Source organism: Rattus norvegicus, chromosome 3 (genome assembly GCF_021556685.1).
Source record: "Rattus norvegicus strain SHRSP/BbbUtx chromosome 3, alternate assembly SHRSP_T2T, whole genome shotgun sequence".
Lineage (NCBI taxonomy): Eukaryota > Metazoa > Chordata > Mammalia > Rodentia > Muridae > Rattus > Rattus norvegicus.
The window spans coordinates 131,242,700-131,312,987 of record NC_141536.1 but is presented as its reverse complement, the minus strand read 5'-3'; the positions used below and the strand labels follow the sequence as shown (position 1 = coordinate 131,312,987).

The 70,288-nt window shown below is 47.9% G+C and overlaps 1 long non-coding RNA gene across 1 annotated transcript; it reads left to right on the top strand.

Moving 5' to 3' along the window:
* The first annotated feature begins 36,893 nt into the window (after nt 1–36,893).
* Nucleotides 36,894–40,827, top strand: LOC102550304 (uncharacterized). The gene is made up of 3 exons (XR_015683849.1): nt 36,894–37,198; nt 39,174–39,525; nt 39,907–40,827. It is a non-coding gene; the product is annotated as an uncharacterized LOC102550304 (long non-coding RNA).
* Nucleotides 40,828–70,288: the final 29,461 nt, after the last annotated feature.

The following is a 70,288-nucleotide window of genomic DNA, read 5'->3' as shown; positions in this document are numbered from 1 at the left end:
AACATCCCCCTAACCCCTCCCCCTCCCCTTCTATATGGCTGTTCCCCTCCCCATTCTCCCCCCATTACTGCCCTCCCCACAACAATCACGTTCACTGGGAGTTCAGTCTTGGCAGGACCAAGTGCTTCCCCTTCCACTGGTGCTCTTACTAGGATATTCATTGCTACCTATGAGGTCAGAGTCCAGGGTCAGTCCATGTATAGTCTTTAGGTAGTGGCTTAGTCCCTGGAAGCTCTGGTTGCTTGGCATTGTTGTTCATATGGGGTCTCGAGCCCCTTCAAGCTCTTTCAGTCCTTTCTCTGATTCCTTCAACGGGAGTCCCGTTCTCAGTTCAGTGGTTTGCTGCTGGCATTCACCTATGTATTTGATGTATTCTGGGTGTGTCTCTCAGGAGAGATCTACATCTGGTTCCTGTCGGCCTGCACTTCTTTGCTTCATCCATCTTATCTAGTTTGGTGGCTGTATATGTATGGGCCACATGTGGGGCAGGCTCTGAATGGGTGTTCCTTCTGCCTCTGTTCTAAACTTTGCCTCCCTATTCCCTGCCAAGGGTATTCTTGTTCCCCCTTTAAAGAAGGAGTGAAGCATTCGCATTTTGGTCATCCTTCTTGAGTTTCATGTGTTCTATACATCTAGGGTAATTCAAGCATTTGGGCTAATAGCCACTTATCAACGATTGCATACCATGTGTGTTTTTCCGTGATTGGGTTGCCTCACTCGGGATGATATTTTCCAGTTCCATCCATTTGCCTATGAATTTCATAAAGTCATTGTTTTTGATAGCTGAGTAATAGTCCATTGTGTAGATGTACCACATTTTCTGTATCCATTCCTCTGTTGAAGGGCATCTGGGTTCTTTCCAGCTTCTGGCTATTATAAATAAGGCTGCTATGAACATAGTGGAGCACGTATATAAGCATGATTCCTAATCACACGTATATGATATATATGTATATATATGTATATATTTCTAAATACAGGAGACTATTTCTCCTGACCTTAGCACTCTTAAGTTGGTAATAGTTCTTTGTGTAGAGCTGAGGTTTCCTGGGATTTCTGCTGTCATCTTGTTCAGCTCATGTTTAGGCGGTCATGTTGGTAAAGCTTTATGGGTGTAGCTCTGACATTCCTCGGGCATACAATCTCACAGTGAACCCCCTGTTCCTCTGGTTCTTACAGTTTTTCTTCCCCCTCTTCTGCAGTGTTCCCTGAGCCTTGGTGTAGGAGTCATAGTATAGATCTATCTATTGGAAATGGGCTCTGCAACTCTGCATTTTGATTGGCTGTATTTTTCTTTAATGGTCTCTGTGGCAAAGAGAAGTTCCCTTGATGAGGGACGAAGACTTTATCTCTGGGCAGAAAAACAAATGTTTAAAGTGTGGTTAGTTAGGGATTGTGCTGGTTTGTTAAAGTGACAGTTATAGGTTTTCCTCCAAGATCCATGGGTCGTTGGCTAGGTTTCCAGTACCAGGTACGATCCCTCGTATTGAATGTATCTTACATCCAATGAGAGAGCTACTGGTCACCACCAAGTTATGTATGCCACTACAGACCCTTAAGATTATTATGCTGTGATCTGTGCTGGTGGTTGTCATTCATAAGGGTCACAGCTGATAGGACTTGCTTTCCTCCCTTGGAAGCTTTCATGATGCTTTCTAGTCCCATGGAAGGCAGTCCTCAGGGAGGAGGCTTTCAGGTTCTTTCCAGCTTGGAGGGAACACTTTTATGAAAAATTTTATTTTATTATTTTATATGTATTTTTTTTACCTGCTGGTGTGTCTGTATACCATGTACATGCAGTCCCTGTAGAGGCCAGAAGAGGGTGGTGGATGTCATGGAATTACAGATAGTTATGAGCTGTCATATGTGTGAGGATGGTGTGGATCTAATCTGGGTCCTCTGGAAGAACAGTCAGTGCTTTTAACCCCAGACCTAACTCTCCAGCCCTAATGAACACTTTTATAGTGCTTCTGTGTGTTTATTTATGTGTGTATTTACATCTATACTCACATAATTCCATATTTCTTGTATGTTTTTATGTCAATGGAACCATATATTATTATATAGTACAGCTATATTCATAATGTGTCTGCGTGCATGCATGCCTCTCTCTCTCTCTCTCTCTCTGTGTGTGTGTGTGTGTGTGTGTGTGCATATTTATTTTGCTATTTAGTTTTAGGCAACTCAAAAACCCAGGACGTATAAGACACATCCCAAATTGTTGATAGCAGTGTGGCATTTCACTTTATTTATTTCTACTCTCTGGCCCTTGACTACTTTTGAGTTCAAAATCCTCATGACTCAGCTTCTCAAGTGCTAGCATTTCAAGTGTGTGCCATCACACCTGGTGAACCAATCTTAAAAGACAACACAAAGCAACACCTCACTGAGGTATGATTGGCATACTCTGCCTCGCTAGTCTGGGTTTGTCAGTCTGTGGGACTAGAACTCTGCTCCTCCCACTGATGAAGCAACCATTTTGCCCAAGGATCCATCTCTCCAACCCTCGTCTTAGAATAGCTTATTGTGCAGCATGGCTGCCCCTTTGTCCTGTGAGCATAGTGTCTTCACGTGACGCTCAGCTGAGGCACGTAGTGCAGGCATCATGATCTCTCACAGAGCTAACACTGGGTCTCTATTTAAGCGTTCCTTGAACGCAAATAGAATGCCGCTGCAGTACCTTACCAGATGAGCTGATAACCAAGATGGCTAACAGGTGGCTACTGGTTGGCATAGATACAGAGTAGACATGCTGGGCAAAGGTTAATTCATGACGTGGGAGAGAGAGAGAGAACAGTTTGAGAGATCATTATGATACTCAGATCAACCTAGAATGTATGCATTATTGTTTACGTCTCGATTTTTCCATATAATACTTTGGGACCAGCAGTGATACAGAGTAACAGAACCATGGAAATCAAAGCTATGGACAAGACAAGCTTACCACCAAAAAGAAAAAATCTTGTTTCCCTATAATTTTTTTTTTTTTTTTTTGGTTCTTTTTTTCGGAGCTGGGGACCGAACCCAGGGCCTTGCGCTTCCTAGGCAAGCGCTCTACCACTGAGCTAAATCCCCAACCCCGTTTCCCTATAATTTAAATGTAACTGTGCCCTGCATTTCCTTTTGTAAGTCTGATCCCTGTCCTGTATCTGCCTTGTGCCCGTTCAGGAAGTGCGGTACATGAAGGCTGAGTCAGAGAGCTCACTCCTTCAGTGTCTGCTTCCCTGTGGCATTGAAACCAAATCCTCCTGGAGCCTCCTCCACCGGGAAGTCCTGCCCTGGGCCCTGCATTTCTGTTTGGATTGTTTGTCAGATGGGCTGGTACTTGTGAGTCCTGGTAAAGATCTGGCTCACTCAATGCCCTTAAAACCCTCGCATCCCTCTGGTCCTCCACTGACACATGAGGGCATGGAGAAGCAGAGGCGCCTGCCGGATGGAATCGCCATCCCTTCTACCTCTGAACAGTCCTGCTTTAAAATCAGAGTGTGCTAAACTACACCTGGTAGTTAAGAGCTCCATTTGGGGGCAGTTCTGGGAATATCAGGGACAAAATCTGGCCTTGAAGCTGGTGGGGCCACGTGGGGGGCAGGGTGCTTATGTCAGCGCTCCTCGCCCACGTGTACAAAGTTCAGCCGCTGCAGCCTGCTCGGACCTTGCTTATCTGCCCGCTCCTGCTCCTCCCCTTCCTTGTCTTCTAGCAATCTCCAGTGGAGTTTGGAAAATGGGATGGGAGGAGGGGTGTTGTGGCCAGTTTACAGGAAGTCCGTTCACCGACATGCCTCTCACTTTCAGTGTCTCAACTTCTTTTTTGTTGTTATTTGTTTTAAAATATTTATTTTCATTAGCTCTTTCTCTCCTCCTCCTCCTCCCCCATTTCCATGGCGACTTCCCTGGCCTTGGTCCCTGGGGCCAGTGAACTCTCCAGAGAGCAGCTTTCTAATAAATCTGCCTTTAATATAAAAAGTATATATCTCATTTTTAATTATGTGTGTATGTGTGAATGTGTGTGAGTGTGTATAAGTGTGTGTGAGTGTGTGTGTTTGTGTATGTGTGTGAGTGTGTATGTGTGTGTTTAAGTGTGTGTGAGTGTGTGAGTATGTGTGTATAAGTGTGTGTGTGTGTGTGAGTGTGAGTGTGTGCCTATGCCATGGCAACTGCTTGCAGAGGACAGAAGAGGGCTTTGCATCTGCTAGGGATAGAGTTATAGGCTAGACTTCTGTGCTGCCCAACATGGGCACCAGGGACCAGACCCTGGCTCTCTGCAAAGGCAGCCTGTCTTCTTTTTTTTGGGGGGGGTTCTTTTTTTTGGAGCTGGGGACCGAACCCAGGGCCTTGTGCTTCCTAGGTAAGCGCTCTACCACTGAGCTAAATCCCCAGCCCCCAGCCTGTCTTCTTAACTGCTGCATGACCTCCAAGGCTCCGTGCCTTAACTTCTTTCTCTGTTTGATGAGATGAAGAGGGGATTCTGTCTACTCCAATTGTAGAGCAAATTGCTCCCACCGAGTCAGCAATGGGAGTGTCTTTGTGACCACAAGCCTTCCTAACTGTCCCATCCATCCAGAGCTGTGTCCTTTCTGACAATGTGACATTTTTTAGTTTGCTCCTTTGGTGTTTGCAGCATGCTGTGTGGTGTCCATTTCCATTTCTGCTTCTCCCTATTACTAGAATCTGAGCTCCACTGTCACCATGGGGCTGAGGCTGGGGTGAGAGCTACGTCCCGCTACAGTCTTTACACACAAATAGTGCCTCAATGCATGTCTAGTGAAAATCTACTGCCTGCAGGAAGACAGAGCAGCTCCTCCAGTTCACCAGTCCTTACTCTATCATAAACCAAAGCCTTAGATGTGACTCCCTGGGTTCCCATGCTACACAAGAATGAGCGTTGCAGAGCCAGAGAGATGGGTACCATGACTGCAAAGCCCTGTGGTCCTGAATGCAAGGTTCAGCATGGAGTGCCAAGTGCTGGTCTTAAGATACTAACATCAGGCTCCAGCAATGCATGCTCCTGCAGTACAGCAGTTATCTGGGCTGTGCGTGTCCATACCACCACCACCCCCAGCCCAGGTTAGACTGTATCACGGGCTCCCCAGTCTACTCAGGCCCTGGAAGTTCCGGCACACATAAGATACCCTTAGGTTGTATCCTAGGGTACAGCACACAGGAGGGAATCTCAGTATCAGAAGCCACAGCCAGGTCCGGAGGCCCCACATCTCAATCTCTGGTCAGATGCTGCATTCTTCCTGGGGTTCATTAAACCCCTCTCAGCCATAGATATCTTTGGCCACTACTTAGTCCCTGGGGAAAATAAGGCTTCAAATCTAGACTTATGTTTTGTACTAACTTAACTGAGCAGTCCTGATTTAATCCTAGATCCTTTGACTTGGCCATTTTGCTTCATCCTGACAATAACCCTACAAGGTGGATAGTCTGAATAACATTTTTCACAGATGAGGATGAGGACCAGTGATGTTACTTGTGGGAAATAACTGTTGGCAGCCAGTGTAGGAGGGCTTCAAGCCCACTGGGCTCTACTACCCCAGGGGTTTAACCTGCTCTATGTCCTTACAGGGAGCTGTGGTCGAGCGTGCGGGCAAATGTGTCAATGTGCAGGGCACAGTTGTGACAGTGCGTGCTTAAGCAGACCTGCAGGGAAGAAGTAAGTAAGGAGGGAAACAGGAACAGGATGTGAAGCTGGTGGGAACGGGAGCCCGAGAAGGAGCAGGGGCATTGACATTGGCAGAGGTCAGGAAAAGGAGGCCACTCCTCATTGCCCTCCGTCCCACCCAGGCACAGAGATAGCCCTTGCTTTCACAATAGGAGCAGTCGGGCTGAGTAGCAGAAGGCTGCCTCTGCGAGGTGGCATCCTGAGCCTGCTGCTAACAGCTGGCCAGCGGGCCTCCCTCGGGCTTTTTTCCAGCTCCAACTCACCAGCCCAATTCCGGGTGTTCTATGGCCAGGCGGATTTAAACATCCAGCTGCATCGCCAACCGATTAGGCACACCCTGAGAGAGCGTCCCTGTGGCCAGGTCTTGCCTGAAGGTTCAGCATTCAGCCGCCTGCCGCCATGGCCCTTCCAGGGAGCTGGTAGCTCAGCTCAATCACTATGCAGCTGGAGAGGCAGCTCTGAGGAGCCGCTGCTTTTGGGTCTCCTTTCTGCAAAGGTGGGGTGCTAGGGTGGCATTTCCATGAGGTCCAGGACAGGATGTGTCAGTGACAGCTTCCCCAGCAGAGAGCTGATAGTGTGCCCAGAAGCTACAAATCGACCAAGTAAGCTATTAGTACAGCAACTCTGCAAATAGGTTTTGGAATCTTCAGTCCCACTACCTGCTAGCTCGGTAGAGGACTTTTAACCTCTTTAATTAAGCTTCAGCGTCTCTAAAATGGGGACAATAACAATCTTTACCTTTCTCAGAGTCCGTGGAAGGTTATATCTAATATCCATGAGAGTTTAATACAGTCAAGATGTTATTTTAAGGATTTTAACTGCATTCACTCACTAGGACTTACAGAGCCAGGTGCCAGGATTGCTCTCGCTCAGCAGTTGAGAAAAGCTACACTCAGAGACGTTAAGTAACTTTCCCAAGGCTGCCCAGCCGGTAGGGGGCAAAGGCAGGCTTCAAGATGGCTTTGAGGCGAGCCCTGGAGCAGATTTCACTGGCTGCCTCTGAAAGGTTTAAAGCCTGGTACTGTGCCAGGGGTACGGTCGATGCTCAATTAAAGGTCGCCACTTGCCAGGCAAGTGAAGGGGGAAATACAATGCTCCGATCTTCTCCAGGGACCTGAAATGAAGGAGAAGGAATGTGGGCATGGGAAGATTAGGGAGGCTCCCACCTTACAATCTTCTTGAAGCTTTTTGCTAAGCAAGAATTCTAGCACAATTAACATTTGCTATAGCCAGGCAGTGGTGGCACATGTCTTTAATCCCAGCAGAGACAGGCTGATCTCTGAGTTCGAGGCCAGCCTGGTCTACAGAACAAATAGCCAGGGGCTACACAGAGAAACCCTGTCTTGAAAAATAAAATTGCCATGAAGGTTGCTGACATACAACCTTCCCTTTGTGCGGAGACCTGTTAGAGGAGCAATACACCATAACAACTGATTCACTGTCTCCTCTTGGAGTTCTTTTCTGTGTCAAAGAATCAGATTGTACCAGAGTGGAGGTCCCCAAAAGAGACAAGGGGATTCCTCAGGCTGTGAGGAGCAGTGCCGTGCTCCCTCTCACTGCTGACAAAGTGCCAGTATTTTGTTTTCATTCATTCATTCATTCATTCATTCATTCATTCATCCATCTACCCTTTCATTCATCTTCATCCAGTAACTGTCCCTACGTCTTTGCCTAGCTCACAGTTGTTAAGGGGACAAATGGCTCTGAGTCCATCACTCTCCTTGAAGCCTACTCAAGGGCACTGGGATGAACTTAAGGGTAAAGGCTCCTCTACAGGGAACCTCCTGGGATACCTGTTACAGGAGGCACCGTGATGCTTGCTGAGAATAGGCAGTTGTCAGTGACCCCCACCCCCTTCACTAAGACCCTTCTCAATGAGCCTACAGTCACAGTAATATGGATGCCGTGAAGAAATCCCATTCATGTCCCCAGCCCTACCCCTTACCATTTCCCTCTACAGAGAGCTAGACAGCTGAACCCACCCTGTTAAAGGACAGTGCCAGGTTTTACAGCTTCCAACTATCTCCCTGGTCACCTCCCCAGGCTGCCTTCCTCATCTGATCCTTGTTGGCTCTCAACATCATACCTAACTCAGATTTCCTCCAAGACATTCATCCCCTGACTCCAGGCTGAGGGCCAAGTTCTGAATGTAACTCTTAGTGTCTCTTCCTCCAATGTTATCATCTCACACAAAACCATCAGGAAACACTCACAAAGTGCTTACACACACACACACACACACACACACACACACACACACACACACAGAAGCTGCCAAATGTCCAGGTAGAGAATCCCTCCAGGCTGGCTCTGCCTTCCCTGGCTTTGGCATCACTGTAACAGTGCAAATGGTTTCCAATCATAGACATGCAAATTAATTGTGTCCAGTGGAATGTTCCATTGCCCTGATACTAGACTTTTGCATCTAATGGAAGTTCATCTCAGCACACTGAGAACCCAGAGGTGTGTGGCTCTTAGACTTTTCCTTTGAAGCGGTTAGAATATTTTCATATGATCCCTTATTAGCTAATGGAGTGAAAGAAATCTCATTTTTTAAAAAAATTATTTATTTGTTTATTATATATAAGTACACTGTAGCTGTCTTCAGACACACCAGAAGAGGGCATCAGATTTCATTACAGATGGTTGTGAGCCACCATGTGGTTGCTGGGAATTGAACTCAGGACCTCTGGAAGAACAGTCAGTGCTCTTAACCACTGAGCCATCTCTCCAGCTCCAGATCTTCATATTTTTAAGAGGATATAATTGCACATCTTCTCCCCAGTTGCTCTGGAATACTATTTAACTCTCGAGTTGTTTTTTTTTTTTTTTAAATCTGATCTGGGGACTAGAGCGATGGCTCAGCAGTTAAGAGCACTTGCTGTTCTTGCAAAGGACTTGACTTCGATTCTGAGCAGTAACCCTGCAGCACCAAGACTGCCAGATCCAAGGGATCTGATGCATACACACAGAGCATATAAACCTACACATACACAAACACACACATACATAGGAAAATGAATACACAAATGGTTTTATTTAGATGCCGATTTGGCATAGTGTATCAGTGTTGGGAGAACAAGCAACAGAAATGAACTTTGGGCTCACAGGTCACGATGTGAGGTCAGAGGGCAGCTCCCAGGAGTTCTCTCCTTCTACCAAGTTGGTTCTGGGACTAAACTGTCAGGCTTGTGAATGAGCTTCTCTCACAACAAGCTGTCTTTCTAGCTGCAAACGATCCTACTCTCGTCTTATGATTTGGAACATGTCTGAAAATGCTTGAGAAATGATGGAGTGGGGCCTGGTCATTGTTATTAGTGGGAGGGAAGTCATGGGCTAATTTAAAACAGAGCATCTTAAGGCATGTTTGGTTGTGGGACCATTTTCCAGCATCCTTGGCCCTCTTTTCTGATATGTCTTTTACTGACATGGCTGGCAGCCAGAGCTGGGACACGCAGCTTTCTGAGGGAAGTGTTTGCACAGTTGAAACCTTGCCTTTGAGATCTCTCTAGAAATTGTGGCTATGGAGAGATGTGAGCTCAAGACTGAGGGCTTCGTTCCAACAGGCTTTGGAGGTCCACCTGCACTTCTTGAATGCCCCAGCTTTGTCTGAGGGTTCAGCAGCCTGTGGCTCTGTCGTAGCCCCTCTCAGGGTCCTATGAGGGAGAACAGGGTGTCTTCCCTCCTTCCCAGCCTGTTTTCTCCTCTTCCTACCACTCCTGCGCCATGATTTCCACAAGGCAGGGAGCCTGCTCCTGGGACCTGGGGACCCAAGTGTAGTTGTTGGGCATCCATCTACTTGCTCCCCAGTGCAGGAATAGGGTCTCATTCTGAGGAGAGTTCCAGTAGGGTGGATGAGAAACAGGCTGTGTGGTCTTCCTCCCCGGAACACCCTTGCAGTTGTAAGAGTTACCTTAGAAAAGTAAAGGAAGAAGCTGCATGTTTTCCCTTTTCATTTCTGGATATCCAGGCTTCTCCAACTCCAGAGGGGGGCAGTTCATGCTGTTACTCCTCAGTAACCTGACTGGAAACAGAAGAGTAAAGGAAGGAGTGATCTAAGGAAGGACAGGAACCCCATTGTGAGGGCTCCTCTGGGCTATCAACTTGACTACATCTGGAGTCAACTAAAACCCAAGTAGCATGGCATACCTGTGGAGGAATTTTCAGATCTTTTGAGGCAGGATATCCCTCCCTAAATCTGAATCACTTGCAGTCGGAAGGTCTACTCTAAATGTGGGCCACACCTTCTGCTGAGGACATAAAAGAAGGGTGTTTTTGCTTTTGCCTGCTTGTCCTTACTCTTGCTGGCAAGTTCATCTGTACTACTGTTGCTGAGGCGTTCCTTTACTGGTGTTAGAACCTACTTCGTTGGGATTCCAATGTAGACCGAAGACCAGCTGAGACGCTCAGCTTTGTAGAATGAACGGCTACCCTATTCTTTCCTTTGGGAAACAGGCCATTGTCGGACTAGTCAGACCACAGCCTGTAGACTCCTCTAATAAAGCATAGAGCGCACACGCACACACACACACACATACACACACAGGCTCACACACACAGGCTCACACACACATACACACACAGGCTCACACACAGGCACACACACAGGTGTGCACACAGGCACACACACACAGGCACACACACACAGGCACATACACACATACACACACACGCACACACACACAGGCTCACACACACATACACACACATACACACACAGGCACACACACAGGCACACACACACACAGGCGTGCACACAGGCACACACACACATACACACACAGGCGTGCACACAGGCACACACACACATACACACACAGGCTCACACACACATACACACACAGGCACACACACAGGCTCACACACACATACACACACAGGCACACACACAGGCACACACACACAGGCACATACACACATACACACACACGCACACACACAGGCTCACACACACATACACACACATACACACACAGGCACACACACAGGCACACACACACAGGCGTGCACACAGGCACACACACATACACACACAGGCACACACACAGGCTCACACACACATACACACACAGGCTCACACACACATACACACACAGGCACACACACAGGCGTGCACACAGGCATACACACACAGGCACACACACAGGCACACACACACAGGCACACACACACAGGCACACACACACAGGCATACACACACATACACACACACAGGCACACACACATATACACACAGGCACACACACACATACACACACAGGCACACACACACATACACACACAGGCACACACATACACACAGGCACACACAGGCACACACACATTCATACACTCATTCTATCAGTTCTGTTCCTCTAGAGAACCCTGATTAGTTCAACCATTCACTAACTAGAGTATGACATGCTGCACCCCTCTTGATTCGTATCTATTCTCCAGACTAGTTCTGACTTACAGAGGGTGGAATTGAAGGCGGAGCTCAGCCTGGCCTGACTTCCAAGCCCACAGTTCTCTGCGGACACTACCCTGCACTCTGTCTCTCCGTGATTATCTCCTGATCCTCAGTTCTACCGCACTCCCTGATGATTATCTCCAGACCTGCAGTCCTGTTAGTCAGCAGCCCCGCTGCAGATGGGATTGCCTGGTACCAAGACAGCAAAGACAGGGGGAGGGGAGACTTCTATTTTGTCTTGTTTAAGCCCTTGCAGCCGTTTGCTTGCTCATTGAAATAGTCTTGGGTGTGGTGTTTGGAAGGGGACCCAGACATCTGGCAGGAACTTTACGGTCTCTGGAATGAGAGGAACCACCAGACCTCCAGCTGTGGGGGCAGGGTTGTCCTCCACTCTGTAGCTCAGGAAGCATGGCTTCCCAGCCATCTGGGCTCCGTCCTGGGGTCTCCTACCAGTGATAGTCAAGAGACTACCTGGGCTGGAGAAGTTTAGGGCAAGGGGTAGGGTCTGCCCAGTAACAGGTAAGGACTGAGGGATGCTGGGAGAACCCGGTCAGTGTCAGCTTTGATATGTTAATAAGCACCTTAGTTTGCCATTTGCTAGGGTTTAAGACCTAGCAAATATCTCCTCCTCAAATCGCTTTCCCACATCCATGACTTTTGGGTTTGCTTTATGATTTAATTTAACCGGGGCCATCTGGGTGACCACTGAGTTGGACTGGGTTGGAACTATCCATTGGAATCTGATGGAGTTACTGTTAGGTACACATATGGGGGCAATGGCTCCCCCTTTCCCTGAAACTATCAGCAGTACTTCATTAATGAGGGGTACTCGCCCCCTGTACCCCTTCTCATCCATGCTTGACTGTCAGCCTTTTGTTTTGACAAAGTGTTTGGAAAAGCCATATTACCCAAAACAGCCCGCATGAGGTCGACTTGGTTAGCTGAAGTCCATGGGAATGCTGTGGTTTGAATGTGCCCCTTCCCATAGTCCTGTTGAAACTTGTTTCCACCATGTCCCCTGTGCCTGTAGTATGGGGTGGGACCTCTACCTTCATGTGTGGATGAGTACTTCCTGCTTGCCTTGGGTTGAGGGAACTAGTTCAGGCTCTTTGCCCTTCACTTCTCTGCCCCATGAGAACACAGTGGTCCTCCCTCCTGGAGGATGCTGCATCCAGACAAGGTTGTGGAAGCAGAGAGAAGAGGCCCTCTCCTGATGCTGAAACCACGGTGCCTTGCTCTGGGACATCCATCTGGTAAGGAAGTAAATTTACATTCTTTATAAACCACCCACTCGGTGGTCATTTGTCACATTTACATTGGTACAAGAGGTTAGGACATTGAATTCCGATTTGGAGCAGATTTCAGAAGGTGTGGCTTGGCAGCGTGACTCTGTGAAGTGAGCAAGTCCTTTAAGGACACCTAAGCGAGCCACAGGGAGCGATTGCGTTCTGGAGATCACGTGTGGGCCCTTCCACGATGAATGGAGCAACCAGCTGCCCTAATGTTATGCAAATAGGTGCTTGAGACTTGGGATAAAAATTCCAGCAAACGCATCCTACAGATTTCAAAAGTGCTGATCACGGGGAATAGAGACAAGAGGGAAGTGAATGTGCTGAGGGGGAGGGCTATGGGGACTCTGCCGATGCCGGCAATGTTGCCCATGACCCTAGCACCCCAGACTTAGCTGGGAAAATTGGAATAAAATTGGATTATGGAACAGGGGCAAAGAAAGTAAGATCTCTAAATTAACATATCCCTAGGATAATGTCATTATAAGCACACAGGGCAAATGTAAAGCTTATGCATATGTGTCTAACAACTGCGTACACTTTAAACAGGCTATGTATTCAGCCAGAGCCCTGGGCTCCTCCCTACGGTGACTCAGGAAGCCACCCCATTTGGGGTTTGTCTTACAGTAGGTGCTGCCGTGGGTGTTGTTGGTGTCTTTCTGGAACCCCGATTTCTAACTGCTAGTGTTTGTCACTTTATCCCAGGGCTTCCTCCAGCTGACAGCATTGGGGACGTCCATCTGGAAATGCCAGGGAGACAGCCCAGGAGGATCTAGGATGTATGACCCTAGCTGCATCTGTGGGCAGGCCTGTGCTGGTGACTACTCCCCAGGGCTGAAGCCCCAGTCGTGACTTACTCAGTTCCTTACTGAATCAGCTGTGGTGCCTCTCTGTCTCCCTTCCTGGGACTCTCAGCATCCCCTCCAAATAAAGGGAATTGGCTCCAATCCTGGGTCGGGTCTGCTTCTGGGGATACTCTGTGACAAAATCTGCATGCCATCTTAATAAAGGTCAGAAATGTTGCCTTGTCCTCTATGTCCCCAGGACTTGTGGGAGAGGTGGAGTCTGGTCAGCTATGGCAGCATTCTGTGTTATTAGTCTCAGAGCAATCTCAAAAGGATCTCTTTCCCTCTCCCTCTCCCTCTCCCTCTCCCTCTTCCTCTCCCTTTCTTTCACCCCCCTCTTCCCCTTCCCCCCATCTCATTATCTCTTTCTCCCACCCTCCCTCCTCCCCCTGCCCCCCCTCTCATTATATGCTTGAGCAGCTAAGCCAAAAATCGGTTATCCAGAGCAATTAAAAGCTTCCTTTGCCAGACCTTGGGGATCTCTATCTGATCAATGAGAAACCCCACAGCTGGAAAACAGCCGAAACCAAGAGCAGAGTCATCACCTTTCAGCCAGGAAAGCCCAGTCCTAAAACATAGGACATCTCTTTTGTTAGCTGGCCCTTTTGCCTCTAGACTAGATTCTGTGAAAGTTTGTGTGCAGCTCCACTTACTCCCTCACAAACCCCAGTAAGGTGTATTGTTTAAAAATGTATATTTATAATCAACAGTGAAAGAAAAGCATTAGGAGGGATGTAGTATATAGTAACAGTGTGCTAGTTAAGAACGCCACATACATTATTTCAGTGGAGTTAGTAGTGATCTAGGAAGAGCTCTCTCTGAATCACTGTGGTAGTGACTCGGGCTCAGTGGGGGTAAAGTGCTTGGTTTGAGATCACACAGCTAGGAAGTAGATTACACACCCAGGCTGTCTGGTTTCAAAGTCTAGGTTTGTAACAGTCTGGCTTTTCCCGCTAGGAGGAAAGTGGGTATCAACGTCTGTCTTAGCCAGAGTCCTATAGAGGAATGGAACGGATGGACTGAACATTGCCTAACTGCGGTGAAACATTATGACCAAGAGCAACCTGGGGAGGAAAGGGTTTGTTTTATCTTCTAGCTTGATAGCTTGTATTCCTTTATCTAGGGAAGTTTAGGCAGGAACTCAAGGTAGGAACCTGGAGGCAGGAGCTGACCCAGAGGCATGGAGGAATGTTGCTTACTGGCTTGTTCCCCATGGCTTGCTTGTTCAGCCTGCTTTCTTACGCAGCCCAGGACTATGAGTCCAGGGGTGGCACCATTCACACTGGGCTGGACTCTGCTACTAATCACTGATGAAGAAAGTGCACTGTAGATCTTCCCACAGGAAAATCTCATGGAGGTATTTTCATGAGGGTCCCCCCTTCCCAACTGATGTAAGTTTGTGTTAAATTGACAAAACACTCAACAAGACAATTATGGATTACAAAATAGTTGGATTACACGATTCTGGGCTTGGGTAGTCCCCAACAGTTGTCTGTACACTGGAGAAGTGTAGAACCCAGTAGCTGCTTAGTCCACAAGCCTGGAGGTCTCAGCCATACCAACATGGTGTTGAGGCCTGAGGATTGCTGGAGGGCCACTGGTCTTCTGTCTACATTGAGAGCCCAGAGAAGTCGGAATCTGTTGTCAGTGAAGGTCAATGGCAACAAAGAGAAGATACATTCATAAGCCAGGAGCAAAAGAGCATAAGAAAGAGCCACGCTCTTTTTCCTCTGACCTTTTTATTTCTGCACTTCCATTGCAAGGCAATACCCTCTCAAACAGACAGAGGCTGACTTGTAGTTGATTCTAGATCAAATGAGGTTGACAACCAAGATTAACTATCAAGACCTCTCTTCTTGACTTCACTGCCTTCATCCTAAATGTGCTCCAAGAAGTCAATTCTTATGTCCTCCCTCCTTTCTATACTCATTGGTGGGGATTTTCTGCAGGTCCCCAAAGACCAACATGGTCACCAGGATGATGGTTGCCCAAGGAGACACCCCATGGAGATGCCCGTGTGTGTGTGTGTGTGTGTGTGTGTGTGTGTGTGTGTGTGTGTGTAGCAATCCCCTTCCCTCTGCAGGTGTAGCTACAATGGGAACAGCTGAGTAGCAGCTCCTCAGGTGAATGGAGAAAACACACATCTTAGGTAAGTCAGCTCTGAGACACAAGTGCCAAGAGACTCAGGGGACCTGGGATCCAGAGAGTGGATGAGGATTGAGGACAGTCTGTGTTGCAGAAATTAGACCTGTGCCAGCTGTGGCTCCCTGTGTGACTTTGGCCACATCAAACTTCACTTCTACTTCCTTGGCTGTGAAATGAACCTAATGGCTTAGGAAAGCTGACAAGTTCCTATCTTACTCAGAGATCTATGAGCCACACCCCTAGCAGGAGTGTGGTCCCCCTGTCCTTTGCTCTGCATCTGACCACTTCCTCCACGCCCTTAGTCCTCTGACACTTGAGATAGCCCACTTACTCAAGTTGTGTGTCTCCCTGAGGATCCAGCTGGACCATACATCTGTGAGTGAATGGGGGATTTCTTTGTGTCTGCATTTTCACAGACAGATGCATCACAATATTTTCCAACCAGGGCTGACCTTGTTCTCTTCCCACAAGACATCTGGAGATGGTAGGAGACTTTTTTAGCTGTCACATCTGGAAAAGGGAGCTGTCAGCATTAAAGAGGCAGAAATAAGGGTGTTCCTGAAGGTCCTACAGAGGACATTCCCACGAGGAACAAGGGGTTGCCTCATGATGTCACTAGTACTGAGTTTGAGGATGTGGGTGGTGGGGATGTAGAGGAAGACCTGCTGGGTCCTTGTACCTCATGGTATCAGTGATGTGGCGGGTCCTGTTTCTTTCTTTAAAATCCCCCCAACAATCAAGAATAGGAAGTTTGAAAATTATGGTGTGTAGTCAAGTCATTGAAGCCACTGTGGTCATTGTCCTTCATCTTAAAAGCAATTGTTGTGCTCAGTAAGAAATTGAGCACAAAGTAGGGCAGAAGGACATACTTATATGTCTTGGTCCCCACCTAACGGGGAAACAACTATCAACTTACGTGATGGCCACAATTGATCGTCAACTTGACAGATCTAGAGTTACCTAGGAGACAAGCTGTCTTAGTTAGGGTTTTACTTCTGTGAACAGACACCATGACTAAGGCAACTCTTACAAAGACAATATTTAATGGGGGCTGGCTTACAGGTTCAGAGGTTCTGTCCATTATCATCAAGGCAGGAGTATGGCACTGTCCAGGCAGATGTGGGGCTGGAGGAACTCAGACTTTCACCTCTTGTTCCAAAGGCAGCTAGAAGAATACTGGCTTCCAGGCAGCTAGGATGAGGGTATTAAAGCCCATGCCCACAGAGACACACCTACTCTAACAAGGCTACACCTCCTAATAGTGCCACTCCCTGGGCCAAGCATATACAGAGCATCACACAAGCCTATGGGCATACCTCTGAAGGAATATATATATATACACACACACACATATATACATATATATTGAATTAACAAGTGGGAAGACCCATCCTAAACACTGGTGGTACTGTTCCTTGGACTAAGGTCCTGGACTGATTAAAGGAAGGAGAGCTCAGTGCTGGCGTTCATTGTTCTCTGCTTCCTGTCTGCAGATGCATGTTCTCATTGTTGGTTTCCTTGTCATGACAGATTGGACCCTCAAACTGTGAACCAGAATACACCCTTCCTTAAATCTCTTTGGTTAGAGATGTTGTCACAGACACAAGGAAAGTGACTAATACAACCTGTTTCTCAGGTGCCCTTCTGGACAGTTTGCAGTCAACACAATTGACATCTTAGACCTGATGATAATGCTTTGGTGTGGGACTGTCCCGTGCATAGTTGAATGTCTGGTGGCCCCTGTCCTTTCCTCGTTAGATGCTAGGATCACCTCTCAGTTATGACAGATGTTGCAAATTCTCCTAGGGAACAATGAGGTCCTAGTTGCATCTGTTGTTGTAGACATATCCTTACTCATCCATGCACATGCATATATGATAGTCAACCTTTCCAAGTTCTGTTTTATTTGCGTGAATGTGTGTGATATGTACAGGGAAGTGCATGTTTGTTATGGTGCAAAGTGAGCAGAGGACAGCTTTCCGGGGTCAGTTCTTCCCTGTGGATGCTGGGGATGGAACTCAGTCTTGGGCCACAAGTGCTTGAAACACTGAGCCATCTACCTGGCCTTGAAAAATGCTTTTAAAATGATCTTAGCACGTATTCATTCTATATTTTCTTTCCATTAGGGAACTCTGTTAGTTTCTGTAATCAGACAGATAAAAGTAAGATCCTGTTATTTAATATGGGGAATTAACTTCCATGTATACGGGGAAAATGTATTTCTTTTTTTTTAAAGATCTATTTATTTTATTTATATGAGTACACTGTCACTGTTTTCAGACACACCAGAAGAGGGCATCAGATCCCATTACAGATGGTTGTGAGCCACCATGTGGTTGCTGGGAATTGAACTCAGGACCTCTAGAAGAGCAGTCAGTGCTCTTAACCGCTGGGCCATCTCTCCAGCATGAAAATGTATTTGACAAACATGGTTGTTACTTTCTGTACAAATGCCAACTCAACACTGTAAACTGGTAGGATATTTTCCAAAGCTAATATAGATATTCCTTGGAAGAATGGATAACAGAGAATAAGCTGTTTAAATGCCCTGAAGGAACAGATTAAGTATTTCACACCATGGCTATGAGATATAAAATAACTTTCCCTTGATGTCTACTTGCTAGCTGTACCTTAAGAGAGTTCACAGCATTGTCCTCCCTCAACCCCTCTATCTCTGTTGTCAAAGGCTGGAGATCTGGAGGCCGTTGGATCCCAGATGCCCCAGGACTCCACACACAGAAGCACAGGCTGGCTACTATAACGAGTGTGGGGTTGCTGCCTGACTTATGGCAGTCTCTTAGTTTCACTCCCTCCGCCAGGCCTGGTGGGGCAGCCAGGCCTCAGGGATGTGTCTGGCATACCTGAGGACCCCACCCACATCTGTCCTGCTCTGTCAACACCTGGCTTTTGTGACAGGTGGTGGCCTTGGTTCTGGAGAAAGTGCCTTTTCCAAGAAGGTGAGGGCATGACTCCAGTGTGGGTGATCAGCCCAAAGTCCATTCTGGCTGATTCTGGGCAGCCTGCCCAGTTCCTTCTTGGAGTGCAGCTGACCTGGCACGTCCTCTGGATTTGATTTTCTGTTTCCTGGAGGGGCATGGTTGGCTGCCGGGCAGGTGGCCTGTGCCAGCCATAATTAGGGTCCACTTATGGCTGACACTCTACTTGTGGAGGGCTTGCTAGTCATTACTTCCTCTGAGTCCAAGGTAGAGTGAATCTGCACAGCTGGTAGAGGGGACAGGCCAGAGAAAAAGGTGACTGGGGATAAGACCACGGAGAGTGCTGAGTCCTGGAGGTATCAGATGAAGGTTATTAGACCAGGTCTTGGGTCCTCTTCATATGGGTCTCTCTGGGACAATCTCACAAGATCCTCCTCTGTGATCATTGGCATAAGCGATTAAATGAGAAATATTATATGATTGGGGATTTCAGCCCTGTTTATGTAGTTCCGTCTATATGGCTCTTAACGTTTTTAGTTTTGGGAGATGGGGTTTCACTATGTAGCCCTACCTGGCCTGAAACTGTCTAGGTAGTCCAGGCTAGCCTCAAACTCTTAGCGATTTTTCTGCCTTTGCCTCCTGAATGCTGGGATTAAAGGCACAAGCCACCATGTCTGGCTCTGTGTGGTGGATTTAAGAAAACCAGGATTGTTACATGGTGGCTCTGGCTTCAGTGGCCTATTTCCTAAGAGAAGGACTTTGCAGGAGATGACTGACACAATCTAACCACTGGGATCTGGTGTGTATAGTAGACTCTTACCTGCTGAGGGTATGGCAGAGTTCTGCCCACATTCAGGGACACAGAATACACTTCTCAGTGAGGATCTTGTCTGATTGTATAAAAGGAGGTGGGGGAGTTACTGGGGCCCTTTGAGACAGCATCATCTGCTACAGGCTGTTATGGATGAAGACAGAATGAAAGCCAGTGTTTTTCTTCAGTCTAGGAGCCCAGAAAGCTCTAGACTAGGAGCCCAGTATAACTCCCACTGACATTCCCTTGAGAGTTTCTCTAGACAGTCCAGGTTTCGGGCAAGTTTAGAGGAGCCAGACACAATCTCTGTCTCTTCTGCCTCCCCTGTGTCTCACTGTTGGTAGTGTTGGCTCAAGTCAGAGAAGAAAACACAACATACCTCTTCTATCTTTCAGTTTCTGCTGTTTCAGGGTGATCAACGGTGGTCCCAAGTATTACATAGAAAATTCCAGAAATAAGCAATTCAGGAGTTTAAAGTTGTACGTTGATCTGATGACATCTTCCAACACTTGCTCCACCCCACCGGAATGTAAATACCTCTTCAATCAATGGATCCATGCTGTGTCCACCGCCCACACGTTAGCCACTCTGGCTGACTTGGCTATCAGATTCCCTGCTGCAGAAGTGCAGTGCTGTGCCCCTTTACTTAACAACGGCTCTCAAAGGCAAGAGCTGTGATCTGGAGATTTTTTTTTCTTTTCTTTTTTTCGGGGTTGGGGATTGAACCCAGGACCTTGCGCTTCCTAGGCAAGCGCTCTACCACTGAGCCAAATCCCCAACCCCGATCTGGAGATTTTATTTCTGCATTTTGTTATAATTGTTTTACTTTGATATAATTTGCTGCAATCTCGCTGCTCCGCAGAGTTTATGAATAAACTTCATCAGAGAGGTGTGTATGTGGGGGAAAAGCACAGTGAGCAGGGGTTGGCACTAATAATATTTCAGGCTTCCACTGACAATCATGGATGGCGTCTGTAACAGTGGTGGCTGTTGTGTTTGGTGTGTTTGCTAGGTCTACACTGCAGGACCAATAAGTTGTGTCCATCCCAGAATCTCCTTTACCAGTCTCTGGTCAACCTTTCTTTCCTTACCACTGGCATTTATTCTTGGCTATTTGTCGAAGGAATGGTTGGCATTCTTATGTGGCCTGTTGTGGATGGGGACATCTCTGCTCCCCTGAGATGCTTTTCCAGTGGTCACTGTTGGTCCCCAGGCACTTAATCCTTCCAGTACTTGTCTTGCCGTCTTGGCCTCTCACTAGCACTGTGCAGGACCTACCTTTCTCCTTGGATCTCTTCCTCTGTTACCCACATCTTCTCCTTTCTCCAAGGACAGCCCCTTCTCCTTGCTGCACATTCCTGATTCTCTTCTCTCTCACTTAACCCCATGACCCCCTCTGTCCTTAGAATGACTGCATGAACCATTTTCGGTCTCCCTGCCTATCTCTTGAGCTCTCACTTCTCAGGTTCTTCCTGTTGGATAGCCACTCTAGCTAATTATCACCTGCCTCAGGTCCACTGGACTGGATCAACTAAACAAAATTCCATGGTCCCCCACTCCTCCCCTATTACTGAACAGCACTATCTTGCCTGGGAAGGCAACAAAGCAGCCTATAGATGGGGTGCAGTTCACATCAAGACACAATGGCGTTCTTTATGAAGTCACTCTAAAGTATGTATGGAGTTTCAGAAGACTCAAATAGGCAAAGTGATCCTGGGAAAAGGAGCTGTCTAGCTTCAAAGCCTATTGAAAAATAGCACAATGTTGGGATGGAAACTAACACACAGACCAATAGAATAGAGAAGCAGGAGACAGGTCTGTACATCTATAAACAAAGATGCCCAAAACTGCTCACTGAAGAGTGAGCATCTGCTCAGTCACTGGTTCTAGTACTATTGGGGGTTCATAGATGGAAGAAAGAAACTATATCCTTGTCTGTCATCCTGAGCAAAAGTAGTTCAAAATGGATTGAAGATGTAGAGCTCAGACTGGAAGCTATGAAAATACTGGAGGGAAGCACATGGGAGGCACTAAATGGTGTTGGCTTTGGGGGAGAGAGGGATTAGGAGTACGGATGTGGCCTTAAAAGCACAACGAACAGAAGCCAAAGCAGACAGGTGGGACTGCAGTAAATTGAAAGCTTTCTGTCCAGCAAAGGGAACAGAGACAGTTGACAGCACAGAAGAAAATATTTGCAAATTACTTTATTTGACAAGAGATTAAGTTCCAGGATATATATGGAACTCAAACTCACCAGCAAAATTCTTAATAATCCATTAAAAATAGGTGAATGAGCCAGGCATGGTGGTGCACACCTCTAATCCCAGCACTCCAGAGGCAGAGGCAGGGGCAGGTGAATCTCTGTGAGTTCCAGGTCAGTTTGGTCTACAGAGTGAGTTCCAGGACAGCCAGAGCTACACAAAGAAACTCTGTCTTAAACAAAACAAAAGTAGGTGAACGTCTTGTTTATTTAGCACACCAAAGAGGGTTTTCTGAGGGCTAAGTAGCAGAGGAGAAACCATGCATCAGCCAGGCAGGTTGCCCTAGGCCTGTAGTCCAGGCCTTAGGAGGTTGAAGCTGGAGGTTTACCTGACTTTGTGGTCAGCCTGAGCTAACATAGTGAGACAGTTTCAAAGACAAAGTTGAGGGATCAATGAGATCTTCAGCTGGTAAGGGTGTTTACTGCCAAGCCTGACAACCTAAATTGTTTCCCAGGACCCACATGGTGGAAGGAGAGTATTGACTCCTGCCAGCTGTCCTCTGACCTCCACTTGAGGCATGTCCCCTGTCCCCTGTCCCCTGTAGCATGTGTACCAAATCAAACAATGCTTTAAAAAATTATGTATCGACTACCTCATTCTTGGGTGTACATCCAGAGACATTGAGCCCAGTATATGGAGGAGACATACATTCATGTATGTATGGAAGCACTGTTCACACTTGCCAAGATAAGGAATTAACCTAAGTACCCACCTGCAGATGAGCAGATGAAGACATCGTAGCAGATGTACACAGTAAACATGAGCCAGACAGGAGAAGAATACAGTTCTGTCTGTCACGGGGCATCAGTAGGGATGGAGCCAGACAGCATCGTGTTGAATGAAATAAATCATGCCCTTAATGATGACAAATCTGGCACGTTCTCATTTATATATGAAAATTAAAGTGTTTTCCAGTTTTTCTTGTGTTTATTTACTTATTTCGTGTGTGTGTGTGTGTGTGTGTGTGTGTGTGTGTGTGTGTGTGTGTGTAGGAGAGCAGAGGACAGCTTGGTGGAGTCAGGTCTCTCTCTCCACCACGAGGGTCCCAGATATTAAATGCAGGTTGTCAAGGCTTAGTGGCAGGCGCTTTACCCTCTGGACCATCTCGTCAGCCCTAAGGACAGGAAACAGGGCTGGCGGGATAGTCCCTCATACACTAAGTAAATAAAACAAATAGTGCTTGCCACATGATGGGGGAGACAGCAAGGCTGACCAGCAGATGCAGAGGGAGGAAAAAACAGCTTTCAGAGTCCTGTGGTACACATGGGGCAACCACCCTGTTATCCACAACAAATTTGCTGGTTTGTTTTTGTTTTTTTAAAGCTTTATTTATTTTTTGTATATGAGGACACTGTCGCTGTCTTCAGACACACCAGAAGAGGGCCTTGGATCCCATTACAGATGGTTGTGAGCCACCATGTGGTTGCTGGGACTTGAACTCAGGGCCTCTAGAAGAACAATCAGTGTTCTTAACCGCTGAGCCATCTCTCCAGCCCCAAATTGGATATTTTAAAGAAGACAGTAGATGGGGTTTTGAATGGTCCCGACACACAGAATTAAGAATACACTTGGGCGGTGGTATCTTGGCTACTCTGATCTTCTATCTTTTGTAGCTGTGTTGAAATGGACATGAGTATGTGAAATCGCTGTGTTAGCATCTCGTCCTTAAAATACCATCAAGGCAGAAGAACTAGGCCTCCACTAACATGTATTTCTTTCTTGCCCAAGCAAGTCTACTGCCCAACCATCTTTTTATTTTTACACTAATTTGTTTTATATGTGTGTTTCACCTGCATGTGTGTCTGTGTAACACCCTGGTGCTGGGAACAAAACCCAGGTCTTCTGCAAGGGTAACAAGTGCGCTTAGTTGTTGAGCCACCTTTCCAGCACCCAGACCTTCTTTTGAAGTCAGTCATGTATTCATTTGTACGGCAAGTGATCATTGAGTATGTTCTAGAACCAGGGTCTGTTCTGGTAGCTTATGTGTTTACAAAGGACAGGAAGGCTATTGGCTGACAAAGAATGGAACACACTTCAGGGGATGTGGGTTAAGGACTGGAAGACAACAGGCTGGGTGAGGACTTGGGTCAGGGAGACAGGAAGAGCTTTACTGCTTAGGTAAGAAGAGACCAAAAGGAAATGTGGGGTGGACTGGAGATATGGAGCCTCTTCTTATCTTTTTACCATTGATTGACCTACCTCCTGATTGTGGGTTGAATATGTGGCCAACTTCCAGAAAGGAGCAAGACTATGAGATTTCATCTTTCATATCATATGAGCATCGGTCTGGGAAGACTTTATAACTATTCTATTCTGCTGACAAAAGCTAACTGCTGCACTGTCAATTACTAACTAGTGAGAGGGTGCTAGACTGGGAGCTGTAGGTGGTCCTGGAAGCTGAAGGAAGCCTCCAGCCCAAAAGCCTGTCAGAAACTTAGAAGAGAAACTGAACATTGCCAACAGCCTGAATCAACCTGGAAGCAGATCCACTCTGTCAACGTTCAGCTGAGACCACAACCCTACATTTCTTTGCACAGCCAGAAGAGGCCAAAGCCCAGCTGGCCTCATAGAAATGGTGGCACAGGGTATGAGTTGTTTCAAGCCTCTGTGCTTGACAAAGTTTGTTACATAGCAAGAGGAAAGAGGAAGTTCTCTTTATCTATCTATCTATCTATCTATCTATCTATCTATCTATCTATCTATCTATCTATCTATCTATCTATCTATCCATCTATTCATTTGTCTATTTATTTAATATATAAGATTGTTTAAAAAGCTATTTTGAAACATTTATTTATGTATTATTTTGTTTTTGAGACAGGGTCTCACTGTGTAGACCTTTCTGGTATGTAGACCAGGCTGGCCTCAAACTCATAAGAGATCCACTTGCATTTCCTTCCCCAGTGCTGAAATTAAAGTCATGCACCAACAAGTCTTTCTTAGGAAGAAGTTCTGTTCCCTCTCCTTCCCTTCTCTCCCCCTCTCTTCCCCCTCCCCTCTTCTCTTTCTCCCTCCTTTGTCAGGTGGTGAGGGAGCCAGAGCAAGGCTGGCCAGCAGGTGCAGTTATGAAACTTAGGTTGCCAGGCTTAGTGGCAGGTGCCACTCCCTCCCCTCCCTTCTTCTCTCTTCCCTTCCCTTCCTCTTTCTCTGTCTCTTTGGCTTTCTGCCTTTCCTTCCCTCCCTCCTTCCTTCCCTCCCTCCCTACCTCCCAGTACTGAGGATAGAGGGTTTTCCTAGCCAAGTGCTCCTCAGCTGAGCCAAACCCCTAGCTCTGGTTTTCCTGTTCATCTCTCCACTTCCGGGTCCAGTTCAGTGCTTGACTTCTAAACATGTCAGTGTTCCCAATTTGGGATGGATGCTCCTAGCTGGGGTTCGCGTTCCCACCCCTACTCCAGGTACTGTTTTTTCATCAGACCCAAAGCCTGGAAGCCCTTGTAGGGTTAAGACTGATAGACACAGGCTGTTGGTGCTTGCCTTGAGCAGAAGCTGCTGAGTTAGAGTCAACTACCTGACACTAACTAACCTTCGAGTTAGTTGTAGCTTGGCTGAACCAACCTCTACACTACCCACTGCATTTTGCAGCAAGATACTGTTGGGGCATCTATGAAAGCTTAGTGGGTAACCTGTGCTTTCGCCAGGAGTGAGACTGGTCCAGCCTGGGGAAGAGGGAATCATGGTGTGAGGCAGGGCAGGAAAGCCCCGAGCTCTGCCAGAGCATGAACAAAATGCAGAGTTGGGGACAAAGGGCACAGCGGACACCTAGGAAGCTGGCTGATTCTGACTGTGCCTTTTAATAGCTGAGGTGCTGGGTAACCATTCCCAGTATGCTCCCCTGGGCCTTAGAGGATGTTTGGCAGTGCTGGGTTATTTTTAGCCCTCCAGCAACTGGAGCACAGCACTCAGCAGGCCTGCCTTGATCTGGGCTCTGGGATACACTTGGTGGCTTTCACAGAGGGAACCAGGAACTCTGTAGGTCTGGTCCAGCTCCCTGCCTCATTCTTGGGCTCTTTGGGGGAAAGGGGAAGGGTTATCTGCAAGAGGGATATCTGGTCCTCATCATCTGTTTATGGCTAGAGATGCCTGCCCAGGGTGTATATGGGAAATGAGAGAACCAGTGTCTCTTCGGGACTGGAAAGAAACAGAGCCAGAGGCTCCCTGCTGACTGCTGGCTCTCTCTGGGAGAAGATGATAATGGGTACCAGGAACACCTGGGTTCTATGGTCAAAGCAGCGAGCTCCAGGCCAAGCGTGTGGTGTGGAGGACCAATGGACCCCAGGTAGAGGGAGGGGAGAGGTGGGGAAGAGTGACTGGAAACCGTTTCCTGCATACCCAGGGGAAGACATTCAGGGACAGCTTGCTGCTGTTCACGAGTCTAATACTGTATCACTTACTGTTTGCAGTTGAGAGGTGAGCCTTGAACATTGATCTGACAAATATTTGCTTAGATCACTGACCTAGGGGACTTCCATGCCAAGCCTTCCCTAGCGGCAACCTGAAAACTGATCCCTTGATCCCCGAGGGGTCATGTCTGGAAGAGACCATTTCCCCTTGGGTGGCTGTACAGTTCCAGTCCCACCCGTGGGTGAAGGCTGGGGGCTGGGGCACCCACCTTAGAGATTTTCTGTGGCTCCTTAATGTAGATGGCTAGAAGCAGTCAAGATTGGTCACAGCTTCCTCCACAAGGTCCAGGCTGCCAGGGTCCTGTTCCCACCCCAGCCATCTTGTTCACCCAAGCCTGGAAAGGAGAGAGAGGTCTTGTTTCTCAGAGAAATCAGACAGAGGCCCAGGGAGGCTTCTCCCTACACACACCTTCATATTCACTTTTGCATTTGCATCTGTGTATGTGAGTGCGTGCACAACCATCATTATCCACCACTACCACCACCATCACCACCACCACCACCACCATCACCATCACCACCACCACCACCATCACCACCACCACCACCACTACCATCACCACCATTCCATCACCATCACCACCACCACCATCACCACCACCTCCATCACTACCATCACTATCACCACCACCAGCACCACCACCACCTCCACCACTACCACCAGCATCAGTACCACCACCATCACCAGCACCACCATCACCATTACCAGCAGCAGCAGTAGCACCACCATCATCACCACCACCACCACCACCACCACTCACCCACTTCCCAGCCCAGCATCATCATCCCACTATAGTGCCATTTCTCCCAGGCTGTTTGCCACCCTGGATCCCATTTTGATTCAGCCTCCATTTCTTCCTGAATTCTTGCAACTCTGATTCTTGTTTTGCTCTGTTTGTCTGGGTTGGAGAGCAGGAAAGATTAATCAGTGGGGCCAAGCTCACACAGTAAATGGGAACGCTCAGGTCAAATCCAGATGCAAGCTATTTCCCATGGGAAGAGAAAGAAACTCAGGGAAACACATGTGCCCATTCTCTGAGATTCTGGAGCAAGTGCTGATGGGAAGGGAAGGGCGGATGGAGTAGAGAGCTGCGTCTGGACTGGCTTCTTGTGAATGGCTGTGTCATGGATGTTCCTGGGCTTTCTTAGTGCCAAACTGGAGAGAATCTATAAACTTTGGGTTCCTTTAAAGACTAACAAAATGAAATGACTTTTTGTGTAGGGTTCTCTGACACAAGCCAGGAACTCACTAAATGAAACCTCTGAGATCTGAGAACCTCCATTGCCTTTACCTGTTCTGTTCTTGGGCCCAAGCTCCCATCTCACTGTTGTCTGTGGCTGTCTTGATTTCTCCAAGGTCTAGCTCAGAAGGCTACCTCCTTGTGAGGCATGTCCTCATTTTTACCCTGTGGGGACCCTGAGTTCTTTTTCCTGAGGTTCTCCATGCTCAGTTCATCTCAGTTCACTCTGTGAATTGGCATCGTCGAGTCTGATTGGTGGGTTACAATTTTTTTATGGTATATTAGCCAGTCTTGCTCATTTATTTGGAGGAGGTAATGTTTGCCTGGCTTACAGGCAGTGGTATGCTGGGAAAACAACTGGGAGAAAAAAAATGCATCTGATGCATCAAGTCAGACAAATCCCATGGTGTAAATATTCCCACCATGGTCAGTGTCAAGCTAGAATTATTTATATATTGTTTATAAATCAGGCAGGCTCTCTTGAGGCAGAGCTAGTAAACCAGCTGTCTGTTCTTGGCTCCTGGGTCTTCTTAAATGTTTGCACTTAGTAGGTGTGCCTAGCCATAGACCCTTGGAGAGAATATCCCATTGACCTTTTTCGGGGTAAAGGGTGGGATGGGATTCTTTTCCAAAGCCCTTACTTTGTTCTAGAAAGAGTTAGAATGGGAGTTGGGAGGAAGCCTTTTCACGCAGACCTGCTGCCATTCCTTCTCTGCTCCCTGTATCTAATGCTTCTTGGAATCTTGGCTTTGGTAAAGAACTGGGCCTGTCCCTTCATTGACTGAAGTTGGGATAGGAAAGGAGTGACTTCAGGAAGCTCTAAACCTGGATCTCCAGAGGCCTGGTTTCTTAATGTGCTTCTCTTAGGACTCTGGACTTTGGCCAGTTCTCCTTTAGGAAGCCTGAACTACCATCCTGACACCATTCTGCAGATAGCTAGACTGTAGGAGGCAGAGACGCACCATTTCTCACAAGCGAACCTAGATCGGCTAGTCCACAGGAGCCCAACAACAGGCCAAAGATGCCTGAGTAAGCCAGCTGGGAGCAATGGCCTATTGTAAGCTCCATCTATCTATCTATCTATCTATCTATCTATCTATCTATCTATCTATCTATCTATCTATCTATCTTTTAACCACTAAAATTTTGCATTTTGTGGTTACTGCTGCTTACAAAGCAAAAGTTAGGTGACAAACCATCCTTATATTTATTTTGTTTTTTGAGGCAGGGTCTCTGTATGCAGTCCTGGCTGTCCTGCCTCTCGATATATAGACCAACTGGCCTTGAACTCACAGAGATCCTACTGCTTCTGCCTTCTAGTGTTGGGATTAGAGGTGTGTCACTATGCCTGGCCCATCCTTGCATTTATTAGGAGTTTCACTTCTGACTGGATTACCCATCCCAGAGTGAAGTAAACATGGCAGCTTGTTCCCTTCTGTCTATTAACCTCAGACAAAGACTCCAGCTGTCAGCACAATTGGCCTCCGTAGCTCCTGTCTTCTGGAAGATTCTTATCACACCCTAAAGAGCCCACAGGAACCCTGATGTGTTTAAATTTCTGACAAGGTGGGTGTGGAGAAAGCAGCTATAATATAGAAGGCACCTTTCTTCTTTACTAAGAAGGAGAAACCTTAGGCTCTTGCTGAGACAATAGGGATAGGGAAGGTGCTGAGAGCAAGATCCCATCCAAGAGTCAGACAGGATGTGGACACTGATCAGACCTGAGTAAGCTGCTCTGGCCTGGTCTTTGACTGTGCCTGGGTCATCTTGCCTGGGGTGGGAAACGGCCCCACCCCCACCACTGAACACTCCGGTGTCCTTTCCAGGAAATGTACTGACAAGAGCAGGAAACTGTTGTGTACCTAGTTCTCTTCCCCTGCAAAGTGATTTTATTATTTTGGTTGAACCAAAACATCCTACTGCATTGAGGATGGGGAAGAGAAAGACACCAGGACCTTAAAATAGACTCGATACACTTCTACTTTTGGCTGGAGTATCTCCTTGCTTGTAGCCTGGGAAAGAATACTTGAAAAACCCAAACTCCACCCATTCTGCCCTCTAGGTTTGAGCTGTCGAAACTCCCTGGTGACCAAAGGGTACTCTAGATCAGGGAAGCAGTCCTCGAAACAGCCTTGTGGCTGCTGTGAGGGGGCCCTGTGGTTTCTCTTCAGCCAGCTGGGCGACCTTGAGTAAATGACCCACCCCCTCTGATACACCGCATAACGTGGGGCATGACAAGAGAGTTCTACCTCCCTTCACCATAAGCGGTTTCCCACAAGTTTAAAGACACGGACCAGGAGAGCTACACAGACCTGGCATGCTACAGACAGAGGCGAGTGTGAATTTGGCTCCATCACCATGTACTTATTGTGATAACATGGATGTAGTGATGGTCCACAGTTTATATATGTGTGCACATGCATATATAATGTATGTGCGCATAATATACATACGCATATATACATATCTATCTACAGATAGATAATATGCTCAGAACTTTGGTGATGTTCTCATTTTTCAGTTTCAGGATTTTTGTCCTGTTATTTTCTCTATTTTTCCTATAAAACTTCTCTTGGGTCTTATGTATAGGAACATCTTTGGTGCTTAGCGTAGAGGCTTGACAGGACAGACTGAAACAATCTACCTAGCATGGTGTTGGGTGCCTCAGACAGCACTGCAGAAGCCATCAGTTCCTCTGCTAGAGCGCGGTTCCAGATCAGACTGCTCAAAAACTGCTGCGTGGGTGCGCGGAGAGGTTTGGGTTGGGGGTGGGGCGGCCATCCTGTTCTCCAGGCCACGGGTCATTTTCTAATCTTAAGGTCTTTCCATGGCTGCTCTCTTCTATTGGGGACAGCCCATCACAGCCTTCTTCCTAGCTGCTCTTCCCTCTATTGAGGTCTGGATCTCATTCTCAAAGGCCTTAGCTGGGCCAGTCTCCTGTTTTAGGTACGCAGTGGAGACCCTTCCATTTTCACAGTGAACTTGATATTCTTCTCCCTAGGCTGGGACTAGGGATACTCTGCCTGTTTGCAAGATCCCCCGAACTCTCTGGACTACATTTCCCAGAATCCCTGACTCACTGTTTTCCTGGTGGATGCAGCCAATGGGAGACAGAAGCAGAGGATTGACGCTCTGAGGAAGGGAGAAGCCAAGGTGGGAGGTGGATCTACTCTAACCCTCTCCCACTGAGGGCGGAGGTCCCCCTCCCCCTCCCCCTCCCCTCCCCTCCCCCTCCTTCTCCCCCTCCCCCTCCCCCTCCCCCTCCCCCTCCCCCTCCTCCTCCTCCTCCTCCTCCTCCTCCTCCTCCTCCTCCTCCTCCTCCTCCTCCTCCTCCTCCTCCTCCTCCTCCTCCTCCTCCTCCTCCTCCTCCTCCGTTCCAGGTTCCTGCTGGAGATACTATTTATTTTCTTCTTTGTGCCTTCAGCCCAAGGAAGCAGCAGGTTCGAGCAGATTTCAGCCTCTGGGTTGCTAAGTTCTCCGGTTCAGGTTTCTAGCTCGTCTGTCATCTTTCGGCAAGCCTATTGCGTTAATTCACTATTGAACCGTTCAGCCTTGGTTCTGATGGGATTCTGCCTGCTCCAACTACTGTGACAGACGTCACTGCAGTGTGCCTCTGTATCCACAGATTCCAGCAACTGAAAACATCTGTACCAAATGCATACAGACTGTTTTCTTGTCATTTCCCTCCAAACAGTACGGTTTAGCAACTATTTTCATAGCACTGACATTGGACTAGGTGATATGAGTCATCTGGAGATGGTTTAAAATATGGAGCATGCATGTGGAGTATATACAAGGACTTCACCGTTTTAACAGTGTGTGTGTGTGTGTGTGTGTGTGTGTGTGTGTGTGTGTGTACTCATGCAGGTGACATAGCATAAGTGTCAGAGGCTGTCAGAGGATGTGGACTCTAGGGATTCAATTCTGGTTTGTAGGCCGTGTTCAACAGCAAGGGCAAGTGCACCATTATCATTTACGTAAGAGCATCCCTGCATTCGGATGTCTTGCAGGAGGTCCTGTAACCAATGCCTCTCAGATGCCAAGGGCTGAATGCATCTGAATGTACTCACCATGTAACTTTGATGGCCACAATTTTACAGATGAAATTTCAGGAGACTTTTTCCATGGCAATTTACAGTTGAATCTTCCCTAGAGGGCAAATGCCCATAAAGTCTCTGGTAGATTGGTAGCAACAATGCTTATACCTATTTTCAAACCCCTTTACAAGCCTGCGCACTCACTTGCTCTTTCCCTCCCTCCCTCCCTCCCTCCCTCCCTCCCTCCCTCCCTCCCTCCCTCCTTTCTCTTTTTCCGACAAGGTTTCTATTGTAGCACAGGCCAGCCCTGAACCCATGATCCTCCCTCCTTAGCTTCACTAGTATAGCCTTCAGGTGTGTACCACCACCCCAGCTCATAATTCAAACACAACCCTTCTTCCGAGGGACAGATGAAGTCTATGTCCTACTTCTCTTATGGTTTGACTAACAGAAGGTGACAGAGGCAAGCCTATGGTCCAAGAGGCCCAACAGTTTTCCATGGAACCTGCCTCAGCCAGCCTGCTGGAGACAGACGGGGAAGCAAGGAACCTCGTATCAGAGCCTATCTCAGACCGGCCAGACCCCAGCCAAGCTGGTGGTGCCTCCAGAGGCTTCAGCTGAGGCCAGACCAGACCAGAGCAGACTTGGGAGTAAACCAAACATGCAGCTAAGAGCACAAAGCTGAGAAGGTCATTCATTTCCTTGAGCTTCTGGCTCCTTACACATTCTGTGTCTAGCAGTCCCCAGTGCCAACGAGGGCCACTTACGTAGGAGTGAGGCAGTCCAGTAGAACTGGCTCTGACCTCAATGATCGACCAAAGAAAACATGTATAGGCAGTTAAACAATGGAGTCTGCTGGTCAAGTTCAAGATGCGAATGCTGAATGCTGTGCTCCCGCAGCAATCCCTGCTGCTCAAGCGAGGTCTCCCGCTCAGGCGAGGTTCCCCGAGGACTCTGTAGAGTGAGCTTCCCTCTGTCCTTTTCCTAACTTCAAAGTGAGGCAGAGAAAGGCTGCTAGTCGCTTACTCCAAGCATCCTTGCTTATCTTACCACTGCCGAGATACGATGTGGGTTTATTTGTGCCGGTTTTCCTTGATGGCTGATCTATGCAGAAATCACTGGATGGGCTCCTGGTCCAGCAGGAAGGCATTGCCTTTGACCTCCACTTTACTCCCGTGTCCAGTTCTATCTCATGCTGAGGCAGCTCAGTTATGATTGGCTTGCAGACAGCAGCTAGGTGGCCACCCTTTGGGACTGTTTGTAATAGCTACTGGACCTGCAAGGCACCTTCTAGAATATTTTATGAAATCACCTAGATGGATGTGTCCTTGGCTGGTCAGCTCCTTACTTGATGGAGAGAGGAGGAATGGGGACTCTGCAGGGCTTCAAGCTGGGGCAGGACTTTCCTTACCTGGGCTACCTGGAGTCACTGCAGACCTATCCTCAAGAACATCAGAGGTCGTCTAAGAAATGTCATATGCAGGTCATTCCATGATGCTTTCCTATGCCCACCCGTTCTGTTATATGGAAAAGTTATTGCTTTTAATAATTAACCCCCTAAGGACATCACTGCCTGCTGGAACATCCTTCTCCCTCCTTGGGGATTGCCTAGTTCATCTTAAATCGGTCCGCATGCTTAGTGCTCGAAAGTCATGGACCTATCTGTGGTTTGCCCGGTCCACTCATGAAATCCTGTTTCTGTACCTGCAGGCAGGGTGCCTACCAGTCCCTTCCTGTTCGAGACCACTCCTGAGGCCCCCAGTTCACAGCTGTCTGCCCCCACTCTGTACTCTCCATTGCGCAGTATGGAAATTCATGCGAGGCAGATGTTTTTGGCAAACCACTGGCCTGTAGCTAACCTGGAGGGTGGGGGGTGCATGCACATGTGTGAGAGTTCCTTTTGTCCTTTGACCATCTGGGCTCTCTGGTGGAGGAAGCTATGGATGTATTTATAGTGGCAATGCCTATGGAAGCCTGGTAATAAATAATGGTGGCCAAGAATTTTGGAAGCGTGCCATCCTTGGAGTCAAATTTCTCCCCAGCTGTGTCTAGGATCAGGAGGCTCCTACTGCATGCTGTATACAAGCCCCTGGTTAGAGCTGAGAGGTTCATCCTACCACAGAGAGGAAACCAAGGCTTAGTGAGGAACAAGGACTTGATCCAAACACCCCAGATCTTATTGGGTTTCTTCCAGAGTCTGGGAAAATTGAAGCTACTCCCAGCGCTGGGCACTAGGAGAGCTTGTAGTTTCAGAGTAAGAAGCTCTGGGCAACCCTTTTAGACGCTGGGTTCCTAGTACTGCGAACATTTGCTAATCGAGGGGACAGGAGGGCCTCCCAGCCCATAGGGACAGAGAGAAGTTCTCTTGGGAGCCTATTCTGGAGTTGCATCTTCAGAACGTGTTCTGGGTTCCATAGAAGGCTCCCAATCCTTGGGAAGCATCCAGGGAGGAGGCAGACAACTCCTTGTGAGGTGGTTAAGTCAGGAAAGCTTTGCCCTATCTAACATCTATATATCTGTCTGTCTGTCTATCTGCCTATCTATCTATCTATCTATCTATCTATCTATCTATCTATCTATCTATCATCTGTTTATTGGTGAGTGATTGGTTGGTTGTGCTTCTGAGAACGGAATCCAAGGTTCACATAAGCTAAGCAAGCAGTCTACCCTGAAAGCACTCCCATCTCCACCACTCATTTAAACAGTGAAATAGGGCATGTTTTTGTGTGTGACATTTATAATGGTAACAGTGTACATCTTGTGTATATAGGTGAGAACACGTGTGCATATATGGGTTTATATACATGACAATGTGCTTCTGTATGTTTTTGTGAATATATACACAAATGCACTAAGGGTTGACTTGTAAAAGCATAGACACTTGTTTATGTATGTGATTGCAAGCATATGTTTACACACATATATGTGTGAATTGGTGAAGAATAGCCCAGACCCTGGCATTGCGGCAGACCTGGTTTTTCTCTTTTTCCAGGGAGCAGGTGCTAATAACACAGTGATAAGCCATCTGTGTTGGTAGGTACAGCCTACTGTCAGCATCTTTCTGCTGATTCTTCATTTGGGGCCCACTGTGAGTTTGTTATTGTCTAAAGATGACCAACTAAGCAATGTATGTTCCTTGGAAAAACAAACAAAACAAAAGAAAACAAAAACAACCAACCAACCAACCAAACAACCAACCAACCAAACAAACAAACAAAAACCTGAGAGTCTACAGGCACAAAGAAGATAAAAATTACCCTTCGTCTCCAAAGCAAGAGTCCTGGCTGATTGCTTAATAGAATTTTCCTTTCTGTACTGCTGTGACTTGAGAGTCAAAAGAGACAGCAACACAAACACTGTCATCCCACAGGCCCTGATCCTCCTTGACCCTGTGATCAAGACTTCAGAATTTCAAGGATTTCTTTTCTCCTTTTTTTTTTTTTTTAAAGATTTATTTATTTATTATATATAAGTACACTGTAGCTGTCTTCAGATGTACCAGAAGAGGGCATCAGATCTCTTTACAGATGGTTGTGAGCCACCATGTGGTTGCTGGGAATTGAACTCATGACCTCTGGAAGAGCAGTCGGGTGCTCTTAACCGCTGAGCCATCTCTCCAGCCCCTCTTTTCTCCTTTTTCCTGGTGTTCTCGAGTCCTTTTAGTCTCGCCCGAACTGTGGAGACAGACATGTAGAGCTGGGTCTACACCTGAGACTTGCTTCGCTTTGCTGACCCCACCATCCAGTCTAAGCACCCGTGTCCTTGTCTCCAAAACGGGATAAAACCAACCATTTTCAAGGGCCGTTGTCTGGGTGCGATTGGTGGCTGTCCTTTTTCTGTCTACTTTTGTGCCTTGGCCACATCCCCCCCCCCCTCCACTGCCACTTTCTGCTTTCTGTTCTGTATTGCAGAGGGCTCCCATGGCTTTGGCTGCCAGGTAGGGTTGGTCATGAGTGGAGAGCTGTGGCTCTGGTTCTTGCTGGTGACTTCAGATCATTGACTCAGGTACACCTACCTTCCGTTGTCCTCTCCTGTCCAGGCATGGCTGTGCTAACAGTGACCTCCAGATATCACATTCGCACTTCAGCTTCTCAACAGTTCAAAGCTCAACAACCAGTTCCCCCTCACTAAGTTCTTTGCAAGGGGCGGTTGTGGTTTTGTGCTAAAGCCCTATGCAATATAGAAACTGACAAGCAAGGCTGCCTCGGGCGGGGGCTTACGTGACTTCTCACAGCACCATGATTTGCAACTATGGCCCCTTACGAGCTTGTGACGGTTTTACCAGTTAAATCAAGAATTTCATAAACCTTGCCTTCTTCCTTTCACCCCAATAGTCTCTTTTCTGTTTTGTGATAGCACGGCCCAGGAGTAAGGTGGTGGTCTCTGGAGCAAGGGAGGCAGCTCATCTTAATCTAAACTATCCGGGTGACCGTGAACCATATTTGGGGTTGTTATAGATCAGTGTTAGAGCATCTGCCTAGAATGTACAAGGCCCTGGCTTCTATTATAGTGCGCGCGCACACCCCCCCCCCCCACGCACACACAAAGAAAGAAAAAAGAAAAACAACAACAATAACAACAAAACAAAACCAAACAAACAGACCTGATTGTAACATCTATAAATAGGGGATAAGGACAGTTAATTAATGGAGATGGTTTATGTTCAATGCTTGATATGCAATCACGTTTATTGACTGTTGTGATTATATTGCCACCACACCCCTTCTTTCAAGAACACAGGGGTCTTTCACTTGGATTTGGGTCCCTCTTCTTCCCAAACTCTCTATTCAAAGAGCTCTGAGGTAGGTTTGCACAGCTGCCAAGAATCATGGGAAAAGGAAGAAAACAACCCAGCACATTCCCCTCCATGCCTTGGGGCATCCAGGAATTGAGATCACAGAATGGGAACCTCTCCCTGATACACAGAGGAGCCTAGAGGCATTTCTTTGATGGGCGGAGCCAAGTCCTAGGGGAGGAGAATCACCCTCAAGCGGTGAGGGCCTGGTCTGGCGCTTGTGCAGCTGAGGCAGAACAAAAAATGTGCAGCTGGAAATGTGTTCCTTCCCAACAAGAAACTTAGAAGTAGCTTTTGGAATCTCCCTGCTCTTTCGTCCCTCCCTCTAGGCCCTAGGCTTGCTTTACCCGCAACACCTTTTCATTTCTTGTCTACCCAGAAAACTTCTACACATCCTTCAAGACCCAGCTTGAGTTACCTCGGGGCTTCCTTGGTGCCACCCCCACCCAGGCATAATTACCCCCACCCCATGTTTTCAAGCATACGCAGCTTCAGCTACAGCATTCACAGTTCTATGTATACTTAGTCACTCATTCATTCTTTTATCATGGCACCTCAGGATTGCTGGTAGGTGTTTAGACCTTTTTTTTTTTTTTTTTTAACCTAGTGGCAGATACTCCGTGTAACCTTCCCGCCGGGATCCTCATCGCTTCTCTATGAAGTGTGTGCGTTTTAGAAATGAGGACACACACGGGTGCTCAGATCCACTGCACCCTGGTTCTAAAGTCCACTTTGTTTCCCCTGTAAACCCTCGGAGGAAAGGAGATCTGGTTCTACCCTCTGTGCCCCCAGATGCTGACAGGGTCCTGATACCAAGCGATCACCTAAACGTTGCACGAAATAAAAGAGCATTCCATAGCACTGATGTGCAGAGGCTCGTGAAACCATTTCCCACGAGTTGCTTTATTCCCGGATATTCTCTCTTTCTTGGACTGGATTATTTCCTTTGGGTCAGTTCCTGGGAGTGGAAGGTCTGGATCCGAGATGTGGCGCTTCCTCGATTCGCCACGTCATCTTCCGCCTTTGCAGCCCCGCTGAGTGAAGAGCGAAACGTTCGGCGCAGCCTGAGAGCCGGGATCTCACCTCGACCTTGACGTGGTTGTCCCGCAGGTGCCTCGGAAGCGCCCAGGGCCCTTGCTGAGCCCGAGACTAAGCGTTAGATCGCGACCCCTGCCGCGGGGTCTGCCCTTCCCCCCACCCCGCACCCCCCTCACACACGCAGCTGCCTCGCTGGCAGCTGGATTCAGCCTGGGGGCGGGGACCAGACCCGGCGTCCTCGCCCGGCGGTCTCAAAGCTCTGCTTCCTTATTTGGAGGGACGAGAGGTGGGGAGCCAGAACGGAGGAAAGGGCTTGGGCAGAGGGAAGCGAGACCAGACAGGAGCATCTCGGGTGTGTGTGTGTGTGTGTGTGTGTGTGTGTGTGTGTGTGTGTGTGTGTGTGTGTGTGTGTGTGTGTGTAAAGTCCCTTCTGTCCGCTACTCCACCTTCCTGTAGTCATCCCTAAATCCTTAGCTCACCGCAGGGAGGGGCCAGCTCTGGAATCCCTCTAGCTGAACAGGGCTGTTCCTGTGGCCAGGTTGCCGTGATAGAAGGCTCAAGGATACTAGTTCCACTTAACCTCCATGCACGGACCTCCTCTAGCAGTTTCATCCTTGTATAAGGCCAAACATACCTACAAAGGCAGGGGACATCTGTATAAACGACTAGCAAGTCCCCAGGGAACAAAGCTGACCAGTCTAATGCAAAGGTATCTAGTTAAGGGCGTTTTAACTAGCTGACGGTAATTTTTTTTAACCGATTAAAGACACTCAGTTAAATTTGTCTTTAAGGCGGGCAATGAATTACATTTTACCATAAGTTTGTTGCATGAAATAGTTGACAAAAATGCCCGAAATATTGCATGGCAGACAATAAAAAATATTCGTTGTTTAAAATACAAATCGAACCAGGCACAGACCATTTTTATTTGCTAAATCTGTCAGTGCTAATTCCTTCGTTCCTTGCATTTAAACTCTTGGAATTTGGTATCCTTCCCTCTCCAGGTCTCCTCCCCCAACCAGCTTCCTTCATTTTTGCTTTTTGGTGGATACTTGGTTTCCCTGATACTGTCTTTTAATTTCCCTCCTCCTCTGGGTTTTATTTACTTTAGCTAACTCACCCTGGGTCTCAATTTAAAAATCTTTGATGCTACTGTCAGGGCTGGGGTTGAGGCAGCATAAGCTTCAGGGGATTTCTTAAGGACATTGGAAGGAAATTAAACCTCCGAAAATATGCTTGATGCCCCCCCCCCCCATTTCTTTCTAAGGAAAATGTGGGTTGAACTCAGTTTGTGTCACGGAAGCACAAACAGCTGAATTAAGGCCAAAAGAATTCATTTCTCAAGCTTCCACCAGCTGCAGCCCCCGGCTGACAAACGAGTTTGTCTCTAACTACATGGGTGTTTTCTCAGGGTTTCCATCACAGCTGAACTTGTGCAAAAAGACCTTGAACTTTTAGGCTCAGAGGGACCGGAGGGATCCAAGAAGTCAGGAAGAGCAGGGTTTCCCACACAGTGAGGCATGTGGCCAGTTTTTAGCTGTCCCCGGCACAGGCTGGCCCAGTCTCACAATGTAAGTTCACAGGAATTGTGACTAAAAGCAAACAAAAAGCACCCCCATTCCCCAGCCTCCCCAGAAGACTCTAGCCTGAGACCCCAGAAAGCAGACAGAGTGGGGCCTCTTAGTAGTGGCTGAGGGGTGGTGGCAGCTGAGTGTCCAGCTCCCTTCTGATTGCCAGGGGCAGCTCTAGTGTGTCACTCCTCTCTTCCTTAATTGCAGCATCCTCTCCGCTCTCCCCTACCCCAGCAGGACCAGCTCTATAAACCACGCTTCAGTGGCCTCTCTCTTCCCTACTGTTCTCTACTCCTTCTTGGGACACACCCCTCCCCCATCACATACTGCATTTGAACCTTGCTCCCTCAGCCTGCCCTGGGGACACCTAAGTGTGATGGGTTGGTCATTCTTACTCATCACTTTCTGGTTTACCACATGAATTCTTGGTGTAAAGGCTGCCAGGAATGGCAGAAGACCCCAGTGTGTTTGGATTTCTGAGGCTTAGACATTCTAAGTCTAAGTGGTACAAGGCCTCGTGTTAGTGTTTCCAAGTCTGGATTCTTCAGCTCTGTATTGGGGTTACCTGTCTCAAAAATAAGAAAAAGAAATTGGAAAAAGAAAGGAAGGAAGAAACAAAAATGAAGAAAGAAACAGAGAAAAGAAAAAGAAAGAGAAGATATTTAGATTTTTTTTTATTTTTTTGTCCAGAGAGATTAGGTCCAACTCATCTGAGCCATAGCTTCCCACACCCTGTGCAGCCCAGTCAGCTTGGTTGGAAGGAAAGCCCTTGAGGGAGATGAAGCTCTGAATGGTGGATCTATTATGCCATGACATTGGTGACTGATAAAGTCTGGGGTATCAGCAAGGGACACTCACACTAACGGTAAGGTTGCTTTTCCTGGAGAAGCATGTGACTCCGTGGACACACTTTATTGTCACGGTGCAGATGTGAGTCCAGGGTGGGGTGTAACCACTGGGATTTCAAGGAACTTGTGACCCAAGACAAGGCCAAGCCAAAGCAAAAGGAACAACAATAACAACAAAAATCACACGAGAAGAGGTAGGTACAGGGATTGGGGATTTAGCTCAGTGGTAGAGTGCTTGCCTAGCAAGCGCAAGGCCCTGGGTTCGGTCCCCAGCTTGGGGGGTGGGGTAGGTACTAGAAAGAGACCGTTAATTAAGAAAGAGAACGGAACTCCCAAGAATGAGCTACAAAATGACACACACTCCAGAACACTGGGTCAGGATCTCCTGTCCCTTTAAAGGTCATTTGCATTTGCATAGCACCTGCTTCTCCCATGTTTGTCTCTTTCAGGTCTTTTGTTGTGGTAGTTGTTCCATGTAGCCCAGGTTGGGAAGTTTCTAGTTCTTTATGGCAACAGGCTTCCTTCCTTGCTGATGTGAGTCACCCCACCTCTCTCCACTTACTCTTTGCTCTCAGGCCTCACCAGCCTCAGTGAACCAGGCCTGCTCTCAGGCCTCACCAGCCACAGTGAGCCAGGCCCTGCTCTCAGGTCTCACCAGCCTCAGTGAACCAGGCCCTGTTCTCAGGCCTCACCAGCCTCAGTGAACCAGGCCCTGCTCTCAGGCCTCACCAGCCTCAGTGAACCAGGCCCTATCCTCAGGCCTCACCAGCCTCAGTGAACCAGACCCTCCTCTCAGGCCTCACCAGCCTCAGTGAACCAGACCCTGCTCTCAGGCCTCACCAGCCACAGTGAACCAGGCCCTGCTCTCAGGCCTCACCAGCCACAGTGAACCAGGACCTGCTCTCAGGCCTCACCAGCCACAGTGAACCAGGCCCTGCTTCCCCCTTGGACTTGGGGCTTCCAAGGACGTCTAAAGGCTACAGTTTCAGCCTGCGAATCTTGGCAAGTGTCAGGATGCTTTTGCTAACAAGCATCAGAAACTTGACTCAGACCATGGTACCCATTCCCTTCAAATCTCTTGTCTGTCCATCTCTGTAGATCCAGTTTATTTTCACCTGGGTCTTCCGAGGTTCCAAGCCTTCTACTCTCCAGAATGCATCTGTGTTCCTAGTCCCCGGATACCAGATCCTTTCGGACCCACTCAATGTGACGTTGCATGAAAATTTCACTTACGACACGACTTCAGTTTAGCTGTGTCAGCCATCAGGACAAGTGGTCTAGAGTTTACTGAGTCTGGGTCAGGGTCAGACACATGACGACTGCCAAATAGTTGAGGAAGAGTGAGAAGATATTTGTGAACAGCTCCAAGTTTATGGAGGGCTGTTATGCAGAGATAGGGGTCAGGTAGGAGAGCAGGGGGCCCAAAGGAAGGAGCCAGGCATCCTAAGTTGGTCCTCAGACAATAACCTGTAATAGATGAGTCCTTTTACCGCCTATGTCCTCGGAGGTTGGTGATTGTGTCTTTTTTTTTTGTCTGCTGTAGTAGGAGTTGACCCTACCTTGGCTGGGTTTTGGAATGGCTCCTGGAATGAGGCCTTGTGCGCCTGTGATTTATTAAGGGAGTGTTCTCAGGGGGAAATGAAGGAAGCGTTCAGAGCAGGGAGGAGACCAAGCTAAGAGGAAGTTGAGGCAAAGTCCCCGGAGGGTAAATCCAGCAAGTCTCAGGAGGTGGGGGAGACACCTCTACAAGGGAGCTACAAGGTCAAACCCTTGCGGAAGCTGTTGGTGTAAGATATCAGGCGACGAAGGAGAAGGTGAAGTCACTGTCTTAGTTCCCTTCTCTTTACTGTGACCAAATATCTCCCCGGAAGCAGCACTAGGCAGGAGGGGTTTATTTTGGTTTACAGTTGGGTGTTTTTAGTTATAGTTTTTTAAAAATTTATTTTTATCCAGGTGTGTGTGTGTGTGTGTGTGTGTGTGTGTGTGTGTGTGTGGTGTGTGTGTGTGTGGTGTGTGTTCAGGTGTAGAGTCGAGAATGTTGTTGGATCCCTTAGATCTGGAGTTACAGGTGGCTGTAAGTTGCTTGAACTGGGTGCTGGGTACTGAACTGCAAGACCAACGATCACTCTTAACCACTGAGCCTGAGCCATCTCCGATCCAGCCCCCAGGTGCTACTTAATTCAATCAAATTGTGAATCAAATTAACCAACATACTGTCCCATCACACAAGGTGACTCCAACAGTGTTGGGAAGAGCCCCAGCCACTCGCTGCAGGAAGCAGAGAGCTTCAGATCTGGGAGGAGGCAGGAACAGTGACAAAGAAGGGTCCAGGGAAAAGGATGGGGTGGTGACACAGTCTGCCCTGGGCCAGTTCTGCCATCAGCCCTCCCCCAGGACGCAAGGCCTCAGCATCTGACCCTGTTCCTGCTTCACTCCACGCCATCCTCTGCTTGGCCAGGGTTAGACGGACTGCTCAGTGTCTTCTGCTTGGACTGCTCAGAGTCTTCTGCTTGGACTGCTCAGAGTCTTCTGCTTCCGATTGGCTGTCAACATCTAAGTCTCAGATGCTCTTCACGTAAAAACCCAGTTCTCTGACTCCTCTGGGGGAAAAGTGACAACTAGGTTTGTAATCTGTTGTAGATGTCATACAGTCTGGCCAAGCCCAGGAACTTCACCTCGGGGTACATTGCCATAGACTCCCATCATCCTCTCATGTCCCAAGCATGTGGGAGAGCAAAGAAGAAAGGGAAATGTTTTGTGCCCTTGTCTCTAAGGCGAAGGAGGTTAATTCATATTCCAAGTATGCCTGAGTCTAATTCATACCGTTCAGGGCGCCATTAGCGAGTGTCTTGTGTGCCTGTAGGACCCTGCGTATGTGAGCGGTGAGCCCTACCAGAACTCAGCCTTTCCACCCAGATCCAGATGTTGGGCCTCCCTCCTCCATCCCATTTTGTTAAAAGCAGCTGTTTTCCCCCCTTCCAGCTCCCCAAGTGCTGATTTCATCTCCCCCCCTCCCCCGACAAAAGTTTAGAGCCAGGAAAGAACTGGTTTGGCAGAAAGCCAACATGCTGTGGGAGGAAGAGGACAACGTGGAGAAAGTGGGGGCCAAGTAGCGTCTGAGCAAGAAGCCTTGGACCCAGGCTCTGAGGACTCCAAGAAGCTTGGCCATCCAGTGGATCCTGTTGTGGGAGTAGCCTCTTCCCTTAAAGGTGGAGCCCAGAAAGTTCTTTTGCTCCACAGTTTGTTCCTGGTGTAGCCGGAAAGGGGTAGAGATGAGCCAAGGCGCAAGCAGAGAGACGATGGATTCCCTCCAAGCTGGAACGTCGATCCCAGTCCTCCACACTTCCCATCTCTGCTCTGGCCGCAGAATTTTGAGTCTGTATGTTTGTTATGCTGGGCTGAAAGGAGACAAAGGAATCATGAAGTGGTTAAAGGGTAACCAAGGCCCAGGCAATGGCCGACAGACATACCAGGTCTAGAAGGAGTGGGCAGCTCAGAAGGCACGGGGTGGGGTGGAGGTGAGGCTGCCCCCAGCTCTTGGAGCCTCCTGTTGTCCCCTGCCCCCATTCACAGCAGCTCCTTAGTATCCATCCCCCACTCCCATCTCCAGTACAGCTGAGCCAACGTCTTTGAGGTCTGGAAAAATTCCTTTCTCCTTAACTTTGAAAAAAAAAAAAAAGTTGAAAATTTCCAAAAGGAACACGTGAGTAAGGCGCGAAGGGAAACCCAGAAGTGGAGACTTGGGGAGCTTGCAGGGTGCTCACGGCTGTGCCAACTTGATCTAATGCCTTGGGGAAGACCCACTGGTGGGCATGCGCGCAAGAGGGGATCTGCTCCTTGCAATTCTCCAAGGAAGCGCGGGGTGGGGCCGGAGGAGACTGAACAGGGATGGATGGACCTACTTTTATCCTGGTGGGGACTTCAGGGTCTTTCCTAAGCTTGGAACCTTTTGGGAGTAAGGGGCTCTCCACTCAGCCCCAGGGTTCCCTGAATCATGCGGTGCTGCCTCCTTTCCCAAGAAAGGCACCTAATTTATTTTTTTTCTTCTCTCAGAAATCTCTGGCTCCTGGCTTGGATGGCTCCTGGTTGTGTGTGTGTGTGTGTGTGTGTGTGTGTGTGTGTGTGTGTGTCCCACCTGGTCAGGTTTCCAGAGGCCACACCGAGCTCAGACTAACTCTGCTCTGGAGCAGCCATGGTGGTTCTTGCTCTAAGGCTATGACACTTTTAGGATTCTCATGGTTCTGACTTTAGGGATTGAATTTATTCAGAGACAACCTCACCCCATTTAATGTTATGAAGAAGTTATACATCGGGCTGCCGGGATAAGATGGCCCAGTTGGTAAAGGCAGTTGTCCGAGAGCCTGATGAGCAGAAGACGGACCTCTTCTGACCTCCACACGTGCACGGTGGTGTGGGCATGCACACATAGACATACACGCTAAATAAGTAAATGTAAAAGAAAGCAGCCGCCACCCTCTTCACATTTGCATGTTAATGTAATCAAAGACAAAATGCGTGTGGCTTCCCTCTCCATCTTCTCCCTTCTCTCCAGGGGCAACCACCATCTTCCAGGACTGTATTATGCAAGCATATACATGCTTAATAAAAGAATTCATTTCTACCCACCTATAATTATCAATTGCTATCTGTGGGACATTGTTCCAGGAGCCATCCTGCAAAATCCTCATATTCTCAAATCTTTTGTTTAAAAAAGAAAAAAAGCACAACATTAGCATATAACCTGTGCATATCTCACCTCTGGATTATTTATAATGTTGAATATAATGTCAATGCTATGCAAATCGTTGTTAAACTGTATTGTTTAGGGCATCATGGCCAAATGTTCAGTCGAGACATGATTTCTTTCTTTTTTCGATCCACAGTTGTTTGGATCCATGGATGCAGACAACAACCTCTGTATCTCATTTTCCTAATGTTTTTACAATTGCAGTTTTAAAGTCTGATTTATCTGGAATTCATCTTTGTGAGAGGAGAAAGGTAGGGATCCATCCTGAACTTTTTCCTGGACGAAAAAGTTCTCCCATGGTGGGAGAGAACTGGGATCTTTTGAATAAGAAACTGGTGTTCCCAGAAGGCTGTGCTGACACGTATTAATGGGGAGGCTCGAGAAAGGGGAGCTGCTGAACACAGCCTTGGCTCTGTCTTCTTGAAGAGTTCAGTTCAGGTTACAAACTCGAATATTGTCTGAAGGAAGCAAAGGCCAGCAGCTGAGATGGTCTCTTTTTTGTAGTTACCTTGGTGATTGATTCCTCCCTAACCACTCCACCCTCTCTCCCTCAGCTCTTCCCTCCCTTGGCACAGAGCACTCTGGGAAGTGTGGTTTTCTCTAGCAGGTCCCCTCTGACTAGAGCTCTGTGGGTTCCTACTTGTTGGGTACCCCCTAGATCTTACCGCAGTATCTAAAAGGCTGCCTCTCCTTTAACCACCACACGAACCTTTCAGTGGATGCTCAGATTTCAGGCATGGAGAAAACAAGGTTTAATTTAAGAAAACCAAGGTTAAGAGCCTTGCTCAAGGTCCCACTTTGATCAAATGCAGGAACAGCAATAGGCTAGGCTCTGCTTCTCGAGTGTGAACTATTTCCTACCCAGGAAACTGTCATTGGAAACTAGCAACCCCCAGGACTTAGAGGTACTCTACTTCCAGTGAGAGAGAGGTCCAGGTGTTCCCAGTGGACTCAAGGTCAAAGGCACCGTCTTTAGCATCTCCGTTCTCTGCCTGGCATTGCCTTCCCCAGGGGGGCCACTGCTACATGCTATGCTATGAGCTTAGTCAACAGAATTCCATCTCCCTGCCTGGCTTTCTGGGTCCCATGGGTACTCTGCAGAGGCACATGGCTACTGTTGATGCTAGACACCAAGGGGTTGTATCAATAATAAAGAGTACAGAGTGGCCAACCCAAGCCTGGATTTCCTGGTGAAACTCACCACCACCACCACCACCACCACCACCCCCCACGCACGTGGCATGCCTCTTGCAGGCCTGTCCCCAACTGTCCTGGCTCCTACAGTGCTGGGGCTGCTCCTTATGCCACTCCTTCTTCACCGACCACCTGGAGAGTGGTTTCGACTCATTTGTCACCCTCAGGGATGCCACATCAGCGAGGCACCAGGCTAAATGGAAGGATTCGCTTTGGTTCTGGTTCTGGTTTGTTTTGAGGTGGGGTTGGGGAGGGTGAGGAGGATTTGGTGGAGTTGGGATCAAACTCAGGTCAGCAGGTTAGCATGACAAATGCCTTTATGTGCTGAGCCCTTTTGTGGGAGGGGAGCTGGGACTCAGATACGGCCACTGTGGAGACCTAATGGTCACTGTGTGGGTCTTGTCTCTGGAGATGTTCCTGGGGAGACCAGCAGTGCTGGGAAAATCTAGAGCTGGCTCAGGCCACAGAAGGCACAGACCTCAGTTACTTCTGCAATATCCCTTGGGCCAGGAGAGCGTGCTTAATGAGGAGCAAGGCTGCCTTTGCAGACAGGGGCTGCACACATTTGCTCAAGGGCCAGAGGGAGGAGTCAAGTCTACACAACTCTGTATCTTCAAACTCTCACAGTTCCCTTGAACTGAGATATAAGGCAAAGTAGCAAGCCCTGCGGTGGTGGTGGTGTTGGTGCTGGTGCTGGTGCTGGTGGTAGGGTAGTAAGTGGTGGTATGTGGGAAGAAAAGTCTGGGAAGGCCATTGTATGTGTGTAGAGCCATTTTTATTTTTTAAAGTTTTTTTTAAACTTTCATGTTTTCTTTTTCCTTCAACAAATGTCATTTCTTTCGCTTTCGTTAAAAGACAAAAACAAAAACAAATTCATACTTTTTACAGATCCTACACTGGTCTTTAGCACTGAGTGCTTGTTGGAAACACTTAGGATTCAAAACAGAGATGCCTTGGTCCCACCCTAAGTAATTTTGCTTTAGTGGGTTGGAGTGCGGACTGCCCTGGAGATTATAATTTGTAGTTTGGGTTGAGAGCCCCCACCCTGAAGGAGTGAGTGCTACAGAGGTCAGAGGAAAATGCTGCCCAATCTGGATGTCCCCGGGAGGTCACGGGCATTTGTATAGCTGCAGACTGGATAACTCCAAGGAACACCATTTAGGCAGGTTGTAATGTGAAAGGTGCCTACTGGATTTGTATAAGTATGGATGTATAATTTATGTATCCTCAGATACATAATTTAAATACTAATTGCGTCTGTTAACTCTAGCACTCTGGGGGAGGACAAAATGACATTCATTATGGAGAGTATACAACATTTCAGAAAGCTTAGCTTCCATCAGTTGAGATTTTCAAAGGTGATAAAGGCCAGAGTACAAATGGAAAAGAACAGAGCAAACAAAACAGCGTCAGGAGTGGAGCATCAGGCTGGAACTGTGAGACACGGGGATCCGAGAGCATGAACGGGCCAGCACAGCTGTGGGCAGCAGTGTGTGAGAAGACACTGACCAGATGTTGGTGAGGAAATGCTGTTGCCTGCCTTCCTAAACCCAGCACACTGCCTGGCCCACCGCAGCAGCTCAGTGACCGTGTGCTGAGTGAATGAATTATAAACAGTGCATGTCCATGATCGGACTGATCTATAACTACAGATCCACTGTGTATTTTTGTCTTTTTAAAATTCCCTTCTATTACATTTATTTAGCGTGTACATGTGTACACATGGCATGGCACGTGTAGGGAGGTCAGAGGAGTCTGTTCTTTCCTTTTACCATGTGAGTTCCGGAATCAAGTACCTTTATCCTCTGAGATACCTCACTGGCCCTATTAAAGTAATTTTGAGACAGGGTCTTGCTATTGTAGCCCAGGCTAGCCTCATACTGGTCATTCTTCTGCCTCAGAATCTTGAGCGCTGTGCTTTTAGAGGAATGTGCCACTATGTCCAGCCTCAAACTATTATTACTGTAAATTTCTGAAACACTAGAGAATGTTGTGGACCCCTTCCTCATCCCTAAATACTTTGTATCTGACTTATTACACATAAGATCAACAGAATCTCACTAACATTTACCGAATGGGAGAGAATGGTGACAGGGCTGTTCACCAGTGTATAGTCCGGAGTTGCCTCTCTCATTGGTCCCTTTAGCGTTCCTTATAACGGGCCCCTCTGACAGAGCACTTACTGCCCTCTCATCTCCCTCCTCTCATTCTTTTGTCCTTCCTGGCTGTGAGTCTGGGAAAGTTTCCTTATCCCTGGTCTGAGGGTCTGATCTTCCTATCCTCAGGATCTGGTGAAGGTTATTCATTAACCCCTGTGTGTCACTCAGTCTCATGCCTTTATGGATTCACAGGTTCTCTTCCCTGAATTGTTCACGTCCTCCAGAAAGGAGCTTCTCTAACCTAGTTTCTGTGCATACTGCCAGATCCTAGAGTTGGTGCCCACTCTAGGTCACGTACTTTGTTCAACCAAGGTCATCAGGGCCTCATACTTCATGAAGGGCTGAGATCCAGTCACGTTCAGCTGCTACTGCAAATCTCACCACATTGCCCCATCTCCCAACTTCTGGAGCACTGTGCGTGCTTTTCCTAAGCCAGTTATCTGCATTTTCCCCTGCCCATCCCCACTGATTTGCTTGCTTCTAGCATGCTTGGCAAGGGCTCTTGCACTGAGCCTTACCCAGTACTCCTAAGACCCCTGCCAATGTGCTACTGGGACATTGGATCTAGAGAGGGGACTAAAAGAAGCGGGAGGCTGACAGTTGAAGCTGACCTTAGAAGCAGTATCTTGGAGTGATCCCCAGAAGGAACCTTCTTGAAGAGGATATAGAGGGTTGGGGAGGGTTGTGGGGAGTGAGAGGGGGCCAGGTTATAGAATTTGAGGACCAGCAAAGAAAGACTGGATGGTCTCGAGCCTGTGTGGATGGAGAGGTTAAAGGGTTATGTTTTTTCTTTTTAAAGATTTTTATTTTTAATTATGTGTATGTGAGCGTCTTGAGTGTAGGTATGTGCACATGAGTTCAGGGGCCTACACAGTGCAGAGGCATCAGGTCCCCTAGAGTTTCATTTAAAGGCAGGAACGGGCTGCTCCGTGTGGTGTCGGAAACTTAATTCAGGTCCTCTGTAATAGAGCACAGGCTCTGAACTGCTGAGCCATCGATGCAGTCTCTGGTTTTTTTTTTTTTTGTTTTTTTTTTTAAGGTTTGGAGTGGGCTGTTCTTGTTTTGACTTCTTAATTAATTATTTATTAATTTTTCTGTGTAGCCCTGGTTGTCCTGGAACTAGCTTCTGTAGATCAGGCTGACCCCAAACTTACAGAGATTCCTCTGCCTCTGTCTCCCAGGAGTGTGCTACCACTGCTGGGCACCACTGCCCAACTGTTGTTTGGTTTTTTCCTTTTTGAAAAATAAAGTCTCCCTATATAACCCAGGCTGGGTTTGCAGTGTGATCCCCCCCAGTGTCAGGCTTACCCTTTTACCTGCCATGGTTTCCACACTCCTTCTTTTCCTGTATCCATCCTTTCATTTTTTTTTTTTTAGCCTTAACTGACCCGGAAGTAATGTAGACCAGGCTAGCTTCATTGACAGAGATCCCCCTGCCTCTGTCTCCCGAGTGCTGGAGCTAAAAGCACACACTAACACGGCCACTTCTCTCTCTGCCTTCTTGAGAGACTTTTGTTGTTTGTATTTTGAGAGCGCTGTTTCATGTAGCTCAGGATAGCCTCAGACTTACTGTACAGCCGGGGATGACACTGAACTCCTGAGCCTCCTGTCTCCATCCACTCAGTGTGGGGACTACAGGTATGTGCCACCGCGCCTGGCTCCTTTCCTAGAGACTGTAGAGAAACGTATATTCAAAGACTGCGTATCATTCAAATACAAATTCTGCATGTAAACTGGTTTCAGGCAGCTTGATTGTGTCCTGGGTACATATGGAGGGAGGTGAATACATTTGGATCAAATGTGCTATAAAAATAATAGTACAGAAAACCTGTGTTATAAACTAAGGCCCTGTAGTAGGCTCCCACAGACAGGACTAACAATCAAAATGGAGTCACCAATGCCACCATTGTGTGTCACTCACCGATGAGAAACTAAGTTGTTATCTGGGGGTGAGGGTGGGGGGAAGGAGCAAAAACTTTCTAATTAGACCATTTTCAATCTCATACTGAAGCCCATCCCAGTAACCTGAGGTTAATGGATCAGCTATTTTTCTTTTGTTCTGTCTTGATAACTCTGCCTCTCAAAGAAAGTCACCCTTGAATGTCCAATCTACCTTTCCTTCTTTGCCTCCCACCCTGTCAAACTCTTTTCTGGAGTGAAATCTTCCCTGACTCTAGAACCACAGAATGAAGCCATCCACAGGAGGGACAGGTAGTCCAGGAGGGATCCCCATGGGCTTCTTCCCAGCAGGGCTCTAGGGCTGGGAAAGACCAATGAGGGACTTTTCCATTTCCTTCTGTGAGTACCACAGACTCTTGGGTGGTGAGGAGTGAACAGGAGCCAGAGTGTGTCCATAACTACCTCCTGAAGTCCTTTGTCTCTTTGGGCCTAAGTTCAGGTTCCCTTCTTGTAAGTGGGGCCACAGACAAGGCCTGCATGACAATTACACTTGCTAATGGCCACAGGAGCTCCAGACTTCTGTTTACCCACCAGGACCATGATATTTTTGCAATGGAAGCCTGAGCAGAGTAATACATTGAGAAAATGTCCTAGGTCACACCAATGCTGCCCACACCAATGGCATGTCCCGGAGAGTGGCAGGAGACTAGAGCCAATAGGCACAGAACAGCCAAGTGTGTGAGGTATGGGTGGAACATGGGCTTAAGGCTGGGTTGTCTGCAACTGGGCCAGCCTCTACAATGGCAGGGATGGGGTAGTGTTGCTAAGTGTCAAGGAAGAGCCTGGGCTTGGGCAGGCAGTCTGTCTTTCCATTCCGGGGGAGAGCTCTGCAAAGCCTTCGAACAGGAGGGTCAAAACTGTTGTCCTGGGTCTCATGAAAGCTCTCAGGTCAGTGAAGGGGCCTGGAATGTCATTTATCGAAGCGTTCATTGCTTGACTGTGTGGTTAAATATTTAGACAGATGGCATGTGGGTTATCTTTTGGACCTTTGTCACAGGCCTGACTGGAGCTCAGGGATGGCGCCATCAGGCCCAGCACATGGCACCTTTAAGCTTATTGTCTAAGAGAGTCAGATGGGAGCTGAGGAGGGGGTGAGGAGAAATGACCGGGTTGTGAGAAGCATTGCCAAGAGCTCCAGGCCATCCCTAACTTTATGGCTGTGTGCTCCAAACACAAGCTGCTGCAGAGTTAGGTAAATGCTGGGAGGCTGGGCTTGGAAGTGGAGCCACATGAGGGACAGATCATGGGACCTTCCAGGAAGAAGAGAACCTTCAGGACTCCTTTCTGACCCATTAAGGAGAAGCTAACTATGAGGCTGTTACAAGAAGGGAAGGAGGGGAGGAGGGAAGGAGGGGGAGGGGAGGATGCCCTGTCTCCATCTCATTCTAGTTTAACTGTGACCCAGGAGCTTCCTCCACATCGAGGGCTGCAGCTTACAGCCCATGCTTAGGGAGCTGTCTGCCTTCTGGCTGTTGGGCAAAGGGTCTCATGGCATAGGCGAAGGCTAACTGGTCAGTAGAGCAGGTGTTGGTAAGGGCCTGGCATGGAAGCATGTGTCACCCAAAGGAAACAATTCAGAAGATACTTGAAACTTAAAGAGAAAAAAAGTATCATAGCCAGCAGCTGCAGAGGTGGGAGATTCTTCTCAAGTCTTTCCCATCTCTCGGAGCAGGATGAAGACTGTGACCTGGCACCTGAAATTTCTCTAGAGTCTTGAGGAGCAACGTGGCTGTGTGCCCTATTTCCTCAGATCTGCCTTTTCCTGGCAGAGAACGCATTTTCTGAGATGGGCTTGAGGTCATCTTTTTCCTCTGGTTGGGAGATTCTGAAAGCATGAGCTAAGCTCTGTGGGTGAGAAGGAATGTACATCGTGGACTTGCTGGGCGTCCCGCCCTGGAAAGGAGCCGCTATGTGCACAGTCTGCTCAGACGGGTCTCTTAGAACAGAAGGAGGGACTCTCGGTAGGTGGCTAAGTCACTTGGGTTGTCTGGAACCCTTCTGATTAAGCAGAGGTTTTGAGCAAGGCAGAACATTCCCAAAGACTCAGCTGGAGAGACCCAGATTTGTGCTGTATGTAATGGGGTAGTGTAATAGCTATTTGAAAATAGGAATCTTGTTCCCAAACACTTTCCAGCAAGTTTTATGGAAGTTGAGTCAATGGCTTGGAGGCATTTTGAGGTTACGCCTCAGTCTGGGCATATAGACAGGAGGACAGCAGCAGCATTGGAGAGACCAGTGGTTTAAGAACCCTGACTGGGCTTACCTTTTCCTTCCTATAGCACCTGCCACCTTCCCAAGCTCTTCCTGTCTCCTCACTTTCAGCCACCAATTGAGTGTGCATCAGATTCTTGGAGTCACTGTAAGAAATGACCAGATTTCAACAATGAAATGCATTCTTATATTTCTGGGGCTGTGAGCCCCAAAGAAAGAGGTTCCAGGGTCATGCTGTCCTCAGAGGCTCCAGAAAGACTCATTGGTTTCTTCCTGCTTCTGGTAACTCCAGGAAGCTCTCAGCTTGGGACTGAGTCAGGCTATGAATAGGGAATTGGATTTCCCCCCTTCTCAGGCCTGCTCTCTGCCCAAACGCAAGGTGATCTTAAGTCTTTAACTTAATTATTCTGCTTTTCCAAATAACATCACATCCACATATTCTGGGACTTATAAGAAGGATGCATATTTTGAGCTAGGCTGATGAGATGTTTATTCACCCAACTACAGAGTGTTTTTGTGAGCAGGTCTTGGCTGGGCCAGGTTCTTGGACAGGACAGTGTAGTACTTGAATGAAGTACTACACTATGAATGAAGTCCTGTAGGCCTTAGTTTGTCTGTAGAAGTGGCTGGTGAACCCTAGGGTCTCCTCTTTCTAGCATATTCCCAGCATAGCTCCTGTTAGCCCCTTAGCATCTGTGATGATGGCTTTGGCCTTCTCTAGGGTTTTACAAATATATGCACATGTGTACCCTCATGCATCTCACTGTAGTATAGTGCAGTCAGCCCGCCATTTCTGAGGGTTCTACATTTGAGGGTTTAACCAATCGCAGACAGAAAACAGGAACAAATCTTACCTCTTCTGTGTGTAGAGCATGTGATTGGAGATTAGGAGTGTCATGGACCATCTAGGTGTGTCCAGCCTTCTGACATTGCAACACGAGGATGGCATCAACATTCACTCTCCAGGATGGTACAAGTGAACTAAAAAAATTCACAAAAACACACTCATAGCTGATCAGTTAAGTCATGGGTTTTGTGTTGGGCTGTTGGTTGGCAGCATCTGTGACAACGGCCACCTATAGGCCGATATTTGTATCTGGTGTTAGGAGCGACCTGAAGGTGATTGGGAGTACACGGCAGGATGTGCAGGCTCTGTGCAAATATCACGTCCTGTGTAGGGGGCTAAGCACTCACGGTTATGGCATCTGTGATAGGTGGGGCTCAGTGTCTGCATCTTCCCCGTCTCTAAGCGATTCTGACTTGAGCTACAGTGAGAACATCATCACAGAGAAGGTCTGTTTCTGACAAGCTGCCCCTCCACAGTCAGTGAACCTTCAGTTTGAGCTGTATGCATAGAGAGTGAGCCAAGGAAACTGACTGATTCAGTGCGATCATGTGACCTTTCCATCTCATCTAAACATTTAAACTTCGGTATTTCTTGAAAAAGAATTGATGTGTCCGGAAGCCCCAATACACCACATTCTCAGGCCTGGGGCCAGACATAAACTACCCTGATACCTCGAGACAGGACTCACCAGTTAGCCCTGGGTCCAATTCCTCCTCAGTGTGAGTGGTGAGTCCCCTCGTTTGAGTCACCTCACCAGCGCTACAGGGGTTTTGGATTTCAATTTCTATGGAGTTGGGGGTGTCATGGTCCATCTAGGTGTGTCCAACCTTCTGGCATTGCAACACGAGGATGGCATCCACAGCATTTACTGTACACACTGTACAGCCTGAGGTAATGGCTGGCTTCATAGATTACACTGGTGAGGCCGAGGTACCCAGATATGTAGACCAATTGCAGCCCAGATGCTGCTGGGAAGTTTTGTTATTGTTTGTTTGTTTGTTTTACAGGGTCTTACTCTGCATTCCTGGCTATCTTAGAGCTAAATATAGACCAGGGTAGCCTTGAATTCACAGAGCTTTTCCTGCCTATACCTCCAGAGCATGAGAATTAATGATGTTCGCTACCTTGTGCTACCTTGGCATTCTTTTTAAAGACAAGGTTTATTTACTACCCAGGCTGACCTTTAGCTCCCTGCATAGCCCTTGAGCTTAATTTTCTCACTATCTTCTGAGCATGAGGATATATGTCACTTGGCTTAAAACAAAAACAAAAAACAAAAACAAAAACAAAAACAAAAACAAAACAAAAATCGCCGAAGTACTGGGCATCCGCCTTGAGCCTTGCACATGCTAACAGCTTACCAACTATGCTAGGCTAACAGCTTACCAACTATGCTAGGCTAACAGCTTACCAACTATGCTAGGCTAACAGCTTACCAACTATGCTAGGCTAACAGCTTACCAACTATGCTAGGCTAACAGTTTGCCAACTATGCTAGGCTAACAGCTTACCAACTATGCTAGGCTAACAGCTTACCAACCAAGCCACACCATAGCTCTTCTGAGAAAAATGTTAGAAGCTAACATCGAACTAATGGACCTTGAATGAAGCAGATTAACTTCTCTAAATCAAGAGAACCTCATCCAAGTAGATGTTAATGACCTTAAGAGGGAAGGGACTGACTCTTCTGAGGAAAAGAGAATCTGTCTGTATTCTGTTTTTAGACAACAAATGCAACATCACCTTGTCTCTGGACTCCTATCACAGTAGACTGTGAGCTTGCCTGCTTCCAGAGTTGTGTGGGCCAATTCCTTAAATTTTCCCTCTCCTCTCCTCTCCTCTCCTCTCCTCTCCTCTCCTCTCCTCTCCTCTCCTCTCCTTTCCTCTCCCCTCCCCTCCCCTCCCCTCCTCTCCTCTCCCCTCCCCTCCTCCCCTCCCCTCTCCTCCTCTCCCCTCCTCTCCTCTCCTCTCCTCCTCTCCTCTCTTCTCCCCTCCCCTCCTCTCCTCTCTTCTCCCCTCCCCTCTCCTCCTCTCCCCTCCTCTCCTCTCCTCCTCTCCCTTCCCCTCCCCTCCCCTCCCCTCCCCTCCCCTCCCCTCCTCTGCTCTCCTCTCCCCTCCCCTCCCCTCCCCTCCTCTGCTCTCCTCTCCCCTCCCCTCCCCTCCTCTCCTCTCCTTTCCCTTCCTCTGCTCTCCTCTCCTCTCCCCTGACCTCCCCTCCTCTCCTCTTCTCTCCTCTCCTCTCCCTTCCTCTCCTCCCCTCCCCTCCCCTCCCCTCCCCTATCACAGTAGACTGTGAGCTTGCCTGCTTCCTCTCCTCCCCTCTCCTCCCCTCCCCTCCCCTCCTCTCCTCTCCCCTCCCCTCCCCTCCCCTCCTCTCCTCCCCTCCCCTCCTCTCTTCTACTCCTCCCCTCCCCTCCCCTCCCCTCCCCTCCTCTCCTCCCCTCCCCTCCTCTCTTCTACTCCTCTCCTCTCCTCTCCTCCCCTCCCCTCCTCTCCTCTCCTCCTCTCCTCTCCTCTCCTCCTCTCCTCTCCTCCCCTCCCCCTCCTCTCTCCTTCTCTCCTCCCCTCCTCCTCCTTCCTTCCTCCTTCCCTCCTCCTTTCCTCCTCTTTTCTCTTCTCATTTCCTATCCTCCTCCTTCTCTCTCCATTAGCATCACTAGTAATAAGACATTAACATCATAAACTCTTTGACATGAGAAAGACACATGACATTTTCATGTTTTTGTATTCAAAAGTATTTGTCTTAGTTAGGGTTTCTATGAAGAGACACCACGACCAGGCAATGAGCTTCCTGTCTCCATCCCTTTCATGCTTGGTGGACCCTGCAGGGAACAGAATAGGGCTCCAGGATAGTCATGTGGGCTCCAACACAGGAAGCCCCTTCATTAGACACCACACACCTCGTCTTGTCTCTTCATCTCAAAGGCAGCTGTTCTGTGACCTGCTGCCTTGGGTGGGTGCGGGTGTGGGTGGCGGGGTCTGTGAATCCTGCCTAGCTTCGAAAAGCAGCCTAGACTGCCCCAGAGACCCAAGTTGGGGACCAACCTTGCCAGTTTGGCTCCACGGTAGATGAAGCCCTTGTTCGAGCATTTGGGCTTTCTTAGAGATTGTAGGTGACGCTTCCACCCAAGACTGGCCTAGCCATGAGCACCTTTTCAGAGACAGGGAAAGCACATCCCTTAAAGACAGTTGTAACCTCTCACTTTTCTACAAGCTTCAGGGCTTGCCAGCATACAGGGTGTTATTTGTGAATGGCCAAGCTGGTGGGGAATGCAGGGATGGAGAGTTCACTTTTCCACCAGTGAGAGAGAGAGAGAGAGAGAGAGAGAGAGAGAGAGAGAGAGAGAGAGAGCATTTTCTGATGTAGACTGGGAGCTATGCATCAGAGATGGAGGCGGTGGCTGAGTAATATTATATTAATTATAACTAATAAAATTGTGATCAGTCAATGCCACACTGGTGTTATTAACAGTACTTACTGAGTGTTATTACACACTATTAGGCCCTTCTGAAGTTTTGTAACTCCCTAGTGTGGCAAGCACTGTTTTCTTGATACTGTTACAATGAGAGAACAGTCACAGGAAGGAACGACTTGATGAAGTTTACCCAGCTCCTGGATGGGAAGCACAAGCCCTGGAGTGAACAGCTGAGGACAATGGTGGACCCTGTGGCAGCACGTACATCACCCACACAGCCTAAGGTCGGTGTAGAGCTTTGAACCTCAGTAGAGGGCAGGATCTCAGGTGGCTCCCGAAGCATGTGGGGAAGGAGAACAGGGGTGGGGGTGGGGTGGGGTGAAGTTGAGAGAAAGTTTATTTTATTCCAGGCCACTTTATCTATTCTGGGCGTGACTATCTGTGAATGCCACCCTCTACTCCAGGCGAGTCACCTGAACCTCTGTACAGGACTGAGCTCAAAGACACCCAGAGATTCCTAAGTCTACCTTGGACTTCACACTGCTCCTCTGATGTTGGGTCCTAGGAGACTGCACACAGCTGCCCTTTTTGTTCCCACCTCTTGGCTATTACCAAGCCATTATGAAATCAGGATTCTTTTAAAAAGTGGAGCCCGCAGAGGCAAGCTTTGCTGCTTTCATGGTCTCCCATGCCTCACTGAACATATGTGGTCAGGATGTGCGTGCGGCATGCCATGTGCCCTGTGGCTTGCTGTCGTTCCACCTGGGCCACATCAGTCCGCTGGATTCTTGCTTAGATGCCATTGTGTCATCAGAATGCACGAACAGGGCCAGCTCTTTGTCATCCCACGGTGGAGTACTAGCACCTTGAAGCTGCAGCTCCCGACCTCAGCATCCTGGGCGTTTTCATTCCCGTGAGCATGTGCCCTACCCACGCCATAGCCAGACATTAAATGCCAGGGACAGAATTTTGGTTTCTCCTCCAGGGAACAGGATACATTTTGCAAGTGGCCACTGATCTTTGCCTATGTGTGGCCTGTGTGGTCCCTGAAAACGTCATAACAATGCTGTCTATATATTCTTTAGGCTCCCTGCTCTACTGCCTGCTGTTGTCCCTCCCCTGCCATTGTGAGCGCTCCCTCTGGAAGTGTAAGCCAAAACTCTCCATGAGTTGCTTTTGGTACGGCGTTTAATCACAGCAACAAAAAGTAATTAATGCAATAACCTTGGCCAGGTCACCCGCGTCAGAAGGAAGAGCTGTCAAAGCAGTATCTGCCTGTGTCGGGAGCTTTTATATGAATGGCCGCCCTTGCTTTCTGGGACTCCTGGCCCAAGGTTGTTGGGGGAGAAAACAGACTCAGCAAACTTAGTTGCTCTTATACTAAGCTTCAAAGTGTGATCCTTGCCAAATCAGGATTCGAACCCGGGCCCACCAAGACTGACTTTCCCCCTAGAGGTCTGGGTGCTGCCTTTCTGCTCCTGGATGACTCTGACATGTGTCAGATGGTGGCTGGGATGTCCTGTAGTTAAGAGGTCAGCACCAGGAGCGGTCTGCTTTTCTTGGTCCTGTGCTGCTGACCTGGTGACCGTCCTCAGCATCTTGAGCCCTGCCGTATCACACCACCAGCATGACTCCAGTCTTAAAAATAACCAAGAATGGCAAGAGCTGGGCGTCTGCAGTCAAAAGGACAACATATGTTTCTCATTTTGTCTTTTTCTTCCTTAATTCTCTAGACAAGGATTAAATATAAAAAAAGTACTTCCTGACCAAAGATTTGGACGATTCTGGGAAGGTCATTTGATGGTGAAACTTACTGTCCAGAGAATTCTTTTACAGGTCTCTTTTTAAAATTTAAAAAATTCTTTGACAGTATAATACATGTATGTAATAAATTTCAGGCATTTTCAACTCCCTTTACTCTCTTATCTCTCCTCCTTCTCCCACTGAAGCACTTCTCAACAATTCTTGCTCCTAAAAGTAGCAAGTAGCGTGTGTGTGTGTGTGTGTGTGTGTGTGTGTGTGTGTGTAGGTATGAGTATGTGTATGTGTGTACATTATGTGTGTTTATGAGTATGTGTGCATGTGTGTGTATGGTATATGTCTATATATGAGTGTGTGTGTGGTGTATGTCTGTATATGAGTGTGTGTGTGTGTGCGCGCGCACTCGCGTGTACATGCACATGTGATCCACAGAGTGTAAATAGGGTTGTGTTTATGAACATGTGTGGGAAGTTATCAACCGGGACCTGGGCAGCACCATGAAGAGAGTGATGACTCTTATCCCAGCCACCATTAGCAGTCAAGAGTCTCTCATGAGCTCTTCCCTCTTCCAAGATAAAATGCTGAGTCGTCCAGTCTTGTGTAGGTAATCATGGTTGCATGAGTTCATGAGTGTGTTCACCATGCACTATCCAGAAGACAGCATTTCACTGCACTCCTTTCCAACCTCTGACTCGTAGGATCGTCCTGTCCCCTCTTCTGTATGCACTGTCCCTTGAGCTACCTCCCTTCCTCCTTTCCTCCCTCTCCTTCTCTCTCTAAGTCTCGCTTTGTCTCTGTCTTTGTGTCTCTGTCTCTGTATCTCTGTCTCTGTGTCTCTGTCTCTGTCCCCCTCCCTCTGTACAAGTATGTGTGTAATGTCCAAATGAGGGCTGAACATTCCATTGTCATTCAGTTTCTGTACTTTGATCAGTTGTTAGTCTCTGTATTAACCACTGTCTGTGTAAAAAGGAGTCTCTTTGATGAAAGCTACACTAATCTATGGGTCCTATGGTAAATATTTAGAAAGTAGTTTGGAGGCTTCAGAGATGGTCCAGTGGTTACGAGCGCTTCCTGCTTTTGCAGAAGAACTAGGTTTGTTTCCCAGTATCCATGGCCACCTGATGTCTCTTTCCATCAGACCTCTGAGGGAAACAGGAACACACACACACACACACACACACACACACACAAAACACAATAAATGTTAAAGACCTTTTTAGAAGACAATTTGATACCATGTTTATTTAGTGCAATAATAGTAGTAGGCGCTCCTCTGGGGCGTCAGGTCCAAACAGCAAACAGGTGGTTGCCCCCATAACATTTGTGCCATTATCACACCAGCAGGTCCATCTTACTAGGACAGTCATTAACTTAGTTTGCAGAATTCACAGAGGTGCGAGACTGTTGCTAGCTTTTCTCTCCCCGTATCTCCTATAGCACCGTCTAGCGCTATGAAAGCTAGCCAAGAGGGAAAAGGTTTCCAGGTCAACTTCGATTTAATGAGACCAGAGTGGGTGTCTTCAGCCATGAGCTCTCGTCAGCAAGTTCTGGCGGGCAAATGAGAACAATGACAACTGTCAGTCTTAATTTGGGGACTCTGACCAACAACTGGTACCTAGCTTTTTGTTTAATAACCTATGGTTTCTGGGAGAGCATTATCCCCCCCATGTAGGATACCCTCCACCCTCCACTCAAACTTCTTTTTTTTTTTTTTCCGGGGCTGGGGATCGAACCCAGGACCTTGCGCTTCCTAGGTAAGCACTCTACCACTGAGCCAAATCCCCAACCCCTCAAACTTCTTTTTTATTTTTTTATTTTTTTCCCTTTTCTTTTTTTCGGAGCTGGGGACCGAACCCAGGGCCTTGCACTTGCTAGGCAAGCGCTCTAACACTGAGCTAAATCCCCAACCCCCAAACTTCTTTTTTAAATTGCATTTTTAGTAAGTCTATGTGTAGGTTTCCATATTGCCTTTTCATAGATCCTTAGTGTTAGTTCTCCCTAAAAGTCTCTTGATTATACAACTTCAATGATAAAATCCACAAATATTCCTTAAGGAAAACAGACAAACCCATGAAGAGAAAATACATTGTAGCTCTACTCAAAGAATCTTCACCAAAGAGTTACTGTGTTGTTGTTGTTGTTTTTTTTTGTTGTTTTGTTTTGTTTTGTTTTAGTTCTTTTTTCTTTCTCTGCACTTAAGAATGTTTGTTTGCTGTAATTACCACTGTAGATTTGTAGATTTGAGGGTTATAGATCATCAGCTTCAGATCTTCCCAAGGGGCCAAAAGAATGATCTAAATGACTACTTCCCAAACCTTCTAAGGCTACACACCACATTTTTCAAATCCTTAATCCAATGCTGTCCCATTTGACCAGCTGTAGTTTATTCCATGTTGTCCTATGGGGGCTCAATGTCACTCCACAGGGGTAATGTTGGGTCTACTAGACACCATTGTGTCTAGTTAGCCACCATTGTGTCTAGTCGCTTGCCACCATTGTAGTGTCCACATTACATGTCTAAATTCACTGTCTAAAAGTTGACTTGACTTTAAACTCTTTCTTCCTGGTAACACAGCTCTGCTTCAGGGCTCATGACTTCTCTGGTCCTGCCCACCATTCAATTTGAGCTAAGGAGATATTTTTAGGGGGAAAAAAATCAGAAGGAAGAAAAAATATTCTATAGCATGTAAATAGATCGTCTATGAAATTTAAAACTTCGAATTTATGAGATTCAATTAAAAAGGCTTTATGGACACATGGCGTCTTTAATCATGGCCAATGCTTTACTGCTCTGGGCATCAGGGCAGAGGCCAGCACGCGCAGAGGCAGTTACCCTCTGGCTCTATAGCAGTGGTGCTCAACTTTTCTAATGGTGTGATCCTTTAATACAGTTCCTTGTAGAGGTAGTGGCCCCCAACCATAAAATTACTTTGTTGATACTTCATAACTGTAATTTTTCTATTGTTATGACTTGTAAATATCTGCATGCTTCCCTGGTGGTGGGCGACCCCTATAAAACAGTTGTTTGATCTTTAAAGGGGTCGCAACCCACAGGTCGAGAAACCACTGCTCTACAGGCAGGTTTATGGAGTTCTGATGCGTGCTGGTGGGTCCCTGAGAGAACTCTGAACATCACACAGCTACCCACTGGCCCAGGGTAATTCCGGAGGCCAGCGGCTTAGGGAAGCAGTCTGAGGCTTGCGGTCCTGGGCTGCTCCAGATATGGGTCCAGCGTCCGTGTTCCTGGAGGATGAGTCCTTAAGCCTAGCTTAGAACCGTCCCCCTGCAGGATGCCAAGGGCTTCGCTCTGTCCCCCAGCTCAGTCCTCTGCCACCCCTCTTCAGCCTTGGCTTCTTAGAATCCTTGGCGGCTGGAGGAGAGCAACAGGCCCTGCGGCCTGCGGGCTGGACCCTGCAGGAACGCCCCGTCTGGGCCTCACAACTCTCCCACTCTTGGTTATGTTTCTGGCACCAGCTCTGTAATCCTGAGCCAGCTGCACACAGCGCCTGAGCCGGCTCTGAGTAGAGCTGGGAGGAGTGAGCGGAAAGTGTTGGTGCCCGGCAGGCATTTTCAGCTGAGTTCCTCTCTTGTCCTCAGTTCCCCTCTCACTCTCCATCTTTAGCTTTCTGACTCCTTCCCTCCTCACTGGTCTCTTCCCTTCTGTTTTTCTTCCACTACCTTCACTTCCTCACAAGCCTTTTCTTTTTTCCTGGCACCCCCTACCCTGAGTTTTCTAGAAAGCCGGGGGACCCCTGCCTGGGCAGGGTTGAGCTCACTGGCAGGCCCTTTACAAACAAGAAGGCCTTGGAGCTGGGGAGTGTGCTAAGAGGTCATTAGGAGGACAACTCAGGCCTGCCCTCAGGGAGCTCCTTCTAGGCCCGAGCCAGACAAGCTGCTTTTGTGTGAGTGAGGTCACGTCAGCTCTAATTCTTAGTGAACAAGGAATAACAGAGTATATTTGTGGGGTCCAGTGTGATGTTTAGGCAGAGGCAGACTTTGTGGGACATTTATATCAAGTTAATTTGCATAACAATTGTCTCATATTTATGTTGTAGTTTTATTAATAGTAAGAACATTTCAAATGTAGTCTTTCAGTAATTTTTAAAATACATGATACTTAGTGTTAACTGTGACGGCCACGTAGTACAGTAGATCTTAGATTTATTGCTTGTGTGTTCCTGGACCATTGTATACTTTGGCCATCCCTCCTTTGCACCCCACTCCCTGTACCATGCTCCTCGGGGAGTACCATTTCATTTACTGCTACAGGTTCCATTTTCCCAGACTCTGCATCAAAAGTGTAGTTAGATGGCTTTGCTGTTCTGAACGTAACTTGTCCTTGGGTGTTGATTATATAGCAGCACATGACAGGATCTCCTTTTTATTATTTACTTACCTTGAAGTATTTATTTAAGTATATGTATATGTACATGTGTGCCTGTTTGTATATGCACCGTGGGAGGGCAAGTGCCCTTGGAGGCCTTAGGAGGCTAGAAGAAGGTATTGGGTTTGCTGAAACTGGAATTATAGGCAGTTGTGAGCTGCCTTAGTGGGGGCTGTGAAATGAACCTGGGTCCTTTGCAAGAACACCCAAGTGTTCTTAACCACTGAGCATCTCTCCGGTCTCAGGGTCTCGTTTCCACCTGGACCCTAGGTTGGCTGCATATCATCTGTTGGGAACAATGCAGCGGTGAACAGGAAGTGCTGGTTTCAATCCGTTGGAGGTCTACCCTGAAGTGAGACCCTACATCAATAATATGGTGGTTCTACTTTGGAGCTTTTGGAGGAACGTCCATAGTGTTCTCCATCTCCCTCATTTTCATCTCTACCCCCAGAGCCAGAGGCATTTGAGCAGTACCCTAAAGAGTTGACCTTGAGCTAAAGATGTTGTCTGCCATTTCAATCAGGCAGCAGCACGAACACCTGGCTTCGTGGAAGTCAGGCAAGCATCTGGGACTGAAGTAAAAGACTCAGCATGGGGGACTTGGACCAAGTCAACTTCCAGGTGGAGAGTGTGCCCCAGAAAATGGAAGGACAGATGCATACAGGAGCCCCTGGACATGCCCCTCTTAGACCCATGGATGCTACCCAAGCTAAAACCCATAAGAAGCTCTAAGAGAGAAAGGCTACGGTCTGATTTACAGTTCTGGAGCTCACTGTGGTTACCTGAGAGAGTTGACCTGAAGTGCCATATCAACGGCAGGAAGGCCACTCTAATCTGGAGAGCTGAGATCCAGAAGAGAGATGAAGGGAGAGGGTAGAGAGGAAGTAGATGCTCTGAGTGAGATTAAGGACACAGGGACTAGGAGGGAGGCATGAGGGAAAAGCAGGAGTGTAGGATGACGTTGATTCTTTTGTACAGTCAGTTCTTGGATTGATACTGTTAGTCAGCTCTGCTGCCAAGCAAACTACCCCACCATCACTGTGGTTTTCCTTAGCACACTTTGATTTACATCCAGGAGACTGGTCTGGCTGTGGGAGGATGCTCTTGGGAGAGTTGACCTGACTTTTCTGGGCCAGGCTTCAAGGTGGCTTCATGGTGTTCATTCCATATAACTTTATTCTGGAGCCTTGAACTCCGGACATCACATGAGCTGCAGGCTTTCCCTGTAGGTCCCTTTGATTCAGGCTTTGTGGATGCTCTTGAAAGACTGAGATGTTCCTCTTACCACTGGGCACAGGCTCCTGGCAGGGAAAATATCTCAGGGCACACGCTGCACAACCATCGTTAACATCATAGCTTGAGCCATGACAGGTACAAGGCAATTTCGAGGCCATCAGAGGAGATATGAGATACCAAGGAGTAAGGCTGGGGCCAATCTTCTCTGGCTATCAGATGAGGCTTCTTGCTCCCCGGAACCAACAAAGGTCATTCGTGTGACATATTTTTTAAAGGGAGCCTATACACATAAGTAGGTAGGATGATAGTTACAAGTATTTCAGTCCACCTGTCCATCTGTTTGTGCTGCCTGGGTACAGAGAACAGGACCTGGGGCCTTAACCCTTACAGTTCTGGAGGTGGGGATGACTGAGGTGGAGGATGAGACCTGGCAAGGGCAGGTGAGACCATGCCAGAAGGAAGGCATCATGTGAGCAGAGTGCAAGAATGACGTCACAGACTCTAGACCTTTCAGGCTGATTGTCAGTCCAATCCCAAGGGTGGAGACTCAGGAGCTAAACACCTCACATGTGCCAGCCTCCAAGCCCTGCTGCTCTGGGGATTCTGTCCCCAGTACATGTGGATTACGGTTCTGACGTATGCTTGTTCCACCAGAGCATCTACACCTTCCTGTGAGGGAAGAATGACGTTAGCATCAGAACCTGATGCCTTCTGGCTCAGAAAACAGGAGTCTAGTGTCCTAAGGACAAATTGTGCCATCAGATGGGGCTCCCACTACTATTTAACCAACAGGTAACCTTTATTACTCTGGAACTAAAGTCATCTCAAACAGAGACTTAAAACGGGGCCTTAACCGTCCAAGCCTTCATTAATTGTTAATTTGTTAAGAAGTTGAGAGGTAGGCAATTTATGGCAGGATCCAAGCTAGGTACAACTTTTTAGTCCACTGTCTGCAATAAGTGGCCTCTAGTTTTAAGGTATCTTCACACTCTAATGTAGCCATCACATGAGCTGCTGGTTTTTCCTGCAGGTCCCTTTGGTTCAGGCTTTGTAGGTGCTCCCGAGAGACTGAGGTGCGCTTCTTACTAGACACACACCCACACCTAGCTCTGAGAAAGACTGGGGAATGTGGCTTTGGTTGGATGGAGTGCTTCCCCAAGCAGACTGGGCTTCTGTTATTCTCATGGCTCAGGCATAGCCTTGGGGTATCTGGAAGCTGTGTCTCCAGTGTAGGGTGGTGAGACTTGTAAGAGTTGGAACTTAGTTGAAGGCTATTATAGGTGAAAGGTTGGTATTGAGAATGGATCAATATTGGCCACAGAGAATGGATTAGTTCTCAGAGAGTAAGCTGTTGGGACCATATTCAGCTGCTTCCTGTCTTGACCTGTGTCCCTCATGCACATTTATTGTGATGTCAGGAGGTTCATCTCTAGAGCCACACAGATGCCAGCATTTTGTTCATAAGCCTATAGGACAGAGTTAAACCTGCTTTCCATAGAAAGTACCCTGCTTCAGGTGTACAGTTACAGTATCAGAAAGCCAACTACTAGAGTTACCAAGCCACAGAGGAAACATAAATATTGAGGGAAGGCTGGGGTTCCTCTTCCTTTCCTCCCCACACAAAGAAACAGCATAATATGACACACAATAAGGGCTTTGTACTAGACCAAGGTGCAGGCCTAATTCTCACCTCTTCTGTTACTGCACCATCAAATAACAGAATCAAATAACCTCTCTGAGCCTTCTGCTGCCTCTTCTGTAGCTGCCTTCCCATGGTAACAGTGATCATATGGGACCATGAACTCTTATGTCCAGAGCACAAGACCAGTAATTAGACATTGAAAAACTAGCAAAATTGAAAACACAGAGAAAACCTGTTTAGCCTAAGACCACTGCATGGATGGGTGGCTTCTACCTAGACAGCTATCCTGCTCCTCTCCAAATCTGTGCTTCTTTTTAGATTTGTGTGGCTGGAGCATGGGAGCTGGCAGGACCCAGAGTGAGGATGGAGTTCGTTCGCCCCTCTGAAGTGGAGAAGTGCACGTTAGTGATCTTCCTGTGGCTGTGACACAAACACATTAGAAGACCAAGTTATAAAGAAGAACGGTTCAGTTTGGATGACACTCTCAGGGCCTCCAGTTCATGGTTTCTTGGTCCTATTGCTCTGAGTGTGTCATATCACAAACACATCATGGTGGGAACATGTGACCAAAGCGGTCTGTGGGCAACTTGGAAGTGAAAGAGGGAGGCCCCAATCTCCCTTGTAAGGACACACTCCAGTAGCCTAACTTCGTCCTCCTAAGCCCTTCCACTTCCACCTTCAATGCCTAGGCAGGGTACCAAGCCTTTAGTACATGGGCCTTTGTGGGAGATGTTTCAGATCTAAACTGTACCAGTGTTGTTCTCTGTTGGAGACAGAGTGTGCTTTTCAGGAATGCTTCCTCGTGGATGGCCCTTTGATTCAGTGGTTCTTGCCCGTTCCAGCCCTTTCTCTGCTCAACTAACAGTTACTGCACAGCCCTCTGGTTAAGGTCTCCACCTGTTACTGCTGCTCATGTACCCAAGTAGAGCAGGGTACTAATTCCTGTGGTTGTTCCTTGGTGTCAACTGGGATTGGGGTCACCTGAATGTTCTCTTGGACTGGGCCTTATGGATGCTTCTACTACGTGGTTTGCAGGGATTCTGGGAGATCAGCTGGGCCACTTACCAACCTACTCAGCCTACTTTCTCCATGTGGCAAAGAAGCTGGGTTCTGAGCAAGAATGCCCCCAAAGCCAGAGATTCAACAGAACAAAATAAAAAAGGGAGCCTTGCTGGATAGAAGTGTTATACTTCAGTGGCGTCAAGGCCCCATGAGCACATTTCCCTCTCTATGGGGAGGCTGGTCTTCAGAGAAGCGGGAGAACCACAGTAGTGCCTCAGACACCAGCTGCTGTATCTGCTCTGGCTGTGTGCTGACACCATTCTAGGAATGAAACCACCGAGGAGGCCAAGTGTGACCCCAGAGACTTCTGTGGTCAGTGACCTGAAGTTTGGTCTGGGGATCCTGATACCAGGAAGCTCCTGGGGTTGTTTGAATGTGCAGTCAGGGTTGAGAGCCTTGGCTTAACTCAACTGTGAATAAAAGTAAACTAAACCCATAAACCCCAGGGAAGGCAAGAAGGTAAGGCTAAGTCTGAGGGACCTGGGAGGTCTGAGGGACCTGGGAGGTGACTGGTCTACACTCTTTCGTCTCCATTGCTATAACAAAGCACCTTAAATGATGGGTTTAATAAGAGAGGTTACATGAGCTCACAGGCTTGGGAGTCCACCCCTTTGGCCCTCAGAAGGGTGTGCAAGATGACAATGGCAGGGAGTATGTGGTTGAGGCACCTGGTTTCCTTATGACCAGGAAGCCAAAGAGAAAGAAGGAGAAGAAACCAAGGACTTCAGCACTCTCTCTCCCTATAGGCATACCCTAAATGACATGAGGACTTCTTATTAGGTCTCCCTCCTAATGGCTGTACCATGTCGCTGCACTGCCACCCAGGAACTAAGTCTTTGACACACAGAACTGGCCTCTGGGGAGGATATGCCCTAGCAGCTCCCTCCCCATGTTGGCTTGGTCTCCATGAGACTGCTGCAGTTAGGTGTGGCTGCACAGGTTATAAAACCAGCCTTGGTCTCAGGCTTTGGTCCTAATTTGGCCAATTTCCCCTATTGCCTTTACTAGAAATTAACTTGGTATAATTAACCGTTTCACATTGTATAAATTCTCAGGAAAGGGCCATCAGTCCCCTTTGTTTGGGGTCAACCAGCCTGTCCACAGTTAGGATACCTTTCCTTCAAATCGGTGGTGCCTGAAGGAAGGCGCCCCGCCCCTCATTTCAGAAGCTTATGAATATTCATGGTTCTGGCTTCTGGCTTATGAATATTCATGGTTCTGGCTTCTGGCCCCACACACTAGAAAACACGATTTATTCCTTAGGCTAATGAGCTCTTCAGTTTCTTTCATGGTAGAGAAAGCAGTCTTGTTTTTCTGGATAATTTATTTCGGGTGCTAGTCTATTTTCTGGAAGGGATCAGTCCATTAAGATGCTGAGCACATTGCAAGAGAAGAGGGGCGCTGGGAAACGCTCCGCAGACAAGCCTGCACCCGAGGCGGCTGGCAGTGAGGCTGGAGGCAGAGCATGTGCGGTGGGAACCAGTGGGGTGGCACCCTGTGAAATGCATGGAGGTCGCAGCAAGATGGCAGGGGAGACTGGGTGTTCATCGCACACAGCTGGAACCTGAGGTACTGAAGAATGAGCTGAGAAGCCATCAGAATCCAGAAGAGAACGTTCTTGCTTCTGCCTCTGCCTCTCCCTCTCTCTCATGTTCATCCGGCTCCTGCACATCCATTCACATACTTCCTCTCCACCCCGTAAACTCTCTCACGGTGGCTCTCAGCTCCTTCCCTGTCAGCTCTAGTGACCTCCAGAGCGGCTGGAGGTGGCACAGACATAGCAGCAAGTTGCCCTCCGCAGAGAGTCTGTCCATGGGAGGCACTGGACAGGAACGAGAAGCCAGCAGGCGTGAGGAGAGGCCCTTGCTTTTCTGTTGCTAAAGAGGAGCCAGGAGGACAGTGTGTGGGGTTCTATCCGACCAGCTCCCTGTGGCTCCTCCAGTGGCAAAAGAGCTATGGTTTCCTAAAGTTACTAGTTTTTTTTTGTTTCACTTATGCATATGTGTGTGCGCGCACCTGCATGAGTTTATAGGCACCACGTTTATGCAGTTACCTGAGGAGACCAGAAGAGGGCGTTGCACCCACTGGCATTGGATTTATGGGCAGTTGTGAGTGGCCTGATGTTGATGCTGGCACTTGAACACCTCTGAATGAGCTGTACTAGGCTTTGGTCACCGAGGCCTTTCTCTAACCCCCTTTCTTCAGATATTAATCTTTAGGAACCTTTCCCTTTCCAAGTGAGCCCTATCAGCCCTTCTAACACCACTGTTCTTGTTTAGTGACAGGGAACACAGTCTAAGGCTCTCTGTGCCTGCCTGAAACAGCCAACAGCATCAGATAACCATGCTCCGCACCCATGCACACATACCCTAAGATACAGTTTAATTTATTATGCACAGTAAGGAATTGGGTCAGTAATAGAAGAGAACAACTATAAAACACATACAGTCATAAAAGTTGTTTAGAACTTAAACATGATGCACTACTTCTGGAACTTTCTGGAACATTCTGGAACTTTCCATTTAGTATTTTCAGACTGCCATTGACGATGGGCAGCTGAAACTGCCAAAAGTAAAACTACAGATAAGGGAGGGTCTATTGTATATTGGTGGCCAGTTTCTTGCATTAAATTCCTTACTTATGTTTGAAATAAGTGAGCAGGCCCCTATTTTTCCAACTGAGAAGACAGTTTTATGGGTCACCAGAGTTGGGTAAAGATTTGTGTCTCTCTCAGGAGATAAATGATATAAAGGCACAGCTGTGCTATCCTTCTGCAATTTTCTCTTCAGCATGACACATGCCCTTAGCCTTCAGCTAAAGCCCTAAAGTGTCCAGGTCTGTCTCAACCCTGGCCACTGCCCTTTGGACACGTTTCCTTTGGCCACTACCTGTGCCTGGTGGTTTCCACAACTGGAGACATGTTTCCAGCTAGGCTCCATCCAGAACATGAATGGTGGGGCTTTAAGCATCAGCCAATCCCATCCCAGGCTTCAAGGGTCTAACATGCTGTCTTAGTTTGCTGTTTGCTTGAACAGTAAGCACCTGACTGCTCATAGTTCCGAAAGCTAAACTTCCAAGGTCAGGTTTCGTCATAGCGGTGATAACACTAAGTAGCTCAGCTGGACTGGGTAGCATGAATCTGTAAAGCCAGCGCCCCCACGGGAAGATGAGACTTGGACAGGCGAATGCCTGGAAACTCAGGGGCCGGCTATCCTGGCTTAGGTGGCAGTGAGCAATTGGTTTCTGTGATAGTGGGTGGGTAGTTGTGGTGGCTGACTTCACACTGGAGAAGCTGAGAACCCAGTAGCTGCACAGTTCATGGGGCTGGATGCCTCAACAGTTCTAGTAAGGCTGAACACTAGAAGGTTTCTGGAGGGTCACTGTTGGAAGCCTGAAGAAGCTGGAGTCTGATGTTAGCTGAGGTTGGCAGCAGCAGCAGCAGCAGCAGCAGCAGCAGCAGCAGCAGCAGCATAGATGCACAGGCTGGCAAGCAATACTGTTCTCCTCCCCCACCTTGGGACCTTTTAACTTCTGGATTGTGGTGAGAAGGCACTGCCACTCTTGGAGGGGGGTGTCTTCCTGCTCAATTAATCCTTCCTAGAAGTGCCCCCATAAACCCATCCCCAAAGGCATATCCAATCAGATGGACAGTCACGATTGGCCATTATACCAGCACCTTTGTGGTTGTCTGCTGGGGAGTCCTCTTGGGAGAAACAGATATTTTAATATTCCTAATCTGAAGCTTGCAGGCAGTCTTCTCTGGTGTGAGGAGAAAGCCCTAGCAAAAGGCGGCTGGAACTCAGCAGGAACTCAGTGAAATAGCAAAATGGATGGAGAGAGGAGAGCTCCAAGGAGCTCTGCCACTGATCTTATACATGCTGTGACATCTGGAGATGAAGCATCTCCTTTGTGACTGTGAGGGATAAGCGAGAAGACGACAAACCAAAGGTGCACACAGAAGTGGGTGCAGCAGGGTTGGTGGGAGGGATGGGGGAATCCGCACTCCTTGGTGTGACTGCTACACTAAACTGACCCAGCATTCCTAGTGCATGAAATAGCTGTGTCTGTCACTCTCCAAGTCACTGTTACTGTGGTGTCCTGTTACTTGTTGTTAAGTGAATTTCACTGGAAACAGAGCTCTGGAATGAAGAGCTGGGAAAGTCAGCTCAAACGGCTTAGCAGACACCGACACCCTGTCTCAGTGTTTGCTTTAAGGGAAGTTGAGATGTAATTGTAAGTAAATGCTTGTTAACAGACAGGTGAACGGGTAGCGGGCGAGGTACCATCGTGTTAACAGACAGGTGAATGATAGCAGGATGGACACCTCCATGTTAAGAGA